Genomic DNA, 60,948 nt, shown 5'->3' with positions numbered 1-60,948 from the left:
CTTAAGTAATTTCTCAAGGCTGTTGCCGTTGTGTGAGACATTAGTTCACTAGCTTTCCGCACATTTTGACGCTCAGCTTTTTGAACAGTTAAATGCGCTGTCGTTAGTTTATGACATACTTTTAAATCCTCATTTCTTCCATATTTAGAATTGTATAAACTGGCTCTTTTTAGACAAATTGATCATTAGAAAGTTCAAAACCAGTATCTAAAAACCAGTTGCGAATTAGTTTCAAAACATGAGGAGCGTCTGCAAATAAGTATACCTTTTCGTTGGAGGAGGAGTTAGGAACAAAATATGTCTTTTTGGTAGTTATTTCTAGCTGTTTCCACAATCCTACATTTCCACCTCCCATGTCACTTACACAAGCTTTTACGGTATAGCCTGTTTCTTTTAATTTCATAATTATTGTCGATAGAATATCTTTAGTAACTTGTGTGTCGAACTTAACGTAAAGGGGTTGCTTCCAGTTTGCAAAAAGTCCTCGAGCTGAAACAACTTGCATTTGACTGTGCGGACCTACAATTTGGTCGTTCTTGGAGTCGTACTCCATAACGTTTTTGACTTTTATTTCGTCAAATTGCAAAATAATCACACGCTCGTGCTCTTTAAATGAAGAGCTAGCTACTTCGAGATATTTGAACACTGAAACAAACAGCCCCTGATCAATTACAAAACGTGAAGCCCAACGTTGAAGCGTTGAAAGTCCTGGGAGGGGAATTTTCATCTTTCTTTTTATTAACAAATAACAACTCTTACTAAGGTACCTTAGAGTAAAAGCCAACGAGATTTCATCACTTGTCCAAGCTACTTGTTTTTCATGCTAAGCAATAAATCAATTTGATTTTTTGTTAAAATTGATTTGAGCACCTTATGGGCTTTATTGGTTCCTGCTGTAAGCTTATTGTTTTTTCCTTTTAGATTATGGTTGTCTTTTTTAAGTTTTTTTATTTCACGCAATCTAAATCAATTTTACTTTGCAACAAAGCGATTTTTTCTTTAAGTTCACTGTTTGCTTTTAACAGGGTTTCATTCATATCCGGAGCTTCTAAACTGGCTTAATTTTCAGTAGATTCATTATTTAAAATACATTCTACAATCTGTTTGGAATCCCTGCTCTTAATGCGTTTGTCTCGTTCGCTAGAAATAATTTTATTTTATTGAATGCTTACACATGTAGCAGTTTCAGAGCATGAAAACAGTGTAGGCACAGCATTTGGCTTTAATAATTTCTTAGGGGCTAAATTTAAAAGTTCTGCTTTTAAATCACGTTCATAACACTCACTTGTGAAATGATCAGAACAAATAACAGAAGAGGATTAAATTATTTATCCGCCCGTTTACAAAAATGTGCCCACTGTTTTGACAATGACTGATCTTTAGGAAATCTGTGATAAAATACCTTATTACTTTCTTCTGACAACTTACGTGTTTTAACGCGGCTGTTGTTACAAACGGCTACTGCACACCATTCCCCAGGCATCTCACACACTTAAATCATCCAAACTTTTACAAAACGTGGTCACTAATAATGATAATAAATACATTAAACTGGTTAATCGTAGAGCGTCTGAGCGAACACATGTTAGCGGCACTTGGCAGCGGCTAGCGTATGTGGGGGAGGTCTGAGTGTGACCTGCGTGATGCGCCAAGTGTGTGCACTGAGGCAACCTTCTGTATAGTAACCTTGGATATGTCTGACGTTTTATGATTATTCTCAATATATTGACTATTGACTATACCAACTTAGCAGTCAATCCACAGAAACATTAGATTGTTTAAATGTTCAAAGTTATTTTGTGAGTTTAAGATATAACTTTTTTGGTAAAAATCACATACAGACAGATAGACGGAAAACTAAACGTTTTAGGACATACCTCCGTATGAAGTTTTTTGCTCATTTTCACGTCTAGAACAAAATACCACAATATTGGAACACCTTTTGGAAACACCCTGTATATCTGTTAATACTTTCAGCTGAAGTTCAAAAAGAGACAGAAACATTTGTTTACTAGCAAAATCCGCGAATGATAGAGATAGAAAATATGGTACATACCTTCATAATGCGCCCAAGAGGCGCATGAAGGAATGACTATCAATTATCTCAGGAATGTTTAGAATGTGATAGAAAAAGTATACGTAGATATAGTGAACTATTTTTCAACAGGAAATTGCGTATGAAGCCTAGGGCAACTACTAGTGTGTGTTTATGTATGTGTGTGTGTGTGTGTGTGTGTGTGTGTGTGTGTGTGTGGGCGTGTGTGCGTGCGTGCGTGCGTGCGTGTGTGTGTGTATGTGTGTGTGTGTGTGTGTGTGTGTGTGTGTGTGTGTGTGTGTGTGTGTGTGTGTAGAGTCATTAAACACCCTCAAAATATTTTTTTTATCCACAAAATAAATCAACACTATTGAAAAGAATGGATTTTGGTTATGAGAACCGTGAAATAAGATTTTAGAGGCTCGATTAAGAAGGACCACTTCACACTAGGCAGTGAAGACGCCGAACACACTGATTTTAACAAGAGTTCACCAGGTTACACATAATGAGTTTATGAACAGTGCATATTCAAATAAAGTGCAGAAAATAAACAGTTACCTTTGTTTTCATGAGGGGTAACCGTAGTCTGCTGTTGTTGAGGGCCAGGTTGTGATCAGGAAGTGTGGAAATAGGCTGCTGTCTTGTAGGCAGGCGTGAAGACGGAAGATGTCCTTCACGGATTCACTCACGCACAATACGACCGCAAACGAATAGTTCATAACACTGTGGCCAGTCCTGTAGAGCACGGTAGACGCGGGTGTCCGGGAACAGAGACGTTCTGGTAGAGTTTGCCAATCCAAAGCACAGACTTTAATGTTAATGTAAATGTACAACAAATAGAGATAAACTAATATTTAAGTGAGAGAGTAACACATGGGGCATAAAGTCACGTGTTGAGTAAGTATGGTCAGCAGTGGCTAGAGTGCTATATAAGTGCCCCAGGCGGGACTGAGCGTACACTGAGCAAGCGTGCAGTCGCTTGCAAGGTGGGCAATTGATAAGTCAACCGTTGTGATTGGTTGGTGAGTGTACAGTAAACAGCAGATTCGTGAAAAAATGGTTCATTGGTCTGTCACTGTACGTGAATATTTTAATCCAGTAAGGAATGGTATTGTAGGCACTAGGCCGCAGAAAGAGATATAGAATTAATGCAGTATATACAGTTTAGTAAAATAAAGGCAAATATAGAGTATAAATTGCCCAAAAAATATATACATAATTATTGTTCAATAAAAGTAGCCTTTTCATATTAGGCAATAAAAAACAAGTTATTTAACGCAATAATACTTAACAACTATGGTCTACATTTAACAACCTGGCAAATCCCATCTCCGAATTCAAATTATCACATAAATCCTCTTATTCCCCCATTTTTGTGAAACCTACCTCTTAGGGGATGAGGGAACAGCCCTCAGCGAGCCAAAAACGAGTAAATAACATGTAACCGTTTCTTTCCCAAGTTTGAGAATGGTGGTCATTCGCATTTGGGCATAATTTTATCTCGAGTATTTCACAAAATAAATGAAGATTGAAACTTTTCATGAAATACGTATTCACGTAATTCCAAGCAACATTTATGCCTACTTATTTTTCGATATCTTTCTAGATTACAAGATTGTGGCTGTTTAGAGGTATAGAAGTATACAATTTACCCATTACAAATAATCATAACTTCGGATTAATTGTAATTAAATCATCCATACTTTACAAAAAATTAATATAGTTGTTAAAATTTTTGTCTAACAGGTATTCAAGATTATGGACTTTCTAAAATAATATATTATGTGTATATATATGATGATGCATTATTAGTTTAGATATGTGATTAGCACAATACTGATGGGACAACCTTTAAGGTTATCCTGTTAATATAATCATAAGCTTTTCAAACATTTAGAACAAACATATTGAAACATTGAAACATATTCAGGTTGGAACAAACATATTGTAAATGAGACTTTATTGTTTTGCACTATAATGCATAAGAAGTTATGTACAACCATTTCTTTTCAAACTTTTAATGACCGCCATCTTGAAACCTTAAGTGATATTAAAAAAGTATTAGAATAAAATTTGTTTATAATTACTCAGTATATGTAGAAAATGTAACAGTTTTGCTCTATGATGGAAATTAGTTAAGTTAAAAATTTTCTTCAAATGTGAATGGCCCCTATTTTAAAACTTTTCATTGGCTAAGACTGAATAACAAACTGATCCAAGCTATATGCAAGTACTGCCTTTTTTATCTTTATATAAATATTTCTTGTGTTTGTGTGTATGTGACTGAACTCCTAAACAACTGGACCGATTTTGATGAAATTTTTTGTGTGTGTTGAAGGGGATTCGAGAATGGTTCAGATTTACAATTTGGTCCAATTTAAATAGTTTATTTAATTAACTTTTTAATTATAAATTGTTGTTGATGTTGGAGTATTTTATATTGGATCCGACAGACTGCGCTACGACACGTAATACAAAGCAAACTGATACTTAATAGCTGTTAATACTTTCAGCTGAAGTTCATCAAAGAGGCAGAAACATTTGTTTATATTAAAATTTTAGAAAATTGTTGTAAAGTGCTTGATCAGTAGTGAAATGCAGGTTGCATAGAAGACGTCATTGCCTAATTTTAAATTTAGATTGCACCAATGATCAATAAATACTATTAAACGCTATTATGAAAACAACCTCACTGTACAAATCCATGAATGTTTGCACATAAGGTAATTGAATTTGGTTAGATCGAAGGTAAATGAAAAGAGCCGAAAGAAGATGCTTTATGATCGAAATTGGTTTTCATTGATACATTTTCTTGAAGGCACACTCCTCAATAATACTGGAAATATCTTAGACAGAAAATTAATTTTAACAGACCGAATTTTATTCTTTATAACCTAATTAGTTTATCGAGATTCATCCATATAAATTACTTGTTCTGAATAACTTATCAACACCTAGCAAAAACCACGAAAGATAGAGGCAGGAAATATGGTACATACCTTCATAATGCGCCCAAGAGGCTAACGAAGGAACGACTATCAATTATCTCAGCAATGTTTAGAATGTGATGGAAAAAGAATACGTGAATATTGTGTACTGTTTTTAAACGGGAAATAGTGTGCGATGCCGCGGGCAACTGCTAGTAAGTCTATATATTTTTTAAATTACGGCAGTTATTGTGTTCACTATCTCATACGTACATGGGCTCGTATTGCATAAGCCCACATGTGTGTATATATAATTTTTTTGAATTATGGTGGTTTTGGATTCTGGAGGTCATGACCGGAGAAAATCCAAAAAATCTCCTAAAAACTCTGTCATGAGGCTGATTGCATATGCACATTTCTACAAAATCTACCACTTTGCTGAATAATTATAATAACATGTATATAAATTATTATACTAAGTAATTAGGCAGGATGCTGTTAATTCTAATTGCTTGTGTGAATCATGAGCCAAAACCGTAGTAGATCGCTTACTACAGATTTATAAAGGAGAAAATAAAAATTAGATATAAAATTGTTACAAATTTATTACCTGAAGAACACAACTTTTACAGTCAATTGGCTTTTCTTAATTTAAGTTACTGGGTAATATATTTACAATAATTATATACATTAACCAACTTTTAATTTGTATTACACTATACAAATTTACAGTTAAATATATACAACATATACAAATTTACAGTTAAATATATATAAAAGATACAAATTTACAGTTAAATATATACAAAAGATACAAATTTACAGTTAAATATATACAAAAGATACAAATTTACAGTTAAATATATACAAAAGATACAAATTTACAGTTAAATATATACAAAATTCTCACAAAATTACCAATAGCAAAACATAATAATCTGTTTACAAATCCTGTTTACTTTAGAAAATTATTTAAATATGTTATTCACAACTCAGAAATAGATGCTAAATTTTACAAAACTCTGACGTCTTGTCTTTCACAAAGTGCTTGGATTAAGGAACACAAATGAATACATAATTATCTGGAAAGACTTTTTCACCAAGACCAAATAGCGTAAATGAATGCACCCTAAAATGAATATTTCCACTAAAATTAGAATAGGATACTTTGATCATAAATATACTTATTCAATGTGCACAATTTGAAGCAAAAAATTGCTTTAACTTCGTATACATAATTGTATCTCCTGGGGATCTACATCTTTTTCTGCAATTAAATCTAATAAAGCTGCAATCTTTTCTCTAGCAGCTTTTCTTCTTCTTTCAGGAATGTTCTTCAATGAAATAATATGGAAAACATCTTGGCCATCTGGACTGCTAGAACTTGTATCTTTGGATTTTTTCAACATACGAAAACGCTTTTTAAAGGTCACATTTGTTGGTGGAGTTGTTACAGATTTTGCTGGAGGTGGTACAGACGCTAAAAAAAATAAAAATAAAATGAGCTATTATACAGTTCCAGAATACATAAAAAATTAGTTATTTTAAATTATTTCTAAATAAAGTATACAAGTGATTTTAACAGGGATGGATTGGTTTGGTTGACAAATTGCTCTGTCAGGACTCAAATAATATCTGTTAATGCTGGACGAGTATGCTACCACTAAACCATAGAGCACTCACTGTTTATGATTCAATTACTTTTTATTTGGTTGTTTACAGAACATATGTTTAAATAACTAACTGAGACATGATCAGAAGACCAAATACTTGTCAATATTCTTTGAATTTATATAAATGGTGAAAGCGTAACTCTAATTGTAACCCTCAAATTGGTAGTGTCTGCTTCTGTACTGGCACCCTTTCTACAGCTGTTTGTGAGCTTTATATTGCTCTGTTATATACCACTCAAAATTCATCAAATACACAACTTATTATACATAATGTTTTCAAAATATTCCTTGTGTAAATTATAAATGATCTTTAATTTTATTTTCTTATTTTAAAAATATAGTATTTGGGTGTTAAAATGTGCTTGATATGAATTTCTTTATTTGTTTATAACTGCACTATTTTATCATACATGTGTGATAGATTTATAAAACTTCAAAAATATAAAAAAAAGATGTAAAATTTTATACTTATTCAAAATATGTACAGTTTTAGTGGGATTACTTAAAAAATTTTTACTTTTTTAGCATTTTTTGAATTTTGTAACAAAATTTACTAACAATGTTTCAGCCTTTGTGTTACAATTCCTTTGTAACACTGGAAAATTCAACATGACTTATTTATTACATACAGAATATATTAAGAAATAATAATAAATTTATTTTATTATTATTTTCTTACCTTAAAATGATTTTGGTATTTGAATATTCTTGATAAGATTTTATTGATTTTTTTATAACTTTGCACTATCTCATCACATTTGTGTGAGAGGTTTATATCAATTCCAAATTATAAAAAAGAAGCACAATTTTATAGTTAGCAAAAATATATATAGTTTTAGCGCTTTTACATTTAAAAAATGTTTAGTTTTCTAACAATTTTTGAACTTTTGGACAAAATTCACTAACATATTTTAGCCTTTTTGTACAATTCTTTACAACATTGATATTCAATCTGTATATGACTTATTATAATACGTCATTGTTTTCAGGAAAGTTCAAGGAATAATAATTTTAGGTTATTATTGTTACTATAGTTTTTTATTTAAAAAAAATTAACCTTGAACTACCCTAATAAGGAAACTGGTTCCAATTCAGCTAACAGTTCTCTCAAATCACTCGATTTATCCCTAAAATTGAGTGTGTCTTAATCAACCATACTACTAATAACCAGTACAAAACATAAACTCAAAATAAATCAATTAGGCAGACACCAAAACACGACAGCAGATGTAACTAATTAGACAGTCGGCCCGGTCAGCTGGTCACAGTCAGTACAGTTGCTCGTACAAGACGTTTTTTCTAACCATAAAAAGAGGAATTAAGTTTGTTTTATTGAGTAATAATACACTTCAATCGATAGCTCGATTGTTCTGCCATAAATATTGATACTAGTCTATCCTAGTCATATATATATATAATTATATTGTACAAGGTGTAACAAAACATTCTTACAAACTTTTGGTCATTGTTCTACAAACCAAGAGGAGAACCTAAACACAACCAATGTTCTAACTTTTTTTGCTTAACATTGTCATTCTGTATGTGTTTTTTAGTTTTTATTTTTTATTTCAGACACCAGTAAAGATATGAAATTCAAATTTGGTTTAACTATTTTTCTTGCAGTCTAAAATCATGCGAAAAATTAATATTATATTATCATATTACGTTTCAAGATGGTGGATGATTTACGTTTTTAAAGCTTAACACTTTAAAAACCAAAAGAGATTTGACAAATTTTAAAGAATAATAAATGTTGGTAAATATAGATAAAAACATTTCAATACCTAGATCATAAAAATTGGTCAATAGATAATTTAGATATAAGCTTTTAACAGTTGTAAAGCATGGTCAATAATGCCATAAACGTGTAGACAGTAAAAACTTTTCCAAGCATTAAAAAAGTTATAAGTTTACATCTACATTATTTCTTGGCTGATATGTTATTTCATAATTATATTAGTATTTACAATATTAGGCTTTAACATTTTTAACCACTCGCCATCTTAAAACGTGATGTGATGGTAATATAATAATAATTTTTTTCTTGATTTTATACTGCAAGAAATATGAAACTACCAAATGTGAGTTATATATTTTTACTGGTTTCTGAAATACAAAATAAAACTGAAAACCACACACATAAAATCAGTAAACGAAAAGAGGTAAACTATTAGTTGTATTTAGTTTTTAGCTCCTTATAGTCCCTGGAACAATATCCTCAAGTTTGTGTAGAGAATTTTGTTACACCCTGTATAACTTTTCCAGTTAAGTATTTCTTTGTAAGTTTTTAACAGTTTTACATTTTCAATTCAGAGTTTTTCATTTGGAATTTTATATCTAATTTTTATATCTGCTACTGTAAAAGTCTAGAGAATGCTTTTCTATTATTAATTTGTTTGTGTTTCTTGTAAATTAACTATGATGAGTAACTAGCGTTGGCAGCCTGTCATCATTATTTTTTCTATTACTATTACATTTAAGTGATTGGCATACAGACAAAGGTTATTGTTTTTATGTAATATGTGTGATGACAACCCTTTCTGATGGTAAAGAAATAGTAAAAATGCGTCCAAGAATTGACCCTTGAGGTACTCCATATTTCTGAGTTTGTAAAGAGGACTTTACCACTGATAACTGATTAAATTTGGTTACATATTACAATTCAACATATAGTAAATACAGTTCAATAAATATGAAGTGAACCAGAGCCAAACCAGATAGACCAAACCCTATTAATGATTCTAATAATTTGTCATGTGACACATCAAAAGCTTTAGAGGTCTATGATACTCTTTTTAAAAAGAGCAAATATACGAATCACTAATGATCATTAAATCTTTCAGGCACACTTTCATTAATATAGTCCGGAAACAATTTTACTGGATTTCTTTCCACCCCCTAATTAATACCTGCACTCCCCTTTCCCCCTTACCTTTCATAGACCAACTTACCATAAGAGGTCTACTTTCCTCATCTTCTTATTGCACACTTACATCCTGGCAACTAATTTTGCAGAATTTCTTTCCAAGCCAAGTGTTGTGTGCACTTTCCTCTTTCTTAGCTTTAGTTATGAAAGTAACAGGCTATATCAACTCAACTCCTCACTATTGCTATGGTCTGGCACAAAAACTGCACAGCATTTGTTATGTCCCATCATCTTGTTATACTCTGGGCTGTCCTTTAATTACCTAACGCCCCAGGGGGGGAGGGTTTTGATGCAGTGTTACGTAACTATTAAACTCCAACAATGAATTGCTTAAATTCATTCATAAATTATATCTCTCACCCCCCCCCCATGGAAAGCAAACAGAATAAAATCTGAATCCTCCATATAAATGTGCCCTTAAATGATAAAGCAGGTAGTTTAAATCTGTTTTGGGCGAGTACAAGTTATTGAAGTTTGAGCCAAACGTTGACAGTACAGATAGAACTTTACGAAACATTGCAGGTAAACATGGTCTATCATGAATCCAAATATACAAGTTGGTAAAAGAGAATTACTTAGTGATCCACCATAGCAGTTGACAGAAAGTGTGGTGCTGTATGGCTGGTGACATGTACAGAAAAGCGTGCGGCAAATGGCAGGCAGACGCTTATCATCTGATATTTGTGCATGTGCATTACAGTCGAGAGTAATAGTATATAATGTAATGTAATAGTATGTGTGTAGTGATTACTGTGCCGAGCGATGGTGTAGTGATTGTCTTGTTACGTTTTCGTTGCATTTAGATCTAAAAAAGTAGATGTGTTTTAAGGTTTAATATTCACATTCCGAGAAGAAACAGATAGTTTATATCAATGTTGTACCATTGTGAAATGCTAGTTTAATATTAATAAATCACGTTTTACTTGGGAGTGAAATTTTAAAAAATTATATTACAATTTTTAAAACATTATAATTGAGGGAGGAGGGGGTTTGTGGCAGTTTACGTATTTTTTGAGTGGAGTTAGCATTACCGATACTAGTCCGTTACAAAGGGAATCTGAAAAGTGTGATTTTAGCATTACGTAATCAAGGGACAGCCCCTATTCCTAAACTTACTTGATTAACAGACATCTACTTCGATAGATCTCAACTGATTTATGTTTTACTTATATAAGTGTCTATTCACACTGTAATCTTTAAAAATATTCTAATTTTAACCAGATACTTACAAACATGATGTCTTGATTTATAATGATCCATTAAGTCTTTGTAAGTTGAAAAGCACTGATTTTCACAGAGTTGACAGACTTTAAAAACAGGACGTGTTATATGTTTACTTGTGGTACTTGAAACCTTTGAGTCCGTTAATCCATCAAGTCTCTTCAACGGATTGAAAGAACTGCTAGCCAGTTCACTGAAGTCAACGATGTGCATCTCCTCTGTCTCACCAAGTTGATTGTCTGTCACGTCTTCTTTGGGATAGTCACATTCTTTCATCTGGAAGAAGCATCAGTTGTTATACTTTCACAACATACGAGCGTACCATATCCCTGGATTTACACACCAAATCTAACAATTTGGTTTTTAACTAATCACACACAATAACATAAACACTAATTCTAAAGGTGACTAACATTTTAAAACTTGTAATAGACCACAGCTTGAATTGTAATGAGTTTATTATTTCAACAAGTCAACAAGACATTGAGTCAACAAGAAACATCAATACAAAATATATACAACGATCAACCAATAAATAAGAAAGTAACAGTATAAGATTAATTTGTAGAGTTAACTCAAACAAAACATCTGAAAGTGTTGAGTAACTTGCTACCTCACTAAGGACACACTCTGAAGCCCTCCTAGAAACTATAGAGTCTCTCCTGTCTGGACAAAAAGTCATTTGGTTTAGAATTATTTTAAATTATTTAGTTTTTTAATGTGATGGGGGTAGAGGATAATAGAACAAAAGTAGAACAGTGACTTTTGAATTGAAAACCGTATCAATTTATTGAATTACTCCTATTTTGGAAACTAAATACTACAATGTGGTAGTACTTTACTGTGGTGTACTTTCCAATATACACAAATCTTAGTTGGAAGAATTATGTACATATAAGTACAGCTCTATCCACAGATAGTGCCTTCTTTTTGAGATTGAAGATCCTAGCATTGTAGAAACCCCGATTAAACTTTAAATGATTCTTGACTAAATCAAGCCTCTGTAACAGAGCAGTTGTTTTCCTGGAGGCAAACTCTCATTGCAGCAGTTGTTTTGCTGTTTTCCTGAAGGCAAACTCTCACTGATTCATCATTCTCTTTGGTGTTGTCAAAGCCATATTTAATTCAGTCCACATCAATATTAACAAAATCTGAGTAGTGCCCTAACAGCTAGACGTCATATTAAAAAAAATTTATTTCATCAGTGAGAGCAAATGTAATAGAGGTTAGGAACAATTTTGATGAAAATGACTATAAAGGGAATAGAGTAAAAATATAGGAAAACTACCACATTTTTCAACCTCAATTTGATTGTTCCATTACCTATTATAAATCAATCTAGAAAAGTGTTGACTGCATTATTGAATTTTTTATTGTTATCTCTCCATAACGATTATACCAAATTAAAAAAAATGGCAAACACTTTTCTGTAATAAATTGAAGAATATAATACATATTTTTTTGGTAAAAATAAAATATAGTGCAATATATTTTTAATATGAAATTATTTTGACACTTTTTTATAAAATTTTGAGTTTCATTCAAAATTTTACACATGTATAATTTTTTAAATTTGTTTGAGCTAATACTCTTGTCTAAAACTTGTAAGAGATGGTTTTCACGTCTCTAAAGTTTTCTTTATTCATTGTTATAAATAAAATACAGTATATTACATAAAGCACAAAATAACACTACTTGTGTAATAAACTAATGTCGACAACCGATCGTCAAACACTTATGAACTTGGCAGCAATACTGGAAATAAAAAACAACAAAAGCTTGTTGCTACGAAAACATCAATATTAATATTATTACTCTAATAAATGTAAACTGTATACTACTTTATGGTTTGTTTTTACATCACAATACAATTATGGAGCAAAGCATACAATGCTACTAGAGAAATGTGTAATTCGAAAATTCATCGGTTGACAGACCATAACAACATCATAATTTATTATTATTATACCGAAGACGGAATACAAATTTTAAAAACTGGGCATTACTCGATACATCGAAACATATTGAGTACAGATAAATGGTTAGTTTGACATTTTAACAGTGTACTATAATAAATATCACCCAATACAGATTGTCGCACAAAGACGCCAGCAATTTATGAGGTTTTTACCACATCTGATATGCTGATACCACTGCACTTTTTTGTATACCAAATTTGTATGGAAATCCTTTAGACCACCCAGTACACCTTTTATTTGGAGCAATTGATTTCCGAAACAGATATTAACATTGAAGACTATCCCAGTATCTCCACACAATGGTGTTGGCCCCCACTGTCAGCTCCATTGCCTCAGAAACTCTGTATATGCAATAGACTCTCACTAATACGGCAGATATCAGACCATGGCATTGCCAGATTAGTGAAAACACCGGATTATTGGAAGACCATCTATAAAAATGCTTAAAATGTACCAAATGTGTGTTATTACACCAAACCTTTTAATACTATCTCTTGAAGATTCTTTAAAACAAGAATACCATTACCAGATATGTCATTGTCTTATGCCTCCTTCACAGAAGTTGCAAAGGCATTCTTGGTCAAAAGCCGCTAAAATAAACCACTCTCATCTGCGTTACACACTTGATCAGGAGTTAGGTCTAGTGTCTCCATGATTTGCTTAAACTTTTCCTTGAATGGTTCGACTGCAGCAACATTGCATGATAGTTTTTCGCACGTCGTACTTAAAACTGAATTCTGAAATGCTTTTTGAATTTTTTTAACCATCTTTCATTTGCTTTGAAATTGTTTTTTCTCCATTATTTTCTCATAGAATACCTTAGTCTTTTCTTTAAGAATTCCCCTGAAATTGGTGTATGCCTGTTATGTTCTTGAAGAAACCAAGTATATAGGCTATCCTCAACATGAGGAAATTCCCCCTTTTCAATATTTTACTGGTACTTTTCACATTGTCACTGCTTTCGCAAAAAAACTTAATCTTTTTACTGTTCTTCTGTATGTCATGTATTGTTGCGCAAACGACACCATGTCCAATTGTGAGGTTAGTAAGCTTATCGCCTTTATCAAGTCTCTTGTTCTTTTTCTGAAGAATTATGGTTTTACGTTTTCATTTACACTGAGATATTTTTCACTTACCATCTTGAAATATAAATTAAGCACAAACTACAACACTAAGTACAGTAGCAATAACATGGATAACACTGGCAACTGTTAACGTGAACAGCAGGTAAAACCACAAGACAACTGAGCAATCATAGGTTGTTTGTTAGCACAGTTTTCAGTAACATATCTCAACTTGAATCCCTAATTCTATACCCGCCAAAATACTGGATTACCCCGTTTGTTTAATGGATTACCGAACTGTTGCAGTGCCGGAAGACGCTCAAAGCGAACCCCCAGCATCGTTTCAACATCAGACATGAGATTCAGATTTCAGGAGTAAAGTCTGCAATAGCATCAAATTTTAGATGCTGCACATAAGATGGAGGTCAACTGGAGCTAAATTCAACATTCACATCGAATCAGCCCTTCCCACCATAGATGCTTTATGTGTAGAAGACTCGGTTGCTCCACCATGTTTAGGGATCGTGTCAGTCATCATTGTAGTGCGCTCAATTGTGCACCTGCTGAGACAATGAGAATACTTCTTCACTTAGATTCATTTTGAGTATCTTCGTTCTTCGTCACCAATTATTTTTGGATCCCTTCAGACGAACATGACTCAAGATTTCAGGAGTCAAGTCTGCAACAGCGTCAGATTTTAGATGCTGCACGTAAGAGGAAGGTAAACTGGAGCTAAATTCAACATTCACATTGAATCAGCCCTTCCCACAATAGCTGCTTTACGAATATTTACAAAAAGAATGAAGAGAGTGATTTGACGAGGAACATGTTCCTGTCATACAAAGTACCTTGAATTTGGGCAATAGTACAAGTTTAAATATATATAGACACAACTTGTACATTATATAAAACCAAGAAAGCTACTTACAGGAACCAAATTCATTATACGGAAGTCATTCTTCTTGCTAGGGTATGTTAAAAGTTGTTTTTCAACAAATACTGTGTTTTCTTCCTCAGGTTGTGATGCGATAGTCTTGACATAGTCCTCGCTAACTTCTACTTTTATTTCCACCTAAGACAAACAAACAGATGTATACTACTGATGAGTATAGGACTCAGTAACCACAGCATTTAAGGCTGTCACAGAACTCATATTGAAGACAGAAACACAATTTAGTACATTACTTGGCACAGAATCTAATCTTCTCATTATGCAAGGTCACTTCACACGGAATCTAATCATCTCATCATGCACAACCATTTTTATGAACATTGGTGGAAGAAAATGCTCACCAAGGTAATAAAAAATAGCTAGATTAGATTATGATGAATACTAATAATTTTATTATTATGCTAGAATTTTTAGTTTCCCAAATACCTAGCATGAGACATTTCAACATTACAGTTTTGCAGTTTCAAATTACAAACAATAATAATTAGAAAATAACAAATTGTATAATTATTAGATTCTCAAACAGTTAAGCAGGGAGTGGTCTGTCCATTTAGTTTCTAAATTATAAGTGATAAATCTGAAAATACTGCTTCAAAAATTGGTGGCAAATATTTTTTTACTGATGTGAGTATTCTCAAAAAAACTAATAAGAAATTCCCCAGATTAGTGTTATATTGCTTATTATATTAAATATTATATATTATTTAGCCTACGCACAGGCTGCTTGCCCATGTAGGCTAATTTCCATTTCAGAATATATGTTAATATGTAATAAATAGTTTACTTAAATTATATAAATAATATTATCCAACCATTATACTTAAAATTAAACTGTTATATTTTATCGCCACTTAGTAAGTATAGTAAAAGGGTACTGTAATTTACTATTTATCAAATGTAAATCAATCTAATATCTATGTGTATATGTTTTTGGAAATAAAAAATGTTTCTATTCTATTGTCACTTTGTTGTTAGTTGTTTAAAATACATGTTTCTATGCAGTACATCTAAAGGTATAAATGTTCTTTTTAGAGGTTTTGATAAAGTACTAATTTGTTAAACTGTTTACATTTAATGTAAATAAATTAAACGCTTGATCCTTGGAGTACCACAAAAAAATCATCATATCTTTTTATCATTTTGACCTGTATTATTAGCTTTCACAAACTAACTATACCTAGTATTGGAGTTTATGTTTATTTGGTAACAACTATACATATGAAATGTGCTCACAACCTACATGAGTTATTCCATCTCTACATACTCACATTTAAAACAACCACTCTGTTATTACGAGGGCTATTCAGAAAGTAAGGAACGTTTCCACCTGATGCCACCAGGCATGCACTAATCATGTATATATTGAAGTTCTCGTATTCAGCACCTCAGTCTGCACCCAATCGTGACAACGGAAACATCTCCGTGCTGCCCTTTTCTTTATTTTTAAATTGCTGCAATTGAAAATCCCGCCAGTTATGAAGTGAAATCTGTGATTAGTTTATGGTTGGCAAAAAAAATTAAAACCTATAGAAATTCGTTAAGAAATGTGTGAAGTGTACGGGAACAACGTAATGACTGAAAGTTCTGTCCGGAAGTGGAGGATTCAGTTTATAACTTATCACAACATATGTTTATAATGAAGAGAAGAGTGGATATCCCAGAATTGTGATTGATGATCTGGATTTATGAAAAATTTATGTTTCCCACAAGTTTTGGATTTTATTGTTTGAAATTGTTTCACAGAAGTTTTTTGTGCAAGATGCAAGATGAGTGCCAAAAATACTTACAGATCACCATAAATAACAACGATTTGGGGCAGCTTTTGACGGTTTTAGAGGCCTACCACAGTCATGGTGATGCACTATTGGATAAAATCGTAACAGGAGACAAAACCTGGATGAAAAACATTAATTGAGAGACAAAATTACAGTTCATGAAATGGGGGCACACAACATCTTCTAAAAAAACCAAAGAATGTCTGCAAACTTAGTTGACCAGGAAGATGGCAATAGTGTTCTGGGAGAGGCAGTGTTGTTCTGTTCTTATTGATTTTCTCGAGAGTGGTTTAACGATAAATTCTGAGCGGTACTGCCAAACATTGCAAAACCTTAGGAAACAAGTGCTAAGGAAAATTATCAACAAACATTTTTCTTTTGCATAACAATGCCCAACCTCACACGGCAAACTATACGCAAGAATTCTTGAACTCGTAAGTTTTTCCTTATGCCCCCTACAGTCCTACTCTTTCTCCAAGTGATTTTCACTTGTTCCCGAAAATGAAAACCTGGCTAGCAACACAGTGTTTTGACGACAATGAGGAGCTCCAGATACACATCACTGAGTGGCTGAGATCACAGGCAGCAGAGTTCTATGACACAGGAATTCCAAAGCTAGTCTCCCGCTATGATAAGTGCCTGAATTTGTATGGTGACTATGTAGAAAAGTAGTATTTTAGTCCCTCTTTCACAAGTATACAATAAATGTTTTTCTTTTAATTGTTTTTTTTTTATTCCAAAACGTTCCTTACTTTCTAAATAGCCCTTATATTTTAAAAGAAAACACCTCAACACCAAAAATTACATGACATGGTTTGATTTGGGTTATTGAAATCTGACAATGTGAGTAAAGTTGATCAAGTTTGGTCTGCTAATTTTGTCACATTTTCTTCAAATTTGATCTGTCTTTTCATAAAATATTATAATATCCATATTTATAAATATAAATTTGTTTATATCCATGAAATATTTTGATGGATTGAGGTAATCCAAATGAATCAAAATTCCGCTTTTACGCCAATCACAATACTATTATGTTATGTTACTGTTATGTTGATCTAAAAAATATGCAATACGTACAAATATATGGTTAAGAAATGGTATACCACTATTTTAAATTTTTAGTTTTAACAATTGAAAACTATATTAAAATGAAAATACCAATGTAATTTTACATTAATATTTAGCCTGCAAATATAAAATTCAGTATTCATAATCTGGCTGTATACATGATTTCTCCTTTTTTGAAAACAAAATTTAAATACTATACAGCAGTAAAGGAAAAATGTTTTAAATTACATTAAAACCTTTCATATTTATTCTATCTACAGTAAAATCTGCCATATTATGTCTAATGTTGCCCCAGGGTAGGCCAGATGATATTAAAGACCCGGTTTATTTTTTTTAAACACTACGATTCAAAACTATATGAATTTACAAAAATCACAAAAAATGCAAGGTACAAAAACATGTAATGTTTAAAAACAGAAATGGACTAATCTGAAAAACAAATACTTCTGATAAAATGTTACAAACAACACTAAATATGACTAAAACCAGTAGTGTAACTAAGACTTGGCTTTGAGGGGATGAATCTGATTTAAAAACACTTCACACCATGTGGGTGTGGGTGTATGGCATGAATTTCAATAAAATATAAATGTTTTAAAACTAGATAGACCTAATTCTAAGAAAAAGTTTGACTTCTGTACTTCAGAAAATTTTTTTAGAACTCTTGGAGAGTTCTATCCCCCTCATCTCTCCCATAGTAACACAACTAGTTTTAATTATGATTAGTCTAAGAACAAATACTACAGTGTACTCCAACTCTACGTAAAATTTGTGTGGACACAAAAAAAGTTACTACCTTTTCTGGCGGACAGGATTGTAGCGCCTGTAATACTACATCGCTTGATGCATTCTGGGGCTTTTCCTTCCTTCTCTCTAGAGCCTGTTTTAACTTCTTTGAGTTTAATTTCATGTGCAGTTTTTTAAAAACTTTTTGTTTTCCAGATGAATCAGTTTTTTTTGGCATTAGTCTCCGTTTTTTTACCCTTCTATACATTTTGTACAGTGGAGTGCATGGGTCTTGAAGAGAACTCTTGGTTTTTGGATTCTGTCCTACACACAGGAGGGGTAAACGGCGTTTCTTTCAAAGATTGCGGCAACGAGGTCACTTCTTCTAATAAAGGTGTTGTTGGAGAAGAACAAGTTTCCACAGTTGTCGGGATTGCATTTATTTTTAGCCTTGTCTTTAGAGTGCTCGTGAAACTATCATTTGTGAAGTGTTTTTCACACACTAATTTGGCTCGAAGTGCCGCTTTAGTTAGAGAACCGAGAGCTTCGTTCCCACAGCTGGCCACCCACTGCTCACAAATCTCTTGTCTGGAAACAGGGAATTTAAAAAAATGCACACCAGGAGAACGGGCTTGGTTGACTTCACAACCGGTCATGGCACAGGTTTTGCGACTGCTGGACTTTTTCTCAGTACCGATCACAGACTCCATAATTACCTAAAACAATATTCAATTATTTTAGTTTTTCATTTAACTTCCCAGGGCCGTTCCTAGGGTTAGTAACGCCAGGGGCAATCATAGCCTCAGCGTCCCCCTCCCCCCACTAACTTAAATACAAGAAGTAAACATATTAACGTTATCATTTCTACAATTAATTATAACAATATAAATCTTATTAAGGCACATATTTCAATTCCATATTATAGTACAAGTAAATGTATATTGCGGCTGTGTTGTTACCATGCTTGTTGCTGTGTTATCAGCCCAAGGCCACGGTGCCCCCTCCTACAGCCTATAAACCACTGCACCAGGGGCAGCTTGCCCCCAGTCGTTCCCCTCTTTGAATGTCCCTGAACCCAATAGCATCTTCTAACTCTATATCATTAAAAGCCAACTGTAGTAAAACTCTTTTCATTTTTCCCTTTAACCCTTTTAAGGCCAATGACCAATTGAGTTGCACTAGTCTCAGAGGCCAGCTCCTGATATTGCTCAGGGACCTTGAAGGCCAGGCTATTTTTGTTCCTTTTTGCATAGTTTTAGTAAATAAGCTGTAACTTCCATATTGCTTAGTAAAAACTGATAATTCTTTTTTTAATTTGTTTGTAAAATTATAGGCTTTAACAGGAAACTATAAGGTTGGTCATATAAAATAAAAAAATATTTTTTACATACATGTTTGTATGTAAAATTTGTAAGTGTAATTTACTTTTTTTGGTTTTAACACCTCATAAAAAATTCAAAAGATTGTTTTTGCACCCAAGTAAACACATATTTTCTAAAACTACATATTATTTACAACAAACATGCCAATTTTAAAGTGCTTAACAATAATAGAAGTGAATTAGGCACGAATTATTCAAAATCTGCAACTGCGGCTTATTTGTGAAAAATTGTAGAAAAGCTAGTCTTGTCTTCAGTTTATACACAAAACATCTTTTTTCTTCATACAACTCACAAGAATCCATACAATATAAACACAAAACACTGTTAGTAATTAAAAAGTTTTAAAATTATTATTATTAGGCATATTTACATTGTTTGGTTAATAAAAAGTTTCTTTAGCATTTGTGATTTCCAACACCGTCAATAAACTGAACACCAGTACCACTAGCAAGTAAATTGTTTACTACAGTGTTTTCACTTGTAGGTGATTTGCCTCTCGTTCTTTAGCTCATATTTACACTTAATAGTTCACTGCAAATACTCAGAAATACCTATAACATCGCACAAAATTACTGAATTGCATCAACAAAATATAACCACAACAACTTTAACCTATACACCACAACGCCGTTGTAGTAAGACAGATGATTTCATCGAAATGCATAGATTTATTAATAAGAGAAATGATGCAAGAAACGGCAGTGTTTGCATTTACTCATGAAGCCCACCTAACCCCAAACAAGAAAATATCATGGTTGGTGGCATTTGGAAAGTTTATTGGCCAGTAAACCGGAAATAATGGACGGCCTATTGTACCTATTGTAGCCGTCGGCCACGAACGCCATTATGATCACGGCTAATTATTGTAGCCGCCGGCCATCAACGCTATTTTGACTTATAAGGGTTAAGAATCATTTTAAACGTCATGCAGTTTCAAGCCCTTATTTTTGATTGTGTTGCATTGTACAACAAAATTTGAGATTTTTTCTGAATGACCCATAAAAATATTTAAAAAAACTAAAAAGCTAGGAAATGTGTATTAATTATATACTCAAAATGAGAAAAATTCCATAATTCTACAGCTAAAAATAAGGGCCTTGAAGAACAAAAAAGGTTTAACGTATAAATTTATTTGAAATAGATATATTCTTCGGTTATAACACAGGCATTAATTCATCACTTACAACCACATCGGAGCAAGTGAGTGTCGATAAATTCACTTCAAGGCAGCCTGGGCATACCGCAGTAATGTTCAAACATTTGCTACCTGAGTCTCTCACTCAACAGGTAGCAATCCGAGCAATCATTTTTGTCATGCCTAATTTATAACATTAAATAGGTCATCTCTTGTTTAACTAGCACAATCAAGGAAAAAACGAACGAAAGCAACTTACAGGAACCGAATTCAGTCCATGGGAGGAAGTCTTCTTGCTGGGGTATGTTAAAACTTCCGGCTCAATAAATACATTGTCTTCTTCAGGTTGAGATGTAATAGTCATGTCTGGCTCACAATCTTCGATATTCTCAACTTTTATTTCCACCTGAAACAAACATACGTATTAGAAACGGACACTCACAGGATTCAAGACTGTCCCAGAACTCATATTGAAGCCAGAAATATAATCTCACCATGCACAATAAATTGGTATGAAATCTGATCATCCCATCGTGGAATCTTCAATATGCCATGATGCATCACATTGGATCATCACTATCACTTAAGATTGAATATGATCATCCAAAATCCCAGGGTCTTGAAGTACAAAAAGGTTTAACATATAAATTTATTTGAAATAGATATATTCTTCGGTTATAACAGAGGCATTAATTCATCACTTACAACCACATTGGAGCAAGTGAGTGTCGATAAATTCACTTCAAGGCAGCCTGGGCATACCGCAGTAATGTTCAAACACATTTGCTACCTGAGTCTCTCACTCAACAGGTAGCAATCCGAGCAATCATTTTTGTCATGCCTAATTTATAACATTAAATAGGTCATCTCTTGTTTAACTAGCACAATCAAGGAAAAATCGAACGAAGCAACTTACAGGAACCGAATTCAGTCCATGGGAGGAAGTCTTCTTGCTGGGGTATGTTAAAACTTCCGGCTCAATAAATACATTGTCTTCTTCAGGTTGAGATGTAATAGTCATGTCTGGCTCACAATCCTCGATATTCTCAACTTTTATTTCCACCTGAAACAAACATACATATTGGAGACGGACACTCACAGGTTTCAAGACTGTCACAGAACTCGTATTGAAGCCAGAAACATAATCTCACCATGCATAATAACTTGCCATAAAATCTGATCATCTCATTGTGGAATCTTGAATATGCCATGATGCATCACATTGTATCATCACTATCACTTGAGATTGAAAATGATCATCCAAAAGCCCAGTTTGATGCACAGTTACGGCTTTTTGGAGGAATGAATCATAACTAAAACTAAAGTTTTTAGTACCAAACATATAAAACATTAATTGAAATATCACTATATAGAAAAACAAGGAGTAAAATGTGTAACAGATACTCAGTAAAGTATTTCATCTTACCTTCTGAAAGATTTCCTGGCAGTAAACCGTCTCAAAAGGAATATCTACTACTTCTTCTGTTTGAGCAGTACCAACAAGTCTCCCCTGTGAACAACATGTACAGTTTAAAACACTGTGTCAACAAGTAAAGTTAGAATATACTAACCCTACAGATAACCAATATTGTATTAAACAAATTATAATCATTAATATTCAGATGAAAAATCTTCTATATATCTATGATATAGATTTAGTATTCTTATAGAATTGAATTAAGAACAACCAAGTACTCTTAAGTACCCAGCTGTAGAGAAAACAACCTTGAGTTTACGCTATAAGATCAATATTAAAAACTTTCACTCCTTTATTTTTGTTGTTGAAGAATTATAATTGATATTTTATTTTGAAGATACGCACCCAATAGTCTTCTGTTTTATTTCTCGTACATTGAGTATTTTTGAGTATTTAAAAAACTATAAAGTACTAAAAAGGGTGGGATTTCTTTTTTTTAGAAAAAACCAATAATTGTATAGAAAAAACTAAAAAAGTTTTGATGCGTATTAGTTATATCTAAAATGATTTTCCATCACACTAAGACTAAAAATAAGGGCGTAAAGATGTTTTGTAATATGACATTGTTATTAGTGAACTAAAATCAAGATGGCAGCCAGTTAAACCAGCTCATAATCAACCAAAATATGAAATACAATAAGGATATTTGCTTTTGACCATTTACAATCTAATAATTTTCATTAATTATATAATTGTATAAAAACTATAATTAATCAATTAATGCTTCCACCTGTGGAAATAACGGATGGAAAATGTATTATTCTTCTTCAATAACTTTGATTTAAAATAAAATTACGTAAGAAAAATATTTTGTACTGTTTTGGAAAAAATTATTTATCAATTAGTCGGTACGTGTGTTTTTATTATTGATTATTTTTGCAATATTATTCCTAAATAAAAATAACAATTGAAATAAAATTAAAAACATCTTTATTATAGAGGCAACAAAATATAAAAAAAACTACTACAACAAATTGAGACATGCCAACACTATCTCATTAGCTGAAAATTATTTTAAGTAATAACATTTTTTACAACTGGTAAAAAGAGATATAAAAACTTGTTTTCCATGCTTTTTCTTGGTGGTTAATTCTTAAAGGCTTCGTCCTGTATTAGTTCTTCTATTAGTCTTCTTATTTAATGAAATTAAATGCAAGCAATTAATTGGAGGAACTATTGATTGGAGAATTTTACATAACCAGAATTTTCCCCCCTTCATGTTTATCATACCACTCACCTCTTTCTCTTCGGCTGTGCGATTACAGCTAATTCTGAAAAAAATAAACATATATTACAACAAAATGTAATTAATGCTTGTTGTTACAATTCATTTTAATTACTTCAACAAGTGATGAATTTGTTAACTTAGATTTTAATTAGTTTTTGGTAGAAAAAGATTTATTAACCCTTTTTCTTCGGCTCTTGTACAATTGGCTTTTGACACCAATATAGCTTTATTATAGTATGCGTTTATTTCTCTTAACTTGTTAATCTAGCATCAAGCTTTCTCAACGCTGTTTTAACCTTGATATTTGGAATAAGACAAAGAATATATTTATTCTCCTCTGTGAATTTACATTGTTGCATGAAAATTTTCTTACAACGCTGTGAGTAGCTGACAACATTGGTGTAGTTGGTGGTTTTTTATGAATAAAATTGTGAATGTTGTGTCATGTTTCTGTTGGTGATTAGTGTTAATTTTTTTATTTCTGTTTGATAATTTGAGTTCACTTGCTATAATATTACTACCTAAAAAACTATGTACTACTAGTACTGTTACTAATCTACGTCTCATTTTAATAAGAATATTGTAGGCTGAGTTTGGTATAGTTTTTACCAAAAAATTTTCTTGGATCTCAGGTTAGTTAATATATTTTCAGGATAATTCTTTAGAATTACTTTTTATTCTCTTTAGAGAAATGCTTACAACTTTGAATAGATTTAAGTTTTACAAAAATTAAGCCCAACAACTGTTTTGACTGAAGTCTGCTTCTCAGACCTAAACATGTATTTCTTGATCAGGCTCAACTACGGCCCGCTGGAAATATAATCCAAAACAAAAACCAGAAAAACTTACAAAAGCACAGATTGCTCAGCATTTTGAAGCTTATTACAGGAAGAATGAGTTTACTCCAAGTTACACACCTAATCAATTGGACAGGATTTAACAATATACCAATCATTACTGAATAAAATACTCATTAAACTCAAGTTGGTTTTCTATTTTGAGCTCCAATGTTGACCAGCTTTGACTTAAGATATATTTTGAGTAGTCGTCAATGAATAACTAATGCTTGAAAATAAAATTTTTCAAACTAATTTAATTAATACTCTATACATTTTTTTATATTGGAAAATAATTTTACAAACTAGTAGAGATGTTGAGTATTCTTGGTTTTCTTTTATAATCAGTCACTAGCAGTGGAGAAAGCTGATGATCAAATTGGCCAGTCAACTATGTAGAAAAGTGAAACTTTTTGGAAAATATGTTGTAGGTTTTTTTTATATTTGGAGAGAACTTGATGCAAATTTATTAACATGCTGTAATAATTGTGTTTGAATTTTATTAAAATTATTTTATAAGAAAACAAGTAGAGATTAAAATAATAAGAATAAATGTTATCATGATAATTTATTCTTATTATTTTAATCTCTACTGGTTTTCTTATAGAAAAATATAAGTAGAACATTTTTGAAAGAAAGACAAAAATTATTTTTTTTACTTGCCAATAAATAACAAAGTTATGACTTTTAATGATTTTAACAGAATTGCTTTAAACTGGAATCAGTTTTTCTCTAGTACCTATGAAAAAATCTTTGTCACATCTGACCAAAAGATTGTCTCGCAATAGACAATAGACAATAGACAATGTACTTTATTTGCAACAATCATAGAGAATGGCATTAACGTCAAAAATATTAAACATCACATTATAAGAACAAATATTACTTGTGTCAATATTATTACATGTTTATGTCAAAAGTTCTCCAAGATAAAAATTCATGTATGGGAATAGAATGGGTGTTTCAACAGCCAGGTCTTTAATGTTTTCTTTATGTTTTCTTGGGACTTGATGTCAGCAGGCAGGCAGTTGAACAACTTCGCTCCCATATAGGATATAGGATGGCTTTTCTTCAAATTGAGCAGAATGGTGTTGGGGAAGAGCGAAGTCTGCAGCATAGCGAGTGTTGTGTTGGTGTACATACACGGCCACGGGGTGAAGTTATTCTCATGGGCATAAAGTTATTACAACTGAGTATATAGAGTGATACTACAGTTAGAATTGAGTGATCAACAAAAGCAGCTCTACAACTGTCTCTAGAGCTGCAACCCAGCTTTGTGTTCGTATGCACTTCTTTTGTAAGATTAGGGTTCTTTGTATATTTGACGAACTAGATATACCCCAAACTAAAATACCATACCGAAGATGTGTTTCAAAAAGTGCATAATAAGCAGTTTTTGCCGTCTGCACATCACTAATTGTCTTTATTCTTCGGATTACATAAAGTCCAGAACTTAGCTTCCTGCAGAGACTGTCAACATGAGAGGTCCAATTAAGACTTGTGTCAATTATAACACCTAGATACTTGGCAGCTTCTACTCTATCTATGTTAGGTAGAGTTCCCGCTTCAAGCTTTCGTCTTCCCATTATTAAATGTTGCGATTTTGTTTCATTTAGTACCAGGCCTGTTCTGATGGCAGTACTGAGTGGCTACATTCAGTGCTATGTACGTTGACACTTCAAGTGGCTCTGTTTCCTTGTTACTTAATAAAAGCACAGTATCATCCGCGTACATAATAGTGGTAGCAAATTCTTGCAGATACTTAGGCAGGTCATTTGTAAAAAGTACAAATAAAACAGGCCCCAATACAGAGCCTTGAGGTACGCCTCTCGAGTTTGTTAGCAGGCTAGATCTCACCGAACGAGTCATACCATTGTCCGAATGAACCAGCTGAACCAGTTGTTGTCTATCAGTCAAATAGCTGTCAAACCAACTCGCTGAAATTCCAGAAATTTCCAAGAGCTTTCAGTTTTGTTAGGAGTTGTTTATGATCAAGGCTGTCAAATGCTTTACTAAAGTCTAATAAAACAGATGCACAGGTATTGCCATTTTCAAGTTGATCAATAATGTGTTCTATTAGACTAACTATAGCGGTTTGATGTAGAACGTCCTTTGATAAAACCATGTTGCTGACTAGTTAGTAAATTATTTTCCAGGAGGTGAGTAACAAGACGAGGTCAGGGCCACCTTTTCAAAAACTTTAGATATTGTTGATATCAGCGATATTGGTCGATAATTACTAGCATCAGAGGTGCTACCCTGCTTGAAAAGGGGAATAACCCTCGCCAATTTAAGCCTTGTTGGAAACCTCCCTTCTGCGAATTGATCGGTTTATCAGTAGAGTTATTGGGTCCGTCAGTTCCATTACACAAAATTTCAGCAGCTTCGAATGATACCAAGTCAATTCCATAAGAACATTTTGTTTTTAAAGAAGATATGATCTTTATTACTTCGTTCCTGAAAGTGGTAGGAAAGAGTGTTAAGGGTGGAAAATTATTCTGAGCAGGTACAAGTAGGGGTGGTTTTGGATTAGCCTCTAGAGCCTTGTCTGGCCGCTGTAACAAACCTAGAATTTAGGTAATCAGCGATCTGGGTAGAGTCAGTAATTTTTTCCCTAATACCGGATCCATTAATTCCTTCGGACTATGTTGATATTTTTGTTTTCCTTTCATTATTTACTACTGCCAGAAGGCCTTTGACTTATTTTCTGCATGAAGAATTTTGTCTGTTACTTCTTTACGCCTTAACTCTTTAAGTCTTAAATCATAGGCCTTTCTTTTTAGAGGCAGTGTCTTGCTTATGAATGAATTGACCAGTAGTGTTGTATACAATCTGTGCTTGTAAAAAAACTTTACGTAGTCTTTCAGCCTCAGCATCTGTTATTTTATTTCTCCTTTTTCCTTTTACTCTAGATTTTTTTTATGTGGGCAAGCAGAATTTATTATCATTCCCAAGGTGTTACTAAACAAATTGTAGGCTGTGTCTGCATCTATAGCAGTAATCAGATCTTCCCATGACTCTTGTTGTAGGTTTTATTTTTAATATCCCTCATGTTCCTTTCAGAAAATTGTCGTTTTTCAGTCATCTGGGCTTGTTGGTTTTACCTGCTGGTGGTGGTGTAGCGTACAAGCTGTGCCGTATGGTCAGAGATCCCCTCATCCAAAACTTCCACTGTTATTGTTTCATCTTCTACATTAGTACACACACAATCTATTGATGATTGTGAAAAAGGTGTTATGCGAGTGGATGGAAGATAAATTCTGAACATACCACAGCTTCTGCATTATATCCTCCAACAGCATGTTTGTCTCTGTTAACGTTTAGGCAGTCTATGTTGATGTCCCCCATAACAATTATCGGACACCTCCATATCGGTACCACTTGTAATGCATTGGGATATAATCTCAAGGGATTCCTCTAGGTTGCCTTGGTTTCTATAAATACCTGCAATGTACAGACACCGATCCTGAAGTTTTATTCTTATAAGGGCCATTTCACATAGTCATAAATACATTAATATCTTTCATATAGTCCCCTTTCATTATCTCATGGCCAATGATATTAGCAGGTACAAAATAAGGAACAATTTTAACTCATAATCTAAAATTAAAAGTGATGGAGTGACATATATGTAACTAATATACACTACAACAAACACAATATACACTGATTACAATAACAAATCAATAATTATAGTAGGATAATTGTCTTCTGTTAACAATCCATAAATTTGGATCTATATGTTATGGTGAAATGTTTTCAAGGATTTATAACTTCATCATTAGAGAAGGATGGCTTCTTTAATGTTATAAATTATAAATCAATAAAAATCACAGTTAAAAATACACAACACAATACATACATAAAACAATCATCACAAAATAAAAAGCATACAATTAAAAATGTGTGCAAAGTGTATATGACCATAAAAAATAAATCAAACTTCTGGATTTCTGAAGGAAGTATTCTATTTAAAATCAAGTGATTAAAAAAATAATTAATTATAAAACAAGAACTACGAATTATAAAATCAAATCCATAATAAATTGTAAACTGTAGGATCCGCCAATTCTTCATTTAATGTTTATTTTTTAGACTTATATAACAAAATAGGGAACACATAAAATAAATACCCTTCTGCAGGCTGAAGCAACAATGATTTATTTGGAACTCTCTTCGTCCTCCATAGATAGGTCTGGGGGGGGGGGGGGGTGGGGGGGGGGGGGGGTGGGGGGGGGGGGGGGTGGGGGGGGGGGGGGGTGGGGGGGGGGGGGGGTGGGGGGGGGGGGGGGTGGGGGGAATTACAAATGGACAAAGGTATATCATTCCTGTCGAGTTAATCAGTGTCTCTGAAGCATTGCTGTCAACAAGTTATCTAATTACAGTAGTTCAGTTTTTATTTGGCATTTTAATGGAATTGTCTGAAAGAGAACGAATTACTCTGTTGATGATGCGAGGATATGGCGATCGTCAAATATCTTATCGGGAAGTTTGTAATTTGTTTAATGACACTTTCCCAGAAAGGAATCCCATAAGTGTTTCAACAATATCAAAAACTATTGAGCGTTTTGAAATGACAGGGAGTGTACGTAATTCGGCCAAAGTCGGGTAGGATACAATCTGCAACAGATGAAGAACATGCACTAGATGTTTTGCAAACATTTATTGAAGACCCACATACATTCGCTCAGAAAAGCTGCACAGCAACATGATATGCACCCTATGTCTGTGAGTAAGATTTTGAAAATTAATAAATACAAACCATTTAAAGTTCATTTAGTCCCAACAGTTAAGTGAGGATGATTACGACAGAAGAGTTGAGTTTTGTGAACTTGTGATGCGCAAATGTCGATGACAATAGGAGATTTTCTGACCAACATACTATTTTTCTGATGCGAGGCAACTTTTTTTTCCTAAATGGCAATGTTAACAGGCACAATTGCCGTTACTGGGCTAGTTGAAAACCCACATTGGATTACTGAGTCCCATTCACCAGCAACCACAAAAAACTGAAACGTATGGTGTGGAATTTTAGGTAGGTAACAAAATTGTTGGACCCTTTTTTCATCAATTGGAAATTTAAAATGCCCGAACTTTACTACAATATGCTCCAAAATGAAATAATCCCAGCTATTCAAATTGCATCAGGAGAAATACTTTGATAATGTATGGTTTCAGCAGGATGGTGCTCCACCCCATTATGGGAGACAGGTAAGAGAGTATTTGGATTTAAGGTTTCCTCATAAATGGATTGGCCGAAGAGGAGAAATATCGAATGGCCTCCAAGATCTCCGGATTTGTCACCAATCGATTATTTCCTATGGGGTCGATTTTAAAATCCAATGTTTATATAGAAGAAGGCCTCATAATTTGGAAGACCTAAGAAAACAGGATTTATAGAGGAGATTGCCTTTGATAACTGAAGAAATGTTAGGCAAACTCTGGTCGAATCATTTTACACAAGATTGGCTCATTGTCAACACCGTAGTAGAAGGAACAACAGTTCGAACAATTGCTTTCTTTGACACCAAATTGCAGGTAAAACGTTTGTTGTAAGACTTTTCTATAACAGCATACATTATTTTTTATTTGTAATAAAGAAATCAATAACATAAGTATTTCCATAATTGTTACTGTAATAAAAACTGGCAAATTTGTGCTAGTAGAACCAGCTTAAAATGAAAGTTTTGTTTTTATTTAATTGAACATTTAAAAAAATGCTAAAAAAATTAGTTGTTAACACACATTTTGTGGCAATAGAACCATGTTAAAATTACATTGTTGAACATCAGTAAATTTTCAATACTAAAAAATGCTCTATTTTCTGATAGAATAAATTCCCTTGAGATGCGGTTTGTGGCATTCAATTCAGTAAGCTATTACCTTTAAAATTTATGTATCACAAGGTATAGGCTTCGCATTAAGAATTATTCACGATTACCCTCGGCAGGACGTCCCCCCGTTGGTGTGAACATAACAAAACATTGTTCCAAAAAGTAGATGCCCAATCTCTATCACGATTGTAAGAGGTTTCAAATTTATATTTAAATTATTAAAGGATTATATTTGGGTGTTTCCAGACATTAATATACAACCCTGTATATATATATATATATATATATATATATATATATATATATATATATCAACCCCGCATTGAGTGTTCCTTTAATCGTTTTGCAGATTATCGACATATTTAGGAAATCAAGAGTCTCGTTTGCTTCCTACATAATAAACATAATTAAAAACAAAATACGAAATTACATTGGCAAACTTTATTTAGTAGCAATACATCAAAAGAGAAGTTTATAAAAAAACTTGTGTACATAAAATCACTAAATGTTTTTTAAATTTACAATTAAATTATCAGAATTATTAATATTTATGTCCTCTTATAATTTTAGATTTATTTGCAGTTTTATATTTGTATTTATCTTAACGAAATTATTAAATTCTTTAACTATTTTAATTCCACCTCAATACGAGAGGATAAGCTCGTTCAATGTTTAAAAAACAACCAATGTAATCAAATAATAACTAAAGTTTTATTCATATTGAACAAGCGTATACAAATTTAACCATGTGTTAAGTATTATAAGATCTAATATCATATTAATTCATGATTTTATATTAGTATGTTGTAATTTTTGTTAATTATATACGTGATGGAAACCAAACACACGAATTTGATTCTTTATAACCTAATTAGTTCATCGAGATTCATCCATAGAAATTAATTGTACTGAATAACTTATCAACACCTAGCAAAAACCACGAAGATGAAGGAAACATGGTACATACCTTCATAATGCGCCCAAGAGGCTCACGAAGGAACGACTATAATTATATCAGTAGTGTTCACAATGTGATAGAAAAAGGATACGTGACTATAGCGTACTGTTTTTCAACAAGAAATTGCATGCGGAGGCGCGGGCAACTGCTAGTAAAACTATAAAACTGTTCTCAAATATCTTCAAAACTAAAAAAACTTACAACTAAATTCGTAAGATAATTCTCTGGAAACATGGAAACTTACTTAGCAGCGTGTCCCGTTTATAGGTAAGTAACTTAAAAACAAGTATTTATAAACCACTTCATTACGTATGGCATTACCTTCCCAATGTAATTCTTATGTATTAACTTCCTTAAAAATGTATATACAAACATAAAACGTCTTATTCTTATTGACTAAAAGCCACAGTCTAGTGGATAGTTAAATTTGTCCAAATATATAAACTGTATTGATACCTCATTTAAATCGTGTTTTCTATTGTCTTGCATCTTCATCAAATTGTAGGTACTGTAAACAAACATTAAAGTTTTTTTAAAACACATCACAAAATTTTCCTAGGAGGTGCCTTGAACATTAACAGTAATATTTTCTTTATAGTACAAAACCACTATTGGAATCCTCCTTCCACTAATTGAAATATTGAGATAAATGGAGATAAACTTCTGTAAATAATGTTACTTTACGCAACTAATACAGCATATTCAAAGATAATCATTGAAATCATAGGAATGTTTTCTACGTCATATTTGTATGAAAATGCTAGAGCAAGATTTTCTTTGAGCAAAGGAAATAGTTGTAAGAGAACAGACCAACGTGAAACTATTGCTCTTGTGCACATAGTAACCCATATTTACACTGATACTCGGCAGGTGCTATAGTCAAGAGCCTATATACGTAAATAACAGAGTGACGTATATTGCTTGTTCGGACAGTTCATATTGATATAAATATCCTCCCACCCTTTCTTATTCTGTCCACTGTAACATATAAACCAGGTCATATAGTAGTATAATTTTATTGTGGCCTAAATACAATCTTATTTTGAATTCAATTACGCTTCTATGTAATTAAAAAGGAACGTGCGTGGCCTACAGTTTAATTTGAATGAATATTTTGGTTTCTACGAAGTAATGATTTTTAAATTATTTGCACTAGATCTGACAAGCCTGAAATATATCTTTCTTCTCTGCATATACCATTATTGCAGTATCATCATCAGTGGTACATTGTTTCCTCTAGCGCCTCCAGTCTTTACTGCTTTTCGTTTAGATCCTCGAAGTCTCTAGGATTGCTTGTATCTAGTATCTTCTGATCTGTATCTATATCAAACAGTCTGAAATATCTGAATATTGCCAATCAAAGTCAAGGAGCATTCCCTCTCTAGGTTAGAACAGCAAAAATTCGGTTTTTATACTCAAATACTTTCATGTTATTAAAAATACTCAAAGTTTATTCTTGGTAAAAAATTACTGAGCTTCGTAAATAAAGCTTTGATTTTTTTAAACATTCTCTCAATATCTAAGATTGTTTTTTATGAGGTCTTAAGCAGCAGCCAGAGTATAGAAGTTTGTAACATCTAAAACTAACTTCTGGAATATTTTGGCGTAAATATCCTGAAGGAAGGATCAGCTCGTTCTTTGTTAAATCATGTTCGATAGTGGGGGGCCTACCCCTAACAACCCCTCGCTGCAACTTCGCTCCTGGCCTAAACTGATGAACTGTGTCAGTGTAATTGCCAGTGAAGTATCTGTATATCTCGTAAAACAGTCCACCATTTCTTTGAGCTGCATCTCCAATAATCATCAATTCACACATACGGAATAGTTGTCAAACTTTTAAATTTTTTATTTAATGGATGTTATAATATTTTTAATTTATTGAAATTAAGAATTTTTTACCTTTTGAGTAAATTTAATTTTTATTTGTTTCATTATCTGTTGCACAATTTCATAAGTATTTAATTTTAATTTGCAAGGTATTGTTTATTTGTATTCTAAATGTTTTTTTAAAGTTAAATATTAACTGCATTTTTGATTTTTTACGAATTTATACTTTTTTAGTTTTTAAGGAAGTTGATATTCAAAGCAAGTAGGATTAAAATAGCATTGTAGCTTTCATTTTATATAAAAGTCTGCAAATTGAATAAATCCAAGTGTTTTCAAGTGACAAATTTCTTCAAGTTAGACCATTTAAATTAAATTCAACACTATTTAATTAAATTCAAGTTAATTTGTATTGTAATTAATTAAGTATACGATACAAAGTAATCCACCTCGATATGCTTACAGCATTTAATCAAATATTTAGAAATTTTGACATTTATCAGCAGCCGGTTTATAAAAAAACCTCTAAAATTAACTTCTTGGATGTTTAGACCTGTATAACGAATCAGTCTTTTGAAGCTTCGAACGCCTAAAATTGACTTCTGGGAGGTCTTAAACCTTAAAAAGAAGTCAGCCTTTAGACACACTCGGTATATAGGACCCAACAAGCTTTTTTCCATTATATTAAGGAGTTAATGTTATTAAACGAGTTTTATTAATTTTATCATATAGAATAGTTAGACCATTCCACTCGAACTACTTGCCGTTGAGAGACGGGTGATCTATCTCCTTGACCGGGGTGAAAAGAAGCGTCGGAACAGTGAGGAAAAAACCATGTTAATTTGGCACCAAATGCAGGATGATGGGGCCAGGTTCCGTCTAATCAGAGACCTGGACGTTGGATTCTTCTATCTGTGTCAGTTTCTGATGGGGTGTGGCAACTTTAGGAAGTACTTTCGCCAGATGGAGAAGGTTGGGGTCCCCCCGGAGAGCTTACCATCCGTAGGACGATGATGACGCTCATCATTCGTTCTTCGAGTTCCAGCGTTTCACCCAGCACAAAAGAACGCCTGTATCCACTATCGGTAGATACCGGTAGACACCTGAAATATCTTTTCTATGTTCAATTACGTTGTTTGTCGCGTGAAACGAGGAGAGGGTTTCCTGACTGGAAAGGTCTTTAGACTCCGGGAAAAGTAGCACGGCTCTGTTAGGGCGCAAGAATGTGGCCAGGCATGAAATAATCCTGGAAAAAGGATCCCTGGCTGGATTCCCGCAGCCCCTAGGGTGTTTAGTGGATATTTTCCGTGTTGAATAGGACGAACCCCCTAAATGTGAGTGAATGAATTGCCACTAGCAAATAAAAGATTATGCTCAATATATTAGTGTTTGATTCTGATTAAAGTATTGTCTTATTGTGTGTACACTGAATGCCCTTTTTTTCTTAAATGCGTTGATAAATATGCTTGCTACTTTAAAAATGTACATAAAAGCTGTCCCTTAACACTTTTTAGAATATAAGAAATATATTTCTTTATGTCCCGCCATGAAAATAACATAAATTATTATGTTATTCTATTTATGAAAAAAAAAAACTTTAAAAGTAATAATCTATTACTAAGAAACATAATATTTTGCTGGTAAAACTGTAGAGAACCATAGAGTATACTCAATTATAAAATTTATACCAAAAAGTCTGTACTGGTGATGTTGCATTGTTGAGAAAACTTTGATGAATTGGTGTCTGTGATAACAAGATAATTAACATGCAAGTTTAGTGAATTTAGTTCAACAGCTCAATTCTACTTCCAAGATATAATATTCAGAAACGGCGCAACTATTGCAATCCTTAGTCTGAATACATAAACTTGTTGCATGTTGAGTTTGAATAGAGACATAATGCAATACTGACTGTTATGGAACACAAATATTATATTATCCTACAACTAATGATATCCTATTGTTATTAAAATTCCTATATGTTTTAATCAAAACTATATCTTTGGTGTTTTAAATGGTAGCAGCTTGGTTCGTGACTAGCTTGGTGGAATGAAGTAGACTTCTTTTTATAAAGTAACGTATAAAAGAGAATTAAAAGACTTCACAACACAGACCGACTGAATACTGCGGTCAGCCCTGCTGATGTTCAGTAGTCGGCCTGGTGGTGAACCAACCGCCCTCAACTGTTGAGTCTCAACTTCGGCGCTAAATTGTAGGGATTTTATGCTAGTTCAAAACATTTCATGTACTTTTTCATTTTAGTATGCAGGAACCATCTTAAATCATGAAGCTATTCAAATAAACTACCTTATTTTCCATATAATTATTTCCAATAAGGAATGGAAATAATTCGTATCAGCAAATGCTATCAGCATCTGCTGTAATTATATTTTATTTGTGACTTTTAAAAGATGTTGAAAGTGTAAATTGGACAATAATTTGGTTAAGAAGTTTTTCTTTAATTCTATTGAACTGTACATTCTTAGTTGCAGTTAATTATATTCGTAGTACGTATTCAAGATTCGAGCTACAATTCACCGATTGTGGTTAAGAGTTTTCAACTACTGGTATGCTAAAGTAATAAAACCCAAAATTTCAAATTAAAAATAGTAAGACGAGTAAGTATATTTTTATAATAACAATTCACAGGTTTGTTTAGTTTTTTCATCTCTATGTTTGCAAATACACAAGAGATAAATTCTTAATATATCCAGTGGTTTAACTATTTTAAGATACTTTATTAAAACATGAGCTCACGCATAAAACATTTGACACTAATTCATTTTGAAATTCTTCAATGTTGTATTGTTTTATAATCGTATGTTTCATAATGCCTCGGAACAAAAGAGAAACGTAATTTAACCGTTGACAAATCTCCTTAGATAATTTGTCGAGGTTCTTAGATTATGACATTTTAGAGGTACAGTATTTGAATTTAACAATTACAAAAGTTTCTTCTCGAATCAGTTAAATTGTCAGTTTAATTTGACAGTTAAATTGTCGCAAAATACATTTGCGACAACCAACCAAGTCCTACCAAATAAACTTTGGAAACAAACTGACAAGCAGTATCCTGGTGTAACAGATGGCTGTGATGATCAAAATTGGTAGTCTAAGTGCTGTATTTGTACGCTTAATTACGATAACTTAGACGAATTTCTCGTAGCGAAGCCTAAAATAACTAAATAATTTTTAATAAAATATTCTTTCCTTGAGAGTATAAAATTATTTATTTTATAAAATGAATATTTCATACTAAAATAGCCCTGAGGATAATAGGATAGTCAACCACAAATACCGAAGTCCGAAATGAAATTCGTAATTTGCCCTATGAGAACTTATACTGATACATAACTTTATTCATAAAAGTTATATCCAATAACATTTAAAAATGTTTGTCGATTAAGTTAACAATCCAATGTGTTTGTTCTGATTATCTTGAAACTGGGTGTATTTCGTTAATAACAATCATTACATACTCGGTGTTTGTAAGTGAGGTGCAAAACAGAGAAGCAGCAAAGCAAAACAGTACATTATTCCAAGTACTGTTTGTACTTTCTAACTGAACTGGAGCAGGACTCATCTACTAATTAGTGACTACTCATGCATAAACAAAGATTAAGAAGTACTGACAATACATTGATTTATTAATTGGCTGAACTTATTGAGACTTAAACAGCATAATCTCGCGTCTCTTTGTCTATCTGTCTTGATGTGCGATTTCCCAAGAACTCTTCGAGCGAGAGCCTTTCAGCTCATGTATAAATGGCATTATAATGGCATGAACATCAGAATTCTATAGCACTATCGAATTTCTAGTGAAATAACCCATGTGGAGTCCCTATTTATAAATTGCAAATAATTGTAAACGAATTTTTAGAAAATATAATCAGAGCTAAAACTTAATAGTACGAAACATGAAACAAGTTTGCAAATTGTATTTAATACTTAATTTGCACTTAAAATGGGTTTTTAAAATTTCATTATGTTTTTTATATTAGTCTTATTGTTTTTAAAAAATCTTTAGAGGCCACAATCATCACAAAAGTGGGAAATGTTTATGCCATTGGAACGTGCACAATGGACTTCAAGAATGCTGGTTCAATCTAAAATCACAGAGGAGAGAAAATTTTAAGTTTTCCATTTCAAGATCTAGATCGAATTAACATACTATCGGTCAGGAATCTAAGGCTCTACAAGGTTAAAATTACGATTTTATAATGTACTGTATTGGGGGTGTATGTTCTTATAAAACAAATAATTAATTTAGCTGCATTTAATATCCAAATTAACAACACAAGTTCACGCTTAAAGACCACCAAGAGTTTTAATAGTCATAAATATCGGCATGTAGTGGGAAGACTGAGCAAATCACTACCGTATTTATTTAATAGAAACATAACCTTAAACATCAATTTGGTATGAGGTATAAGATATATTTTGTTTATAAGAAAACATAAAAACAGCATGTTAGAAATACATAGTATGAATTAGCATATGTAACCAATTTGAACCTTCTTTGCAGTCCGTTGTATAAAGGACTTGTAAACTATAGTTAAACTCCTTTAAATTTTAAACAAAGAAAGGTCAACAACAACATAAACTATCTCGAGTATTGTTCAGGGAAATTGATGATGGTAATTACCAAAGTTGAAGGTCCAAGTCCTCGTTACATAGCAGCTTAATGTAATGAAGAAAACTTTGAAGGTCTTCACAGGCTGCTGATTCTGGTTGAAGAAACCAGTAATAATATATCATTTCTTGTAGGAAAGTTTTAAAGCTTAGTTATTGTGAAGGAAACAGGATTTTTCCGGACATTTGCCATCGTTCAGTGAAACAATAAATCAGTAACACTACGTTTCGAGATCTGCAATCCGATCTCTTCTTCAGGTAAAGAACTAACCTAATACATAATATTACAAACTAGGTTAAAATAAACAAATCATACCAAAGCGTTGTGGCACGCCTAAGTCAGGAATCACAACCTACATGTTGTTTGTCAACTTGACTAACTCTATAAACATGCACTTAATAAAAAACTATACAAAACACTAATCATTAAAACTGAACTACGGAATACAGGTCGCAATGCGTCTTCATTCGTCTACTAACCACCTACGACTGATCAGTCAGTTCTTTACCTGAAGAAGAGATCAGATTGCAGATCTCGAAACGTAGTGTTACTGATTCATTGTTTCACTGAACGATGGCAAATGTCCGGAAAAATCCTGTTTCCTTCACAATCCTTCCATCGTCAAAAATAACCTTCAAGCTTAGTTATTATTGCAAATATGTGTTTTAAACAAATTTTTATCTAAAATTTGCTGTCCAATGAATAATAGCTTAAATAAAATTATTCGTAGACTGACGAGTATCTATATAATAATGAGAAGTAAATTATTCCCTGTATAAATATTCGAATTTATAAATAATAATAAATTAGCAAACCGTTTTTAAATGTAGTTCCACGTTTAGTGTACAGAAATCATAAACATAATACCAGGATGAAGTGATCGATCATTGAGCTTAGTGGAAGAAAGGTTTCTAAAACTTCTTCTAAACACATTTTTTATATAAGCTAATCACAGTAAGAGACACAGAGGTGAGAAGTCTGTCCAAGAAAATTAGATTCAACGAAACCTAAATACTATATGGTTATTTTAGCATTTTACGAGCAAGACGAGGTTAGTGGCAACGTGAATTTTGATTTTCTAGTATTTTGCGGGAGCCACTAGGCTTTAGAAAGTAGACAGACAGGTGAGAAAGCAACCTTTAATACATTGATTGATTCTTGCGTATTTATTATGTATTTAACACATTAATTACGAACTAGAATACAATAACACTCGCACTATATGTATTGGTTCACATAAATTTATTGAATGGATAAGTAATCAATTTACTAATCACAATGATCTGGTGAAAGGAAACCTACAAAGTATTTGTTGTTTCTCTTAATAGTAAAACATCTCACCCAATATAAAATGATACACCAGAGAATAAAATATTGATTCGACCTACTTCCTAGGATTGTCAAGCTGGTGCATTCATACGAACTCCATGATTTTGCCGCATAGAATAAAAATATAGTGAAATTCATTATTCTAACGCTCAATGCATGTAGGTTGAATTTCCCTTGTGACATTATTAGAAGCCAGTGTATTAAAATTAATAGTAATAATCAATTGACACGAAAAAAGGCAAAAGAAAAACCCATACTACATAGGTGTATATTGTGTATTTTTATTCAGTCTACGATGTTGATATCTTTAAAAAGGTAAGCCTGATATAATAAATATCATTTAAATAGGAATTTTCAAGCAAAAATATCTCTCCGAACACGTTCTCGATACAAAGATGAACAGAAGACAAACATAGTATTACTTGTAACAAATGTATTGTAATTTTTATTTATCACAATAACATATACTGTTATTACGGCTTCATAGTAATTGGCACTTCACCTAATAACTATTCATGGGATGATAATTTATGCATTTGAATGTAATTGGAGAGCAGTCCCAGAGTGACATAACCAGTCTCCGCCTATTAATCAGGAAATTTTTTCCTTTATTGTCTAAACTAGCTGGTGTAAGTACTGATAGTTTTATATTGACATACTTTAGTCAAACTAGTGTTGTTGCTAATTGTTGCAGTAAATGATATTTTTTAGTTAGCCTTTCAACTAATCATCGTATAATTATGTGCTAATCTAACACTTAATAATATATCGTGCAGCATACTTTCTCTCAATTTATATTTTCCAGTCATTCAATAATCAACAATATAGTATGCTTTTAATTGAACGGTAAACTAGATTGGTGTAGAATTTTTAGAAGAGGTTGCGAGTAAAATGTAAAGCTTAGAATTTGTAACCAATTTATTTGCTAATAATGCACTGATGCCATTAACAGTTATCACATTAAAAATATTGAAACTGAGAAATTCTATGGAATTTGAATTTGGCATATTATATGCCTCACGTAAACAACAAAACTTCAAAATAAAAGTAAAGCAGTTTTAGTCATCTATACACCACAAAACATTTCTTGTATTCAAAACTTACCGATATAAAAAATCTATTTATAAATGCATTTAGTACATAAAAAAAACTAAGCTAAATGTCTGCAAATATACACCAAATTTAGATGACGCGAACATATAAACGACATAGAATAGAGGACATACTTAATAATTTAAAAATGAAAGTACACTACAGACATGATTAGAGAATAATTAATACAGCGCGCTATCTATTGAAAAAGTATTGAAGCACATCCAGTTGACTTATGATGCTGACTGTTGATGAAAGACGTTGATCTCAAGTTACTGCTCTGAGGAAATGATTTTATCTGTATACCGCACCTCCCGTCTGCAAAAACCACAAAATAATTCAAACTCATTCGAACATCTTGATATTTGTGTTGATAATGTAAGGCGAAACATCTTTGGAGAATCCTACATAATTCAATATAATTTAAACTTGAAAATGTTTTTAATCAATAAAACAAATCCTCTTTTCGTAAAAAACTTAACTCTCTTTGCTGTTTCTGTAGATTTTCTTGTAAAGAGAATATCCATTAGTATATTGTTCTTTTAATGTTTACATGACTTGATTGAAGACTTGTGTAGTGAAATGTGCCTATATAATGTTTAATTGAAATCCACAAGTTCCCTTGATAGAAGTGTCATATTGCCTATGTTAATCATATGGTCTTAGTTAAAATATTCTAGATAGGGACTTTACCGAGTCATTATAACCCACTTAACAAATACTTCTTGATATATAAACCAACATTACATATTCTTTATATTTGTTTAATAATTAGTATATTATATATGTTTTTACTAGTGCGTAATTTGTGCTCAGTTTAGGGTCTGGGAATGGTTTTATATTTTTTAAGTAAGTGGCAACAGCTTTGATTCATTCTCCAAATAAAAGGAAAATTAAATAATACTAATTTTGATTATTACACAAAGAGTAGTAGGAATTTTCTTTCAAAATACTATAATCACATAATAAAAACGTTTCAAGTTTAAGATAGATACGTATATATACAGTATATATATATATATATATATATATATATATATATATATATATATATATATATAAGCACAATGGAGATTGCGGGGAGAAAGTAATTTTCTTTAAAAGATAACTAAATTCATTTTATTACATTTTATAAAAAGGTCTCTTTTCGTAAAGATATACCTGTACCTAATGTAAAGACTTTACAACTTTATCTTCAGCCGCTTTTAATTAGGCCTAATTACCAAAATTACCTCTAATCGTTATTGTAGTCTTCTTAATTTATCTTCCGGTATTTCTTGGAAAGGAAATTAAAACTTATGGAAAATTATTTTCAAGAGCTACCAGTTTAATTAAATATATTTTCTTATTAACTTAAAAGTCATGGATGATTGAAATTTTAGGAATGCGCTGTTTATTTTTATAATCGTCTATTACAGGGTAATTAAAATATCGTAAACAGTTTAGATATCAGGGTAGTCTTTCTTGTAGCTCACGCCAGTTAATAGTATTGATACATAGTAAATTAACAAGAATAAATTAGCCTTAGATTTTTAATTTTAATTATTGTAAATTTATAGTTATGAATCTCTTTATTTTAAGGGATTGGCATTACTGGAAAAGTAAAAATTGTTTAACTCACTGTTAACTGAAAAGAACTTCAGCCCCACCACAATCAAAAGATTCAAGACCTCTCAGGTAAACATAGTGTTTTGTATTTTGCTAAAAAGAGAAATTAAGCACAAGACAAGAACAACCTTTGGAGCTAAGAGAGGACATAACAACTGCATAATGACTGTGGAAATGGAATTAATCAAATCAAAGGAGGAAAGTCTCACATACCTCAGGACATACACGCTTAAATGTTTTTCGCTTTAGTGATCCCGAACCAGTATCACGAAAACGCCAGGCGACGGTTGCTAACCACTCTAAAATTAATCGATAGGCAAAATCAGAAAGCAGAAAGAGATGACATGAATTTTGGTCTATAGTTATCTTTACCTTGTTACTATAAAATTTGGTAAAATATGAAATATTACTTAGTGAGAAACATAATGTTCAAATTACTTGCTAATATTATACAATTGCTTTGATTAGGTAGTAAACAGCAAAGATCATTATATAAGTGAAATCAAACATTTTCATTGACTGAGCGCAAGCGAAGCATATCACTCGTGGAGCTGGAAAAATGGCTATCTGTTCACACGATATCCCGAAAGTAAAACTGATCTAGAGACTTGCAATTTTGAATGAATCTTCAATCTTCATTTATATACAGGCAACGCTGAGTTCGTTAACGATGAATATCACGATGTGGGATTTGGCAGATCTGTGAATTGGCCTTATGATTAACAGTGATGGAAACGAGAAAATAGCAGAATAAATCAACTTTTGAGCAAGCCTAGTAGAATTATACGAGAGTTTATATTGTCACGTATTAACATATATAGTTTATTCATGAAGTAAGAATAAAATACTATAAATTTGAAAGACATTTATATAGTGTGGTGATATGCTACAATTTTAGGTCACTTTTGTATTGGAGCACCCTTTCTACCTCACCGGAATTTTTATTTAAACACTGTTATTAAAATTACGTAACTCAATAAATATGTTTATATATCATATGGCACGATATTGAAGAAATATTGACCTGTAACATTTATATTCTGCATGAAACTTAATTTATACATAGACAAAGAGTTTTATAATCCACCTATTTGAATTTGGCTGAGCGTCATTGAAGCCATCATTTCATAAGCTGACACAATTTTGCTTTTGCCTTTCGATGTGGGGATGTAAAATATCTTTTCGGTATAATATACGCCTGTTAATCTGTCAAAACGACATTTATCATGACATGAACATCGGTAAAGTCCATTACATGACACTTTGTGAGGCGAACTTCCATCTTGTTATTTTTAAGGGTTACTCTGAGGAATGTAATTTGTTCTATTACTACCTATTTAGTTACTACCTGCATTTATTAAGGAAAATATGTACTAACAATGCTAAAGTTTAAGGGTGTATGATTTTGGTCAGTAAAAAGACAGGTATTTTGACTATTAGATGTATTTTTAAATCACTCCGCTTGTATTGAACAACAACAATGCAAAGTAATAAAAATAATGTTTATTTACAGCATTGTGCTAAGTTTTAATTAAATCACAACTCAAAACACAGTTTAGGGAATTTATGAATACAATCTCAGTGGAATGCATGTGCTCTCTTATTTTAAAGTGTTTTTATTCATAATATTTGCCATTTCTCATCTGCAGAATGAAACTTGCCAAACAAAACCAGCCTTTAATTAACTTTCACACTCTAATCTACCTTCGGCTCAAAGAACTGCTTTTCACCCGGCGTACTTTGTTACATGTATACATCAACGAACTACCCATAAGACTTAACTAATGCAACATATAAAATTAAATGTGTATAGATTGTTTTAATGCCAAATTTGTACAATTTTTCCCAATATTTTACCTTTTAGTAGTATACATTTTGAAATATTATTTGGAAAACTCGAAAGACAACCATCTTGAACATTTAAACGTTTTAGTACGTTAACTAATTTTTAAATATGTAGACTTTTTAAATATTTGTTACACCTTAGGGTTATAACACAAAGAAACATCTTTTATGGATCTTATATTTGCCCATATTTTTAATATTTGGGCATTAAGGAACCTCAGAAATTTGCCAGCAGCGGTGTCTTGTAAAGGTCATCTATGCATTGGGCTTAAGTGGATTAAAAAATTAATATATTAAACAATATAAATCCTTTGTCTACATTGTTAAATAAAATACGTCTTAAATCTCTTATGAACTGTACAAAAACATTTATATTAACTACATCCTTTCGGGTAGATAATTTCTTTCTATTTAATGTTACATAAAGTGTTAACTATAATTAGATAATCAATACATAAATGTAAAGAAATAATGAATGATTTAAATTTATTGATAAAAAATTATATGCAAACTGAGTGTTCAATAATGTTAGCAAATTGTATATGCCTTTTACATTAGTTCTCTTTTTACACTGATTTTCACTGAAATTTTGGCCGAAACCAAGCCCAAGTACATTTTCTAAAACCGTTAATATTTTCATTTGCAATGTTACTAAAATGCTTATTTAAAAACTATTTCATGAAACTTGGGTCTCTACAGCACGTAACGACTTGTATTATATGGTCTTTGGAATTGAAAATCTTACCCATAAATAAATAATTACTATTCGGTAAATATTTTAAACAAGCTCTATTGTGTATATAATACTTATGAGTAGAACCACAAAAGTCAGTTTAAACCTTAGGGTTAAACTAATTATCAATGGAAGAGACATTGCGGTAGAAATAATTTAAACAAGACGAATAAACTGTATTTGAAATAAAAGAGTTGTGCTGATTTATATGCTCGTCACTGTGTATTTAGATAATTCAACGTTTTGTTTTACTGTTGAAAATAAATAACACCATAACTTTTAGAAAAAGTTACTCTACTTCTAATATCGGTCGCAATAACGCTCAATAAGTTATTGAACTACATAATACGTAAAAACATATTACAGAATGCTTGTGTTGGAAATCAAATAACAATTCTAACAGTATGAATGAAATAACTATATAATTATGTACTGTGTATAAGACTTTTTTCCGTCTTAGAGGGGCGAAGTAAGTAATAAACGCAACTTTTTTGAAGTTTAAGTAAAAGTAATAGTATAGAAAAGTGAAATGATGGTAAGTGAATATCCTAAACATAAATTATTTTATATTCTAAAATAAAACAGAGCTTAACACAAATCAACACATAGCACAGAGCAGTCCATCAAATTGTAAAATTGAAAAATCTATGAACATTGCATATATGCTTAAGTATTTATTACTTTTTTAAGTATGCTACAATATAAAACATAATTTTAAATTTTCTTAATGTTAACACAATAACATTAACCTAATATTGACGGAATAAAATCTCCAGTTTAAAAAAAATTATAACCATATTCTAAAAATGCAATATGTACTTTATATAGATGTACGTGCAACCCGCAAAAATTGTGAATGAATAAAAGAGAAATGAGCATTACTAATTAGCAAAGAAAACTAATTATATTCCAATTAAAGCTACCGTCACTCACAGATCGGTTCACTCACCCCCTCCCCCTCCCGTATTTTATTATTCTATTTGGTTTATTTGAATCAACCAGAGTCTAAGAACTCCATATCATCTCTTTGCATAAGTTATCTTTGTAAAATATTCTACATATATCTAAAATTGTATAGTGTTTTAAAATATTTTCCTATTGTATTTTTAACTGTTTTAACAGTGAAATTTAATTTTTATCGGCGTTATGATATAAATTTGAAAGTATGTCGTAAGCTATGGGATGGATCACGGAATTTAGGATTTTATTTAGTACACGAAAACATATTTATAGCATATTTTAAAAATAATTAAGGAAGAGCTTTACTTCATATCCAAAGTACAAAGCATGGGTATTATGGGATGAAGTAGTCTCTTAGATCGATGAATAAATTGGTCAATAATTGTAGTTGAAAACCCCCATAAGACGATTTTAAGATTCAGAAAAGTTCCAAAGGGCTGACACTCCCTTGTTTATGAAGCTCTCAGAAAAAAAATACTTATATGCGCTCATAGTTACCAGATACTACACATCTACTGTTGAGACGTACTTACAAGACTCGTAGAGGTCTAATGGAACAAAGATTTAGATATTCATAGTCAGTATCCCAGAAGAGGAAATCAAAATATACGATAAATCGCTTGAATCCATACATAAATAATCCTAGACACTACAAATTTCCAAATTATAAGTGGGGCAATAGGCCGTAGTGCCCTAAAACAGAATGCAGCCAAAAAGATGAGATTCTATAAAATATATACATACTTAAAGACTGTCCAGGCTCAGATGATATATTTCCTAGAAATTAGAAAAATCTTATTTTTGTATTTTAAATAAGACATATAGTAATCTGTAACCATTGATTTAAATCTCCTTTGTTAAAATTACATAAAACCGTTGTTAAAATTTGTAGAATATTTACTTTAGGCCATAATCTCCCCTATCTGACCTAGTTTATATACTTTTTACTGGGAGACATTAGTTACTGATATGAAAAACACTAATATAAATTCGTCCAAAGAAAATCTTGCAAGTGTAGTGTTATAAAAATATATATTTGGCTAAATTATCGGTAAGTGTTAATTATTAATGTTGAATATGCTGTTCTGGTTGCTTAAAGTAACTGTACTTACAGCAAAAAATCTTTGTTTATTTGAATATTTTAATAATTCATGGTTCCAATATTGGTGTTATACTGGAGATTTAATATTATTATTAATAAAGCTACCAATGCTATAATTTGTGAGGTGTGTTTTACCCTTGTGCGTTTTTACAGGATAGAATAATTGTAAGTATTAAACAAATATTTATGTAAGATAATAGGAATTAGTAAGGTATTAAAATGATTTTCTATTATTTTATAAAAGAAAACTCACAATTATCCAATAATTTGAATATTTTTACACATTTCTATTAAAATTATGTTTAAATCAAAATTAATAAATTTTGAATACTTGAAATAAGTTAATACGTAATTATAGCAACACTTTAAGCAATTAACATACATATTTGGAGATTAGTTAAATATACAATGAGATTATGGTTTTAGAACCATTTGATAAATTCGTTGCATAAAAACTCCACTTAACTTGTAAGACAATACGGTAAGTTACTGTAATTGCCCTTAATGATTCACATAATTCCAGGACCATCCTGGAAAAATAAAAATAAATATTTATAAAAATTAATTAGACTTGATGTCAAAATGTCATTAAAAAGACACCGCCAATTATATAGTGTTATTTTACAAATTTTAATGTCACTTGTGACATGTCTATGTTTCTAATAATAAAATTAAATTCATCGTACATGAACTACTTCAATGAATTAAATCGATGTATATAAATATTATTTTAGAGTTAACTATCGAATATTTCGAAAAAGCAGTTTCCTGCCTGTCAGATAAATTCTGTTTCACTGTTGCACCACACATCTGCATGTATGATGCCCCAGAAGTCTATATGAATCTGCACAAGGTGTAATATTGTGCTGTCTGTCTACATTTACGTGGGGTTGAGATTAAAATTAATACTTTTAATACGTTAAATACTTTTAATATACAATTGAATGTAGGGTACGCTTGAATGGAAAGATTGGAACCTGTCAATATTTAATTACATATAATTTTTACGTTCTATCTATTATTTTGTATTTGATTTTAAACACAAGGAAATAATTATATTTTAACAATGTTTGTATAAATTTAATATTGTTACTACAGTAATTTAGCGATAGTATAATTGTTTATTACGGATTTAAAAATGAACAATTTTATAAATCCAAATATAACTTTTAACTAAATTTTCGTAACTATCGTAATAATAACTCATATAATTATATACTAATCGTCTACTCATAGTTTAACTGTAATGTATAAAACGTTTTGCTAAGCTGTACTTCCCTTGATATTTACCAACGTTATTTCATATTTAATTTTTAATAAGTTTAATAAAACTTTCTATTTAAATTAATCCTAAATGCACGCAAAATATTTAAGAAGTTTCAGAAAGGCAATGTCATTATAGTTTTACCTCATTGAGCAGTAACTTGTCACTTTCATGAAACAAGGTTGACTATTTCGTTTCTACATGTAACTGCTGAGAGAGTGAGTGAGAAGGGGAGGACACTTATGTAAATGTGAGCTGTCCGGACAAGCAATATCCGCCACTCTGTTATATATAGACTCTTGGCCCCAGCCCCTACTGAGGATCTTGTAAACTTGGGTTATTACTGTCGCCAGGAGTGCCCATCCCCCCAAAGGCTATGGCGCATTCCCCCCCAAAAGATTTACCATTCATGGGGGTGTAATAAATTATACAGTATAATTATTTTCAAATTTTTTAAATAAAAATCTATAAACAACACATATGCCATACTAAATAATAAATCAATGTACAGCAGTAACTATAATTAAAAGTCAAAAGTCAAAATGGCTAGAGGTGTTTCAAAAAGGTAACTAACTTGATGAACTTAACCCTTGATTACCCTTGAAGGCCTTTGTAAAGCAGCAGTTTTTTTCCTGTTCTCACTTGAAATGCCAAATTTGTCTATGATCTCACTGTTTGGAATTGATTGTAAAAATATCCTTTTCGGATGCCAAAACCAAAAGATCAGACAACCAGGTATCAACCCATACTGCTTCTCAATCTATTTTTAACGATTTTTATGTTGCTCATTGCTCTTTCAGTTGAGCAACTTGTTGCTGGCAGGGCGAGAATTATCTGATACAATGATGTCAAATATGGAAATCCAGATATTTTCAATAAACAGCGATAGGGTCTTATAAAGCCCTTCTTGATGTATTGATCAAGATATCGTTGCTTTTGCAATTGTACTTGTACAATCCAATGTTTCATCAGAAGAATCTTGGGTTTCAACTTCAACTTCTTCATTGGTTAGTCTTGCAATTTTTGTATTTTTATCATCTTTCAAAGAAAAGGACATCTGACAGGTCAATATTTTGATAGCTGCCTTTGTATAACTGGCTGAAAACATCAAACTCCTCACAAAGTTTCTCGGTATCCAATCCATAGTAACCACACAGGTCACTGACAATGTCTGGGTTTAGGGTGTCGTCCCCCAGTGTTTAGCAGGCTTTTCGTGAGAAAAAATGAGTCATTTGCTGCACAAAATTTAACGACCTTTCAGGAAAAACGATCATGTAGTTGTGTGATCACGGAATCAAGCACAAAGAAGACTTCTGTCCTCAGTTTTGCCATAGGATCTAAATATTATTTTCATCAATGGCAAGTTCGTCCATGAATCTTTTTCTCTTTCGGATTCGTTTTTTTTGAAGTTTTTCTGGGAGATTGTGTTCTTGAGCAAAATGATTAATACTGCCCACCATTTTGTCCCATCCCTCGACGGTTCTAATAGATGGGTGTTTAGAAATAGTTTCAGACACCACTGTCGGAAATCATTCCATAGTCAATAATTTTAGACTGTAAACAAACAGTCACTGGTGACAGAATTTTGAATAGTTCGGCAGCAATGATCATAATTGCAGCAGATTCATAATAAAATTAGTGCTTTTCAGAAGTCCTTTTGCTGATTTTCTTGAGTCCGTTTCAGATTGAGTGTTATCAGATATGTCTTCCAGGGTTTCTCTCAGGACATCATAGCAAGTTATAACGGTTTTTTACGGCATCGTTTTTTGCTTGACCACCTTGTAGTATTGACTCTTTTCAAAACGCTTTTTTCTAGCCTGACATGGACCTTTTTCTAACTTCTCTACGAAAATATGATGTCTTTTATGTCCAGACATGAAATTGTACAGTTCCTTGCAGAGTTGAGAACATGTCCCTTATTTGTGGGGCACAATTCCATTGATTTTTCGACAACTAAGGAAAATCTATGCGAACAACACCAAATGCAGAATGCTTTAGGGCATTCCTTGAGGACAAATGATTTGACCCCACTAATTGGACCACGCATGTTTCCCGCACCATCCATGCTCTGCCCAATCATACCATTTTTTATCAAATCCAATTTCCTAGAGAGTTTTTAATAGCTCAATTGATAAGTTTTTTTTTCCAGTTGTGTCTCCGCTAGTAAAAACGTTAACAAGCCGCTCTTCTGGCTTCACATTCTCTTTGATTTCTCCGAATGTATCTCTGTGATCGACATATCGAATTAGTTGTGCATTCCTTCTTGCTAACATCTTGTGTGGAGTCCAGAATTATAGAATACGTATTAGTTTCATTAACACGATCCACAATTCTTGAAACAACAATTCTATTTCATGGGATTTATTAAATCATAAATGTTTCTGTAACTCAGAAATCAGAACCAAGTTTAATTTTCTTTTGACTTATCAAGCCTCTCCAAATAAAACTCTTGCGTCTGGGTTATACTTAGCAAGCAATCGAAATAAATTTACTAGTTTTTCCGTTTAGAGGCTCTTTATTTCGAAAAGCCAACATCTCCTCGATCAGATACCGACAGCAGTCTATAACGACCGATAGAACCTCACGGTGATGACTGACTAATTTATCATTTAGCTCAGTCAAATCAGTATCAACTCTTTTTTTATATCCATTGCAATCTACCAATTTGAGAAGAAATATGGATTTTTGATTTTTTATGAAGATTAATATCTCGATCTCCTCTATGATCCGTCCAACCCCTATAACCTGTGGTACCCCAAATTGTTCTTTCTGATGGCAAAGCAAATATCAAACAATGCAAACAAAATACAGCATCAGAATGTCTACTGTAAACAAGCCACTTCCTATCTTTGGTTGTTCCATTAGGTAAAAGACTTTTTTTAACTTTTGGGTTGATTTTTTCTACCGGATGAGGAAGGAAAATGTATTATACTTAGGTCCTTTCGATTCTAGTTTTAGTGCTTCGTTAATTAGTTTCAGCAGAGAGTCTTTTGTTTGCATAAAATGCTGGATCTGTAGGATTCGATTGTAGACAATTGAAGTTCGGTCAAAGTAATAGGTTCAGTATCTTCTCTGTGGTATGTTGTCCCTCTATATTTTCTAAAACTTCGTCTTCTTCTTCTGGTGTTGAAATTGGCAGGCCAGTTTCCATGGAGGACGTTGAAGTTCAATTTCTTTATCATGAACAAGTATTAGAGGCGTATATTTAGATCCATCTCCTCTTTGGTGACACTGCAGCTCAACTTCTTCGTCGTTTTCGGTCTTGGACAGCTGATGTTCCAGAATGTGGATTGTCTTCTAGCCCAGACACCACCAATCTAAATATAGAGAAATGCCTTCACTGTAAACTTTTATATCAATAATCTGCTAGTCAAAAATTTAGTAAAATCTATAAAAACCCTTTTTTCAAGTACAGATTAATTAGAACTGTTTATGAGTTTATTATCAATTAATATGCCACATTCTGCTACACTGAACAGGAGATAAACGAACACACATAAAGCAATATATTTTTAGAGAAACCTCTTTTGTCTCAGGGCACCTCAAAATGGTAAATATCATACAAAAGTGGTAAAATATATTGTGACAACATGTTTTTTTTAAAGATAGCAACTCCTTTCTACATACAAAGAGTGTTTAACAGGGTTGAAGGGACAAAGCAAAAGCTGTAAGCTGTAACAATAACAAGTAAAACGATCTTGATATTTTAATTACAAAAAACTCTATAGACCAATAGGCTTAAACATATTAAACTAAATTGTATTTGAATTTTTATTTCATTTAGATGCTTTTGCTTATAACGTATTGGACCAATACTACTTTAATATTTGGCTGATAGTATGTTTGTAAATGTAAAATGCTAATATTGACATATATTTAGCTTGTAACCATTTCAGGCAGGCCTCATCTCTTCAATACAGTATTTACTTGCATTTTGAAGATTTTTATGATTTGTTAGTCTTCTTTTATAAGATTTGTCCTTTTCTATGGCCTTCAATGTCTTAATTAATTGTTACTTAGAAAGGTTTTATTGTTTTGAAAGCTTTAGAAGTGAGTCATTAATAGAGCATAGCCTATATGTGTTTACTCCCTGCTTATAAAATTGAACAAACTATGATATGGACATTTTGTTACTGTAATATTGCGGTACCTTTCAATAGCCGATGATTGCGCTGAAGTTGGTGGTTGAGGTTCGTCGTCCATAGTTAAAGTAGAACGTTCTCCACGTCCCATGTAGGGTATCCAAGGTCCATCACCTTCTTTCTCCTCTGTTATTTTATATTTTATATCAATATTGTTTTTGAACTTATAGAGGTGTTTCTTTTACAGTGTTCTAGCCACTTGTCATGGCGGTGCACCGTATTGCACATTAGTTCCAAACACTTTATATTAGAATGCCTTTTTTAATTTACGGGGCATTATTTAATTCTATAAAACAAAAAGTTATAGTTAGCACAGAAATACAGTAGCTACTTAATAGTAAACTCGTATAACAAAACGAAACAGAAACGCATACACGACATTGAAGTGGTCACTACGTTAGTGAAGACACTAATTATTGTGTTGTGTGTTTGAGGTTATGTTTACACACTACACTTGAAGACCATGCGTGACTGACTGAGCACTGGGCGACGCGGAAGGGATGAGGTGCGTGGACTTCCCCTTGACAAACGACCTTGGCAAGGCGGGGGGCGGGGGTCTGTTGGTCTAAAAATAGAACTACTGTATTCGCCTCGTTTGAATTGCAAAGTTTAATTTGCTTTTATTTTTTTTTGCCTCTCACGGCTTTAATTTGTTAAAACTACTGCAAACTTTTTTACTTTGTAAAATAACGTATCCGAAACCCGCTTTTTAAAGTTTCCCCCCAAAATTTTTCATTCCCCCCCAATTTTTGTTTCAATGGCGCAACTTGCGCCATTGCTCCCCCCCGTGGACGGCCCTGACTGTCGCAGAAGTGCAAGCGACCACAGTGAGTTAATCTCTTAGTGTGAGGAAGTTAAAAGAACTTATCATGACAGTGTTATAAGACTCTTCACTTTTTGTTGTTTTTTATATACATGTTATAACGATATTATTTGTCTCCTAATTTATTGTTCATTTTAAAACTTTTTATGATGATTATGATTAAACAAAAACTAAATGCTCTTGTATTTGCATGTTCTAGTATTATAAGTAAAACAAAATTATTTATAACACTAAATTCGTTGTTTAGCACTAATTTGAACTGGACAATTTCGTCTAATTCTTTTTGTTAAATATTTATTGAAACCCAAGGAAAGTTTATAAGAAAAGAAGTATTAAAAATGTTACCTAGAATATTTTGGAATACTAAAAAAAAATTTTACTATTTATTTTTCATATTTCGAATTGAACTGACACTAAAGTTGCAGACACTTTAGTAGACGTTGGTTACAGAAGCAGAAACATTTGTTTACTATTTACAGATTAGAATTGTGCTTGATGTAGTAGATAGCAGTCGAAGTTAATGTGTGAAACTTGTGCTCCACATTGAGCTGGTGACGAAATTAAACCATATAATTGTGGCGTTAGAACAATATATCCAAATATTTTTTAACGCTGTTACAAAACCAACCTTAATGAATAAAGCTGCGAGTGTTTTTTACGTAGGGAAGTCGAAACTGGTGGGCATCCTTGTCAATTTGATATGGAATTTTAACAGTAGATACAGGAAAAAAAAAACAATAAATGTAATAATAACATGCCACAGTGATCCATTCCTTGCCAGACTGCAGTACAAATATAGAAAGACATCTATAACGCAAAATCTTATAAATTATTGATTTGAAATATTATGTAAATAAAATAAGAATGATATCCCTCTTCGAAACATTGAAAGTGTAAATATTTCGCATTGGTCACAAGTATGAGTGCGGAGCTATTTTTCATGAAACTGAATGTTGTTTTAAATTTGTACTTTTATAGCATTGAATGGCCGTAGCCTGAGTATATTGGTCCATGTTATATTTATCAACAAACAAACAATTGGTAATAGCCTATTCTTGCCCACATGTTTAGGATATCCACCGTCTTATAACAATAATATTCGAAGAAAATCTTTACATCATTGATATATCAATTCCACTCAGACCATTATAAGGTGGTACTTTAATATAACCTGAGCTACCTGTAAAGGAGAGAAGTATGAGGGACTTTATGTCCGGATATTGCATTCCTCCGAAACCGGAACGGATTTGCATCATGTCACCCTCTCTCTTGCGTTCTCAACTTCAAGTACATTTGTCTATTAAAATGTAGGTTCGTAATTTTTAAAATTTTTCTTTTTTTTACAACAATTTAGTTTATTATAATTGGCATCAATCGCCAATTCTAAGTAGGCCTACTATCTCTTTGTTATCCAGAAATGTGATTTTATTATTGAATGTTCTTAGTTCCACGCTTCACTGAATAATTAGTTTTAATTTTAATATATATAATATCTTAAAGTAATAAGTAGTTTATTAGTTAACATCAAAATATATTTTACGAAATAAGTAAATAAAATATATTACAAAATGTTATAACAATTATGTTTGCATTTAATTGTTAAAGGTGCCCCAACTCACTTTACCACCCCGGATTTGAAGGCGGGGCTGTGAAAGCAAAACAAAAACACTTAAGAACATATTTGTCGACAGTTGTCAATTAAACCTCTCATGAAGACTTGTAAAACCCTCTACATAGTTACAAGAAATGTCATCTAGGTTTAGTCAAAATTGTAAGTACTTAAAGCAAAATCGAAGGAGACAAAATTGTACGTAACTATAAATACGGTGCAATTTCAGATTCGTTTTTATATGCAAACGACAGAGAAGCTCTTAATTTTCATATAGTACACAACATTCGTATAACCATTTCAATGGTGTAACTTAATTACATAAAGGAAATGTAATAATTATTCCGCCATGGTTGGAACTAGTATTCCTTACTTACCACTACCCCACATAAAACACAATATATTTTACACTTCTGGTGATTTTTTATTGTTATAAGTTTCTGTCACATATGTGTCCGGAGGATCAACACTTATTATTTTATCACATGTCTATATCTAATACTATTCCAGTTACCAAAAGCCATGGACACTACAGTTTTCACATTTTTCTATTAATAAACTTATTTACACTCTAAAACGTTATTATTTTATTCTGCAAGGAAAGTAATATAGTTTATTAAATCAGGTTTCTTTAACAATAAACGTTTCTATAATGTTAAATAAAGCATATGGCCTCAACGAATTAACAGTATTTGTTAATTATAGGATAATGCTGTTTTAGTTACATCGTAATTAGTTCCGTTATCGGAATTTTAGAATATACGAGAGTTTATTTTTCATTACAATTTCCGGCCATAACATGATATTCTTAGAACGGCTGTCAGTGAAGAGCGTGAGCTCCTTTAGGAGCTTAACAATAATTGACATATTTTGTTAAAAAATAGCGGCTGCGTTTAAAACAAAGGCGTAAGAATAAAAAGTTATAAAAAAAGAATTATAAATAATAATCGTGGAATTCGAAGAAATTGTCTCGTGCAACAAAAAAAATAAACCCAGTAAATATTTGTCATCTCGTTAGAGAAGTTTCAAGTGTCTTTCTCAAAGTAAGTACTCGTAATATTATCAAGGAAATAAAACCTAAAAAATTTTTTTTCTTTTCAATATAAATATACGAAATCGCTATTAGAATTGAACAAAAAGGAATCCTCTTGAGACAGTACTTCAAGATCAAAGAAAAACTTTCGCTGAATTTCGAATACTGTTGATAATTCTCATTTGTCGTTTTGAAGATTAAAAGCTTTCACTCGGGGTAAAGGTTCTCACTCCTGTTTCGCTTTTATAAACGGATTTACTTTTCAGATTCAAAATAGCGTTAAACTGTCAAAATAAATCGGTCGATAACTGTACATTCTTTGCTGCTAGTACAAAATTACCAATCCGGAGTTAAAGCGTGCTTTAAGTAAAATGATACAGATACAGTTTTGTATAAGTGCATTTAACATGCTGTAATTAATTCATATATATCAACCTCTTCTAAGCTTATCATAGTGCAATGATGTTTACCACTAATTTTTATAGTACATTGCAAGGTTGACAGAGCATTATATAGAGTACATTTAGGTCTTCACTATAACTGATGAAGTAGGAAATACAGATTCTAATTTTGTATTTTATACTGTCCTAAGGGGAGGTTTTTCTATGAGAATGATTAACTGATTTATACTGTACTTACAGGTTTGTCCGAAGCTACTAATATTGCACAAAACCAATTTTTGTAATTAAGTATTATAGGCATATAATAACTAATGGAAACTGTGAAATGTAAATATTTACCGCAAAGATTTATGCTCTTACTAATATTGAAAGACATTGGACCTTTAAGTGTTTACTAAATAATATTATATAATAATAAATATAATGTGAAATTGATGCTATTTTTACTTATTACTGTGTATGATGTGAATATTAAAACTCTGGTTCTTATATTATAGTATTATTATCTTGGCATTACATCTGATTATATTAATTACATGCAGGAACGCGTGATTATGTGCTTTATATACCAATCATATACCAAACAAATGTATTGATTTTAAGTGTAACATTGTCGGAGGGTCTGTTGACCCAAATGTTTGTCCCTGCCTTCTACGTAAGGAATCGCATCTTCTTTTTCGTCTTAGAATGTGTTATAACTATTTTCCAGATAAAAATTCACTAAAATACAAATAATAAGAATAGGGGTTTGTGTGTAACTCGACAAAAATAGCCTACGAAAAACACCCATTAAACTAAAGTCGTAAGAGGAATTAATGAAATAAATATAAAGCCTTATTCAATAAAGCATTTTTAACTTATTTTCTATTAATACTTTATTAACTGAAATATAATCCGGGGTGTCTATTATAATTGTAATACTTTTTTCTGGAAAGTACTCTTCTATAATAATCCAAAGTATTCTTCAGTAACACTCTAATAATGTTGTAACTTCACTTTAAGATATAATAATAAATAAATAACCACATATTATGATAAAGGAACAGAAACTGATTCGGAGGCGTATGAAAAAAGACAAGAAATAAGATTAATGCTCAGAGCTGATGTCGATTAGCTGAGCGCATATTTTTTCCTCCTCCTGATACAATCATCCATCAGCGGATCAGCAGACAAAAAGTCAGTGATGCTGAACCCACCATCACTCAGAAACCCAGCCACATCTTTAGTTATGGAGTTTATTGTACATTACAAAATATATTTTTTTCGGATCTCTGATTTCTTTACATACACAAAATAGATTTTTGATGGATCTGTGAATCAGTAGAGTATAGTTTTTAATATAAGTTTGAGTCTGCTCAACTTATAGATCAACAAATTTGAAGATTGTTAATCCATTTAGGTTATTTTACATAATTTAATTAATGCTGGAAGGTTATACAGGGTGTTCAGGCCACCCAGCGGCATACTTCTGTGGATGTCACGTTTGACATACAGCTCCCTATAATACATCTCGTACGGTGAGCGTCAGAACATTGTTTTTGACACATTGACAAGGCAATTGTAAATGAAATGTTTTTTTCTTTCGAGTATGCACCAGTTCAAGGGAGGAGTACGCCACACCATGTGTCGAATGACCAGACTCGTTGAGGTTGCTTGGAATTAATATTAAATATTAAGAAAGAATAATAATAAAAAATACTTTTAAACAATTAGTTCGCTTGTGAATTAGGTTATCTATCCGCCAAGAATTTAGTTCCAAGAACATCGTATGTAATTATACTAACCAGTAACAAGTAACGGGGTTGCGAAAATGTGTACTATATGAAGTAGAACTAAATAACGGTACAGTCATTTTCAACCGGCTGTATTTTGTTTTTATTATGGCAAGCATTTTTATATAAATACTAAATTGCGCTATCGGCAGAGACACACGTTTCTCAATCAATAATTATAGCACTTACGTAAGGGACGTTTGTTTATGACGCCATTTTATTTACAGCCCTTATAGCATTTGATTAATTAAAAACAATATAATACACATGGTTTAAAAACAAATAACTTAACTATGCATTAAAGCACTTGTTAGAATATAGATATAAAACTATATAAGCGTATTTCATCAACAGAAATTCCTTATAGACGTCCAATGTAACAGCTCTTGCCTTGATTGGCGTCCATAAAGTTGTGGTTTCTATATTACTTAGTAAACTTTGGTAATTAAAAATGGCTTTGCTCATCCGGAAATATAAACCATCCTTTGCTTCAATACAAGTTTCAATATCGTGGATAATGATAAGGATAGAAATCTATAAACTCATCCTTATATATTTGTACAAAAAAGTCATCAACTGTCATGTAAAAATAATTAGCTAAAGAGTATTTATTTTGATAGATACATTACAAATAGAGGCTTTAGAGTAGCATATCACTTTTAACGGGTTAAATGAGTCGCTAGACATTACTTTTGTCAATTTTGCTACTGGGCATTGTTAATTATATGGATAATTCACGTAACTTACACCATTTATAATTTTTACTTAGTAAAGTGATACTAAGATTTATCCTCGAGCTATAATAGTCTAATAATCTAATAATTGTATTTTTGATCTAGCAATCTCCTACCATTTAATGTATATTATAGCTTAATTAATCCCAAGATATTGTGCGGGCAGACATACACTTATATATACATAAAAATACCTATATTACCAAAGCTCCTTGTGATAGGATTTACTAACGCTCAATCAAATAAATAAAACGTCATAAGACATTCCCTAACAGGAGGGTTGTTCTCTGAGGTTATATGGAGATAGGATTAGTCAGTAGATGTTTTTCAATATTTTGCAAATATGATTAAATATCTCAGCATAAAGATTTCCTTATAAAGCAGTAGGTTAATGGTTAATATTATGGTTTTGTATGAAAATGAAACAAAACTGCTTTAAGTAAGAAGCTTCATCAAAGAAAGCTTAACACAGTACGAAATGTCTCAAGTATTGTTGAGGGAAAATTAATGGTAGTAATTACCAAAGTTGGGAGTCCAAGTGCTTGTTAAATAACAAACTTTATATTATGAAGAAAACTTTAAATATCTTTACAGACTATTAACTCTGGGACAGGAAATATACAGATGTCTTTTCACTAAGCGGATTACCTTATATTTCTATACTTTCTTGACATGTTTTCTTAGTTGAATTTAACATTTTTAACTAAATTTTAACTCAATTGTATTATTTAACTTTCAACAAAGTAAAATTATCATAAATATACATAAAATGTTTAAATCTAAGAGGTAAACAGACATTTAAGTTTTCCAGAGTCCCTAAAAAAATAATTAATTGGCCTATTATAATTTATTGCTACATGAATAAATTTACAGTTACATTTAGTTAGGTTGCATAGCAGTGTTCAGATAATAAAGGTTACGGTTAGCTAGGAAGGGTACACTATAATCAAATATTTTCACTAACTTTTAACTCTGCCTTTCCTCTCTGTTAGTTTTTGTTTCACTCTATGATTAAAAATGTCCCATGTTCAAATGTCATTTTATTATACTCAGTTTTTTTTTATAAATTTATTTATTCATATATTTTCTCATTGCAAATCATCGCTACCCATAAAACCAGTTTAAAAATATTTACTGACCTTCAGACGAAAACCCAAGGAGCAACATGCACTATCAATAACCACATTGTTCCTCATATTTAAATTCAGCTTCGTGCAACATTTCTAATCACTAAGTCATTTTGTTTTATAGATATCATGCAGACAGACAACATAAGAGACAGAAAAATTTGAAATTCCATCCTCTCGAGTGAAAGTCTCATATGTTATTATAATTAAATTTACCTTATCAAAAAGTAATAACTTCAAAGTTATTTTTCATCTTTTCTTGATTGCAATAAGTTTTTTTAGGTTATCACTGGAGGGTTTGAAAAATGTATATTTGTCTGTCAGCCCGCATGATATCCTGAGAACGAATTGACCCAAAGGCTTATAACTTTTGCATAAACCTTCACTTCTATGTAGGCAAATTGCGTTCCGTGATGGTACAAGTCAATCAATAGAATTTTACTGAGTATTAATCAAAATTTTTTACCATAGTTTTTATTGATTATGGTTATAATGCAAACGAGAATATAGTATAAAAAATAAAGGTTTAAAACATTGAGCACAATGATATGAGACTGTGACCCATCTAGTTATTGAAAGTGGATCTCAGGAAAGGGTCTTTAACGCCATTGGTATTACAGTTTAATATATTATCAATACTATTCTTACAATAACTTATCACTGAGAGAATGTTATTGACATTATAACGTGGTTTAGGACACATTTTGTGAATAATATAGAAAAGGCAAAGCAACATGTAAAGATATATAGCCAATATATTAAATAACTACCTTAGGTGTATAAATTTCCTTTCCTTAGTTGATTAAAACCTTACTGTCACTTAGTCATTGCCTATTTACCCAGGAAAGACTGATATTTTTTTAAAATTTGTGAATATACTATCTTGTCACAATTGTATGACCTATTAACTTACGCTCATGCTCGTATACATAAATTAAATTCTTATGAATAAGGCAAATGATTTCACACTATTGCTTATTTACTTCTTAAGGTTATACGTGTATTTCTAGCATAAGTGTAAAAAACCGCAAATATATTAGAAAAATAAGTACTGTGTTGTGTCTTTAGTTTACTCTTCCTCATTGCAGTGTGATTCGAGGATGTGGTATAATAGATTTTCCCTCAATCGAACAATTTGGTGCATTGAGGAATTACCTCCTCAGTCTGGAGTAGCTTTGAGAGTAAAGACTCATATGTAGATCATATTATTTATTTATAATTAGGTCAAAATTAATAACTGTATTCTTACTTGTAAATTACGTTATGGAGGAATTAGAAATCCTTTTGAGTTGCCCGAAGCAAACCAGAGTTAAACACTTTTTCATCCTACCCAGTGCAATAAAGTAGTCTAAGTTTTTACGTAAGTGAACTTATATTCTCAGTGACTCTTACGCATTTTTAGGAATGGTTCAAACAGTTCAATTAAAACAATGAAATAAAGATAAATACTTGTGTATTGAACAAAAATGTCTCAATCGTCTCAAACTCATAATTTCACAAATGTGCTAAAATAAACCTAAGAAAAACCTAAAAAGTCCTAAGAAAAACCACTAAGTGAATTAACAACTGAATGTACGTAATAGTGATCTAGTATGAAAGTAGATCATTCAAAAGTAGGTAATTAAAACTTAAAAGTTTCGTTTAATACAATTGAAGAATTCTTATTGAAGATTAATATATATATATATTTATATTATTATATTTTATATATATATATA

The 60,948-nt window shown here is 31.9% G+C and overlaps 1 protein-coding gene across 1 annotated transcript; it reads right to left on the bottom strand.

Moving 5' to 3' along the window:
• Positions 1-14,758: 14,758 nt before the first annotated feature.
• Positions 14,759-28,593, bottom strand: LOC124367567. Its single transcript, XM_046824504.1, has 7 exons — positions 28,541-28,593; positions 23,581-23,614; positions 22,293-22,376; positions 21,783-21,929; positions 21,126-21,272; positions 18,420-19,065; positions 14,759-14,897 (listed from the first exon to the last, which is right to left on the bottom strand). Exons 4-6 carry the CDS (start codon positions 21,885-21,887, stop codon positions 18,610-18,612), a joined length of 708 nt encoding a protein of 235 aa, XP_046680460.1. The 5' UTR covers positions 21,888-21,929; positions 22,293-22,376; positions 23,581-23,614; positions 28,541-28,593; the 3' UTR covers positions 14,759-14,897; positions 18,420-18,609.
• Between the last annotated feature and the right edge of the window lie 32,355 nt (positions 28,594-60,948).

This window comes from Homalodisca vitripennis, chromosome 8, assembly GCF_021130785.1.
Source record: "Homalodisca vitripennis isolate AUS2020 chromosome 8, UT_GWSS_2.1, whole genome shotgun sequence".
NCBI lineage: Eukaryota > Metazoa > Arthropoda > Insecta > Hemiptera > Cicadellidae > Homalodisca > Homalodisca vitripennis.
The sequence above is the reverse complement of the archived record's forward strand: the minus strand, read 5'-3'. Positions and strand labels throughout refer to the sequence as shown.

Excerpts from the sequence above, each read along its gene's own strand:
- LOC124367567 (XM_046824504.1), bottom strand. The coding sequence starts at position 21,887 with ATGACTATTACATCTCAACCTGAAGAAGACAATGTATTTATTGAGCCG. Across the intron at positions 21,273-21,782 it reads ATGGACTGAATTCGGTTCCT|GTGGAAATAAAAGTTGAGAA; the intron begins GTAAGTTGCTTC and ends TGTTTGTTTCAG. Across the intron at positions 19,066-21,125 it reads ATGGACTGAATTCGGTTCCT|GTAATTATGGAGTCTGTGAT; the intron begins GTAAGTTGCTTT and ends ATATTGTTTTAG.